Source organism: Mytilus galloprovincialis, chromosome 14, assembly GCF_965363235.1.
Source record: "Mytilus galloprovincialis chromosome 14, xbMytGall1.hap1.1, whole genome shotgun sequence".
Classification (NCBI taxonomy): domain Eukaryota; kingdom Metazoa; phylum Mollusca; class Bivalvia; order Mytilida; family Mytilidae; genus Mytilus; species Mytilus galloprovincialis.
This window is the reverse complement of record NC_134851.1, coordinates 29,139,848-29,211,936: the sequence shown is the minus strand read 5'-3', so window position 1 is coordinate 29,211,936 and position 72,089 is coordinate 29,139,848. Positions and strand designations below refer to the sequence as shown.

Here is a 72,089-nt window from a genome sequence, read left to right as displayed (position 1 = left end):
ACTGTGCTTCACTATCTTACTGATCGAGATATAAAATAGAGGATCAAAGGGATGAGTATGTATAGCTCGCACGGTATTAAAGCAGTCACTCTACCTTCACTTCCCCTTTTCATTTTTTTTCTGCATAAATGTCCTTCGAGAGAAAGAGAGAAAACTTCGTAAAAATATCCCACATATGTGTTCTATCAAGTTCAATTCTATTTGGACAAGCGGTTTCAGAGCAAAATAATTTCTTTATGTAAGAAAATCGTGAACAAGAGCTTTACATTGCGACCATATTTTTATTCTAATAAGAACGGAATGCGGAGATTTTGTAAAGAACAAGACTTAGTGAAGCTTCTTGTCAAGTTTTGTTGAACTTGGCCAAGCAGTTTCAGATATATATTTTCTTAATAAAGCAACCAATGAGAAACAAGAATTGACTATGACGGTATTGAATGTTGGCTGATTAAGACGAAATGAAAATGTACTTTTTAAAGAACCTCGCATAGATGTATCCGGTCAAGTTTAGTTCCATTTGTTCAAGCAATTCCAGAGGATAACATTTTTATGTCATCAAATCAGAAACAAGAATTACACATAGTGGCCATGTTTGTTGTCCAATCAGGGCGAAATGGAATAACTTTGTGAAAACATCCCATAGATGCTTCCTGTCAAGTTAATTTCAATTCCGCTTATTGGTTTTAGAAGAGAAGATTAAAAAGTAAAAAGAGAACAGAAAGACAGACGGACGAATAACGAGAAACAAGAATCGCACATGCTGCCTATGTATACTGCCTTAACTGGGCGTAATGCGGAAAGTTGGTCAATAACCTCTCAATAGTGCTTCCTGTCAAGCTTCGATTCATTTGGTCAAGGCCATGTCGGGGGAGAAGGGAATTTTTGTTATATCAACCGATCAGGGGAAAAAAGATTGCATACAGGGATCATTTTTGTAGTCCGATCGGAGCAAATGAGAAATTTTTATAAACGACCATTCAAATATGTATCCAGTCCAGTGTGATGCATTTGGTAAAGTAGTTTCAGAGGAGAAGATTTTTGAGAACTGAGTCAATCAGTAACAACGCGATTGTCCATCTGGACAAAATGGGCAAATTGTATGAAAGACCTCACGTAGGTGCTTCCTGCTTAGTTTATTTCCATTTTCCTTTACATGTAGTTGTTTTAGTGGAGAAGATAAAATGTTTAAAGTTAACAGATGTGTGGATGACAGACGGACGGACGAATGAACGGACTCAAAGTGTTGACAAAGCGTTAAAAAGGAGGTACAAATGTATATACGTATTCTAAAAGGTTTGTTAATTTTTCACAATGTCACCTTTATCTGTTCATGCCCCAAGTTAAGAATTTCATTAATGTTTGCACTCTTGAAGAATTTAATGGAACTGTACGCATGGTATAGATCTTTTGTGATCACAAATTTTATTACAGCAAAACTAACGGGATGATTTCATAAACCCATCCTGTGTTTGTTAATCATAATGATTCATATATATGCATTAACTTAACAATCGAGACCAGCACTGTATAAACTTTTCAACATACAACGACTAAATTATATCTGACATGTCAATTAAACTGTGTATTAGTTAACTATGAACGTCGGCTTAATCAAGTACATAAGTGTTGAAAATCGGCACACTAAATGCCTAGGAATCCCAAATTAAAAGAAATAAATCGCCATCAAAGGGACGTGTTGGTAATTATTCCATATATTGAGGAGTTTGTCAAATCAGTGAAGTCGTCTGTCATTGCAGCTAAAAGAACTGATTTGAAGATATATACCTTGGATACGTAAATGTTCGAACTGAGGCTGTTGACCTTCATCGCCAAACAAGTTCCAAAAATGAAGATCGCGAGAAGGAATATACAGAGAAAAATTTGCCCCCAGTAGCAGTATTTGATCCTGTAACGAGTTTAGTGTTAGATGGTAAAAGGAATAAGCGTGGAGTTTTGTTTAATTAAGAGGAAAATTAAGCACGATATTTCAATCATTCGTAACAGTTTCCGAGTTTTAAACTTATATATGTGATGCATGATAATTCAAAAGGAAAAAGTTGTGAGAAACTTTTCTTGGTGTCTTAAAGTTAATATACCAAAAGATGCAGAATTGGTTTGGGACTATGGAGAGACCAAGAGAGATAGGATTCTAGGGAACCCTTGGTTGACCGGATAACTCTGTCGCTTCTAAATTAAATGTAAAATGTCAGTTATCAGTGGGTAAGTAGTCGAGGTATAAAATAATTCATCGATTAATTTTTATATATTCGAATTCAATATTTGGTCAAATTTGTCTAGAGACTAGGTGGTAGTGGTCAGGCTAGCGCTTCGGGCACAAGCTTTAAAGTTGTGCGCACAAGTTTCAATAATTGAAAACTATACTTGAACAATGTTGAAAGAATGACTGTAATATCTTTTTCTTTCAAATTGGAGTGTGGATCACATGTTTGATGTTATTTCGAATAGATACAGCCATAATACCTTAACTAATTAAGAAAAAAAAAAAACAATATTTAATTTCATTAAAGTTTTTCGTATATAAAATATACGTAACAGTGAGGATTAGTGAGTGACTTGATTGAATGTGAAACAATTACATGTTTGTTTACAAAAGATCAGGAATTTGAATATTTATCGAAAGGTCATTTATTATTTTACTGCATAAATTGATTGAATAGAATTATTTAAATTGGTAATAAATATCAATAAAGATAAATACATTGTATTCCAGAATTCATCTATGCAAATCACAGGAAAATAATTATTTGGTTGCGTCAATACAAATATTCAGCGATTGTTTTCAACAAACTTTAATATACTCTGTTCTAATAATAAAAATTATGCAACTAGATAACAACAACACATAAAAATCAGGACAAACAGGTAAAAATGTACTAGAGCGAACATGAATAAGGGCGAACGGACCCGGATTCTGTTTTATACAATATAACAACTAATTTGATGTTATATGAGGGTCCACACCAGTCCATATGGAATAATACATATAAAGATAAACAAGGAATGCAGGATATAACTACCGACCGAAAGCAATATAAGTAAAAGGCAGTGGCTGTTTTGCCGGCTCCGGACTATATGAAAGACATTTTATTGAAAAAAATTATCATCGGCGCAAATGATATATGTGGCTACTAGCTGAGATTTCAATAATGTTTTAGTCTTTGACTAGATATAGGATAACCATAATTTCGTATGTCGAACAGTTCCACCACCAAAAAATAAACGGAAACTTAATTAACAATCATAACACAACAACCTTATATACACTATTTACATAAGAATCTTTAAGTTTTATGACTTTTTACATGGGAAGTTTACAGTTTTTTACTTTTGCATGGGAAGTTAACGATTTGAAGACTTTTTACATACAAAGTTAAGAATGTTTATGATTGTGTACTTCAAGCAGTTTATATTATTTTGGTATACTGGTATTAAATGTAATAACATTTAAAGAATAAATCACATAAATATTTTTTAGATAATTCGGATATCAGAAAAAACTAAATTTATAGTCTTTGACCTTTAATAATTGACCTTTATATTTTTAAAGTTAATATGACACTAATTTATTTAAAACTATTTAATGTTAATTCACATATTCATTAACTGAGACTTTAAGATTTAATAAAAATAATTATACTTTTAAAAATTGTATTAAGTAGACTAGATTTTCAAATGTTTGTTTAATTATTCATTGCTGCCCCTCCCATCCTTGCACCCACTCTTCATGCATCTTTTTTTTTGCTTGGTCTTTCATCACCAGTTGATATCGTGCATTCTGTATGAGGAACACTGACCTTCGTGATTGGAATTTTATTTTGAGACATCAGGTCAGATGTGACTCTGTATACATTTTATATTTTTGTATTGTCCATTAATACTTGAATTGTCATTTTATATGTGAGGTTTTCTTCACGCACATCAACATTTGCGGTTAGGATGTTCTTAATTGTTTGTTTTAAGACTGGCAAAATAGCAAAACTCTATATAAATCGTTTTTTTTACCGAAGCCGATAAAATAGACCCTTGCTAAGAGATGGATGTCCATCAATGTCTTTATCATGTTTATCTTTTATAGTGTGACGGTTATGTGTATATTTTATATATTTAGCTAGCCTATGTTAAAAATACGTGTACGTGCGTACTAGGTATGTAAAGTAGATGTAAATGATAATACTATAGATTTTTTTTTCAGAGGCTATAAATTGTACATGTACAGTGACAAATGATAACAGTGTGAATGTGAAAAATTGTGAGCTCTGCACATCGTCCTCAAGCAATTTTCATGTTAATGGTCATGCAGAATAAAGTAATAGAAATAGCTTCCAAGGTAGTGTGAATGTTATGAGAATGAACATGTAGTTTGGTATGAACTTTAAAGTATTCTTGTACTAATCTTTGAAATGAAAGAGCTGACTGAACATTGACTACAAATTGATATAAAAATGTGTGTACACCTAAGTAATACATGTATATTCTTAAGGGCCTCAGGAAAAAACAGTCCTACAGCTTACGATGTTAACCTCTTTAAATATGTAAGAAACTGTTATAATATACCATTTAAGCTGGGGTCACACATTCACGATTTTTACTGCCGTCCTTGACAGGACCATTCCCGATTAAAATTTGTCAAAAGTCTGATCAAGATCCTGTGAATCATGGATGGAAATTCAAACTTTAATTAAAATTTGTAAAGAAAATAATTTAATCACGACAACAATCAGATATTGTTCAGGAAGCGTCCAGATTCAGCCGTTTTCAGCCGAATTTGTCCCGATTATCCCGTTCTCAATCCGATTCTAATCTGATTCATATCTTTGGCCAGGTAAAAACAGCCCGATTCTGTCCAGACAGCATCCCGAAGTTGCCGAATGCGATCCGACAGAGACCCGACAGTGACCAGACAGTGAACCGACTCCAACAGAAACAATCCGTTAGAAACCGTTCCACGTGACAGTCCCGTCCTATAGAAAAATCGTGCGACGGCAGATAATCACTTCAGCCTCAGCACTTCTACAAACAGCTATAAACAGATTGTTTCCATTTAAAATAGATAATCCTTATCCAGAGATAGTAAGTTCTTATGGGATTTAGTTATGATAATGTTTTTTTTATGTTAAATGTTTAGATTAATGTTAAATGTAACACGTGAAGATAGTTATGAGATTATTTGGGGTGTAAATTTGTAGATAGGTATGAGATTTAGTTATGAAATTTAATTATGAGATTTATGAGCATTTATATGTTTCTTTTAATTACATTGCTTTTCTTTTCTGTATTTTCAGTTAGATGTTTGTTGACCTGGTACGACAGTGTTCGAACGAGGTATGGTAAACTGGCTGCCCGACCCTCTGGATCAGGAGCAGAACTGACTGACTGTGAGAAGTGGATACTGGATAACCTTAAATTTCACAAGCCATATATCCACCGTGTGAAGAAGAAGACGCCTGTAAGTGTGAGTATTATGCAAACAACTGAATTTATTTTATTCATGCAATATTATGCAAATAGCTGAATGCATTTATTCATACAAGTATTATGCAAATAGCTGAATGTATTTATTCATGCAAGTATTATGCAAATAGTTGAATGTATTTATTCATGCAAGTAATTTGCAAATAGCTGAATGTATTTATTCATGCAAGTATTATGCAAATAAATGAATGTATTTATTCAATTTTGATCAAAGCTAAAAATAAACAAATATTTAAGTTTGGATAAATTTTAAATACTATTTGATATTTCATTTTTGACATATACATAGGTATAATTCAAACATTTCATTGTTTTCAGTATTATTGCGTTCAATAATTCAATTATTAATTATGTTTGTTTCTGTACTTTCAGCTTAAAGGAAAAATTACTTCTGCTACTGATGCTACTGTAGACGATTCTTCATCCTCAATTGCAGATGAGGAATCAACGCAGGACATGCAGCACAGGCATGACGAGAACATTGCCGACATCAATATGGTACTTGATGGACGTGAAGATCCTGTAGCAACTCATACGACCATTTCCCTAGAACAGATGCCTCCTTCCTCCACGGGAGGCAAGAAGAAGACACATGCACAGAAAATGAAGGAGCAGGATGCAGCCTTCTTAAGTCACATGAAAGAGAGGGCCGACGCAACAGCCAAGTTCCGAGCTGAGATCATGGCTACTGCTGTTACTCCTATTGTATCATCCCCCAAGAAGTTAGACTCGTCTAAATCTGGCTTTTGCAATTGGTTCGAGTCTGTGGCTGAGAGTCTGCACCCAAGCCTGTGGCCTAGGTAAATATGATATTCCAAATATTTGCATTAAAGGGCAAGGTGGGAAAAGGCAAGTTTTTGGCCTCCTAAAATGACAAAAATATTATATACAAAAAATAGAATTTATAATGCTTTTCTTAGTTTCGATAAAACCTTTTGGGTTCTGATATATAGTATTTTTGACGTCATGTGCAAGTATTTGAGGGATTGCATAGTTTCGAGCAATATCTGGTCATGTTTGGGAGAAAATGAATAGGTGCGCATTCGTTGAAAATTCCATTTTCATATCAAACCTAGCTATTGGTATGGGAAACATCGATGCCAAAAATCTCGATGGTTCATGGATGCGCTCATGCATTATTTGTAACCATTCCACCTGTAAAATGCTTGAATTTAGGGAATTTTTATGAAATTGATAATTAGTCACATGGTGATGGCGTCTAAAAATGCCTTTATCATACCTTGTCCTTTATTGATAAAATTTATTGAACAAACTTTTTTTTATAGTGTTTATTATTTATTACATGTCAACTTATACATCTATTGTTTAACGGTTCTGTGTTTTTTTTAGTTTTAAGAAGAAGATTACCCCATTTATTGTGTCATTTGACGCACAAAACGACAAATGGCAGATCTCCTCAACATTGTCCACACCAACTACCCAGCTGCAGACTCAGTCACAGACTCAGGCACACATTTCCACATCATTACATAGACAGCATGACACATTCCCGTCTGTGACCAGTGCTCATATGTCCCAACAAGCTAATTTTGACAGCATGATGAGAAACAGTTGTACTGGGGGATGTCACTCAACACCGCTGGCGGTTCCGGTAGCAGCATTCCCAGGAGCAGCGCCTGAGAAGCCTGCCGCCCGAAATTCGGTAAATATATATAAGAAAAAAACAAAGGATACGGGCTATTCATCCCAGACCCAAAATCAGTACATGCACTGTATAAAAAAATCACAAATAGCCAAGGAACAGCGCTGGTATTGATGTTCTTCATCTCAAAGACGCTCACCTCACTACAAGTTAAAGACGGCCTTAGTAACGGCTTCAGCGAAATTCTTTGCAAAAATAATCTGGATTTATTTTGTAAGATGTAACAAGTAAATAAAAAGTAGTAGATATTTAAAACAAGATAGTTCCTATAAGCTTGTAAATGAGAACAACATATACAGCAGAAGATCCTATATAAATCTTTAACTATGCAGCATATATTTTAGTAATCAAGGTATCAGATCAGGAACAGTTGAAGGAATGGTGCTTTTAAATATCACAATTTTAGTTACAAACTGACCTTAAAGTGAAAGAACGATTCGGCACACATAATAGAAGTTATCTCAAGAATAGATACATTTGTATATATAAACATATTTTGTTTGCATTTATTAAACTTTATCAATGTATATAATTATGTCATAAATAGCTCACCAGAGCCAAAGGATGAAGCGCGCTTTTGTCCGTCTGTTATCTTTTCATATTTTGATCTTTTTCTCAAGACCCACTGGGCCAAATAAGTCTCCACGGAGCCTTTTTTACTTATATTGTATTATTTTTCTGTCATTTTAACAGCATGCAGTCGCAGCGGTTTGTTGGTTATGGTGCCGCATATCACGGAGGTTACTCTGAATCTCACGCTGGATCTCACACTGGCACATGGGCCACGGAGGACTCAAGACCACCTGCACTTTGCGTACATCATGGCTCCTCGTCTGGTCAGAGTAGGCCACAATCTGTCACGACCTCAACCGTGGTCTCGGGTGATCAGGATGAAAGTTTGCTGGATATCACCTTGAACGATACTCTGAATATCCCTCCTACTACATCACCTAGTGAGTTGGTCGAAATTGGTGCAATTGTGAAACCTGTGTCTGCTGATTGACATTATAAGGACCAAACCTCATTTTGATCTTTCCAAAGTTTTATTGAAATATTTCTGATGGGTAATTTGATTGTGTCATTATTATTAAAATTTTGATTTTAAACTTTTTTCGCATTTTGATTATAAGTTTGATTTTAAACTGCTTGCTGATATGCTGTATTTATATTACAGCAAACTTGTATGAGAACATTGCAAGGAAAAAAAGATGTACATGAGACAAAAACTTACACATATTTTTACATTTTAGTATTGGTACAGCGCTTTGATTGCTGTTCTTCATTAAATCTTGAAGTAATCTCTTAAATCTGTATAATAATTGCAAAACAATTGTAGGATTGGAACTAATGTGTTTTAGTTTCACAGAATAAAACTGAAAATTGAAATGGGAAATGTGTCAAAGAGACAACAACCTGACCAAATAACAGAAAACAGTCCAACGCACCAATGGTTGTTTAACATAGTGAGAAATGCCGAAGCCGAAGGCCGGCTTCAACTAGTCTGAAAACAAAAATGTGTATTGGTTCAGTGAAAATGGACGTCACATCAAAACTGAGGCGTGAATAAACATGTTTTGTGAGAAATCAACCGTCCTATTATACCTCTACCCCGTGTAGAATAAACAAAAACACAGCAATACGCACAGTTAAACTCAATTCAAAACTGCTCACAAGGAAGTTATTAAACCAAGAGTTCCAGGTGAAGTTGAAATCATCCCTTCATAAATTTTACGGGTGCCATCACCAGTTGGTTGACCGTTACAGAATAACCATAATCGTATATGTTACTTATGTGGTAACTACAATACCCTTCCCTTTTCATGAATGTAACGTACCGAATTAGACCGTTTACCGGATTTGTAATAACATAAGCAACACAACGGGTGCCACATGTGGAGCAGGATCTGCTTACCCTCCCGGAGCACCTGAGATCACTCCCAGTTTTTGGTGAGGTTCGTGTTGCTTAGTTTTGGTTTAGTTTTCTATGTTGTTTCTTCTGTACTAATATTTGTCTTTTTATTTTAAGCCATGGCGCTGTTCTTTCCGATCTATGAGTTTGACTGTCCCTTTTGTATCTTTCGTCCCTATTTTAAAAGAAGTCCGATGTCAGAACCTGTACACAGTAAATGTAAAATATCACAGAAAAAAACTAAAGAAAAATTCCCGATTAAATTTTCCTTTCCATAAGTTAACTCATAAATAAAAATAAGTTTTAATAAACATTAAACAGCTATTTATTATGCCATGAAATAAGTACTAGTAATGTCACAAGTTAAACTCCTCTGTTAATTTGAAAGCCCATTGATATATACAAGATGAGACATATACATCATGGTATTCTGTCATTTGTTCATATGAACTTCATTCACGGCGAGGGTTGATCATCCTCATCTGCCAAGGTACAGAACCAGCGGCTGATTTAAGATAATGTTTGAGATATTGTCTCTGCCTCTTTCCCTGCACTGTTGCATTGTTAGCACCCTGAACATTAACAACGTCAAGCAGCATGTTTCGACCCAATCTCCATTCTCCGGGTATGATCGTTTCGTTTTCGACATCTTCACGATCAACTTGGTTGATGTTCATCTTTGGGTAGCGTATTCTCATCAAGTTGTGGAGACAGACACACGCCTGTACGATGATTCTAACATTGTCAGGAGAATGTTGCATGGTGGACAACAGTATTTGAAATCTCTGAGACATTATGCCAAATGCATTTTCCACTACTCTGCGTGCTCTTGACAACCTGTAGTTGAAGATCCTTTCTTCTACTGTCATATTACGAAAAGTAAAAGGCTTCATCATGTCAGTTCTCAGTTGAAAGGCATTGTCAGCAACAAAAAAGTATGGCATGTTTCTGTCATCTCCAGGAAGTGGCTCAGGATCAGGAAAGCCAATTGTCTTATTCTGTAGTACTTCTTTCAGCTCACACTCGTTATATATTTGAGCGTCTGAAGCTGCTCCATCTGGCCCAACATCAAGCCAGATAAATTTATAATCCGCATTCACAAGGGCCACCAGGACTATGGAGAAAAAACCCTCATAGTTATAATAAGTAGATCCAGTATTTGGTGGGCACTTGCACGCAACGTGCTTTCCGTCCAACGCACCGCACACATGTGGGAAGTTCCATCTGACGAGAAATTCATTTGCTATTTCCTTCCACTCTGCTGGGGTAGTGGGACATGCGATTACCTCTGCAGCGTACTCATCAATGATGGCTTGGCAGACTTCAGGGACAAACATTGACATGGTGTTACTGGGAACCCTGAAGTCCCACTTAATACTACTGTAGCTGTCGCCGGATGCTAGATGTCTCATTGTACAGGCAAACTTCAGTCCTGGATCTACGGCTTTCCTCCACCAGGTATCTTGTTTGGTAATTCGGGGTGTGATTCGAGCTACATTGTAGCACTTCATCGTACAGGTCAATGGGCAGCCTCATGTAGTTGGTGAAAGCGTCTGGGTCTTCTTCTCTCAGCTCTCTCATCAATGTGTCGTACTGGCCGAGCTGCCCCCTTCTAGATATCCAGGGCTTGACCCGGTATCTTCTATTTCTACCGAATCGCTGTGCCCTTCTTTTTAGATAATAATTGGGAAACAGATGGTCTTCTTCTTTTTCCAATTCCATAAGAGCAACCTGCTGTAGAAATCTGAACATACGAGCACATTGCATGTCGGACCGGTCAAAGTACTGTCAATGAATGACACTCTCACACACACATGCTACTTAAGACAATAGCAGCTCATCTGAATCTTGAATTGCACGCATCTAAAATCCTACACCTGTCGTCATATTCGGGATGATGTCGGAACGCAATCCTATTACAGTCTGGTGTACCGCATTACAAACGGCTTTGTCTGGACTCAGTCGTTTCATATTCTGTAAGAGTCGGGACTTTGACGTGGGTATTATTGCCGAATTTCGTATTAATAATCTGACTGTTCCGGAACAGTTTCGGCAAAGACGGTTCGTATTCGGCAATATCTGAATGCAATCTGGACACATCGGGAAAAAAACAGCGATGACAAATTTCTCCAGATCATCCCCGTTCCATATGACACCGTCCAGGACAGAGTTACGATTTTGATCCGATACAGCTGAAAATGTCACGAAATAATCACGATTGTAATCCGACTAGACAAAATCGGCTGAGCTCCCCCGAATGTTACGGGACGCACCTAACTGTCGGGGTGCTTGGTCGACCTCTCCGACCTGTTCCCGATCTGTACGAATCTGGTACGAACGTATACAACTTCGTTAAGACAATGATAGGACATTGCAGATCATTAAGGATAGTATTCCGATTTTTTAATTTTTTATGTCTTAACGCTGTCGGATCTCAAACGGGAGCAATAATCGGCACTGTGTGAACCCCGCATTACATAGTAAAGAACAGAAACACTGAAATAAATGTAGATATTGTTTTCAAATCTATATGTTATGTATATTGAAGCTCAACATTATGAAAAAAATCACACAAGAGAAGAATAACATTCAGATTACAGAATTGAACTTTGCATTATTTTCATAATTGGAAATTCTTAAAACTTAAAACTTTCTCATAAATTCTGTTTAAACAAAGCATACTTCACATTTTATTTTATGCTGCACTTCAACAATATTTATTTTCTCAGATGATTTGCATTATGATCAGAGTATGAGGATGTAGCTTGTAAGTGTTATCTATAAATGTGTATGTGGGTTTAAATGAATGAGAGAGGAAACCCAACATCACTATTACAACCTTAAGACTTATAACGATCTATATTCAGTCATAAACTATCATTATAATGTTTATTCCATTTTACGTTTATAAATTGTTTCATTTTTTTTCCCTAATTTTACTTTATCTAAAGATCTAAATTTATTTGTAAAGAAGAAATCATCAGAAATTCATGTAAAGAGTAACCCCCTAAAAGAAGAGACAATTCTGAAACAAAATCAACTAATGTTCAAAAGATTGATGAAACTCATCAACAAAGGACAAACAACACACAAACCTTTCTATGTTGTCCCAAAGATACATCAGAGCAAGCACAGAAATTTACTAAAGGCGAATTTTCAAAATTAATGCTGGATAGAAGCAATATGCATCTCGATATTTTGAAATATATTCCAAATTGTTCAAAAACATAAAATTAATGCCAAAAGTAGGAGATCCCGCGAATAGTTGTAAGGACTATACTGATAAAACTAGAAATTTTACCGAGGAGGAAAGATCATCACTCCTAAAATATTTATGTGACAATTTTCATCAAATCACCTTGCAACACCCTGATGTACCAAGTCTAATTCATGTCACTATTACATGCATTTTGATACACAGACCATCCAACTTTGATTCAGGTTTGTCTGTTTTTGCTTCTCTTTTATTTCTGTCAGAAGAATATTGACTTTGAAATGTTGCTTAGTTTACATGTATTAGTTTGTGTTTAGGTTTGTTTAAAGGCAACTATTTGTGATAAGTCAATGGGATTTGGTAAGTAGTTGTATTAGCATTGGCACATCTCTTTTCCATGGATATTATTTAGGCCATGTTCCTTCAGTCATGCGTGGATAATTGTCTTTCAATATTTGCCACACTGACATGTTAAAGTGTAGCTATTTTAATTTCAACATTTGACAAAATCAATTCTAATGATTTGCTGTTCGACAAATGTTCCATTTCATTTGTAAAAACTATAATTTCAAGAAAATGAAAACAGCGTGTGCATATTTGTAATCATTAAATAGCAAAAAATATAATCATTGATACACAAAGTATTACAGCTGAGTGATTCAGGCTTTTCAAATCCAAAACCTTGTCATATCTGATTGAATAATCTCATTTACCTTAGAATACTTTTGATCTTTTAGACAAAGAATATAAATCCTTGTAACATATGCATGAAGGTCAAACTATAGATGCATAAAATAAAAGATGCTGTTAAAAAAATCAGCTGAAATTTTTTTGAAAGTTCACCTTGATAGACAAAGGTGATGTTATTCAACTGAACATTGAACTTGAATCCCTTGAACCAAATCTTATATGATACACTTCACATTACTTTTGTTAGTTTAATTGTTTAAGTTTATAAAAGTCTCTTAATTGTACTACATTTGACAAAAAAAAAGCTATTTCAAAAATGTTGCTATACTGATAACAAAATGGATGTCGAGTTTAGTAGAGACGATTTTTACTTTAACAGTTCAGGAGTTATGGTATTTGTGATATTGAAAATGCTAGGACACAAATAATTGTTAAAAAAATTGCTTTTCTGTCACTCTGAAAGCCTCTTGTCTTTTTTTGTTTCGTTTTCCAATGAGAATACCATACAATAAACTATAAATAAGACAACGTGGCGGAGCCTCTAGTTTAATTTGTTTACACATGACATTTGCGATTTTCCTCTCAAATATTTTGTTATATATGTACTTTAGCAATATATTTGTATGCCTCAATCAATTTTGTAGTACATTCCTTTTACTCCACTTTCTTTATAACTACAGCATTCAAACCCAACTAAATGCTAGTTTAGATCCAATATATACCTGATTGTGAAGCATATGCTAATTCATTTCATAGGAGTGAAAGAAGAGACTACTACACGAAGAAAGACGAAGCATGTATGAAATTGAAGGAAGTGATGAGTATTATCATTATGGAATGGATCAGTCAAAGACTAACATTCCACACTTTAAGGGATGGACTCACCAAAGGTATACAGTTGTACATTATCAATTATCCAAGTAATAAGATATAAGATGATCAGTAAGTCACCATAACATTTTAATCAGTTTTTATTCTGTCAAAATTTATCTGGATTTAAAACTACAAAATCTCATAATTATGAATTTAAATTTGGTTTGATAATTGTTAGGTAAAAGGAAAAGATAAAACATTGAGTTATTCACCACAGCGATTGTTATGGTCTATTATATTATAGGATTAAACGCCGAAAGGACTTTTGTGATATGTTTGTAAGTGACTTGGTCCAGTTTATACACCAATAAATTCCTTTAAAAGGCGTCCAATCTTTATAATTCTTTTAAATTGGAGATAAGGAATATCATTTTTTCCACACTCGTTACCTCTATTACACGTAAATTGTATTTTGATGTCATTGAATATGCCTGGCGCATGAATATATTTGTTGGTTAACGGCCTGGCGCATGCATATATTTGTTGGTTAACGCAAAAATATGTACTCAATGCAAATTGCTGTCTGATAAAAATAAAACTGCAAAAACTCTTATTATCATTCAAACAAAAGTTCATGTGTAATATTTTATTTAACGATTAACTTGCAGTGAAAATAAAAAAAAAAAATAACGTCGTTGTTATTATCACCGACATCTTGTTTACATTGGTTACGTAAAAAAGTTCGGTGCACGTCGTCTATCGAAAAATAACCAAAGTCAAGATCAACTCGACCAATCAGATCAACGTATTCCCTTATATGCAAATCCTATAAGAATTATTGTACAATATTTCTACCAGATGTGTCAAATGTGTCAAATCAAACAATCATGATCATTTGATAAGGCATGCAAAATTTAAAAGTTATTTACATATCTGTAAGAAGTGTGATGTCTGGAAAGGGTAATTGTGTCAAAAATGATAACACTGAATTGATATAATTTTTATTATCAATTTTTCAATTGTTTTAAAATGTATATACAAATGGTACAAATGAGTAGATTTCAGATCAATATATTTGACAAGTTGAAGTTCCAAAATATCCATTTATGTGGCCGACATGAGCTAGTTCATTGACATTAGAATATAGTCCGATTTGCAGATTTCCAGAGGTTGAATTAGCTTCATTAATTTAAAAACAACATAGAATTTAGTATTCACTTGATATGGAGGATAAAACAAATGAACAGATTGGCTATACACACCTGTGCCTTATGTTATCTTGTTTTTAGCTCTACCTTTTTTTTTAGCTTATTGTTTATGTTACAATCTGGAAAAAATCAGTATTGATGCAATATTCTAAATATATATTTATAAGTACGTCTGAACCAGTTACAACTCTACAACATATTTATCCATCGGATCACCAGCAGTGATGGTGATACATGGCTGTGTACATATTGTATATACAACTTGTCTAAACATCAACCCAACAATGTTAGATCTGTAAATAACATCTTCATGCCTTATATATCATGTACTGTAGTACGCTAGATTAAAACTGACGTGAAAAGGTAACACCCGGCTACTGAAAGCTTCATTTTAATGAAGCCCAGGTGGTCGTGTGGTGTAGCGCACCGGTTACAGTGCAGGCGATTTGGTGTCACGATATCTCAATAGCGTGGGTTCTAATCCCGACGAGAGAACAACAAACAATTTACAGATCTAACATTGTTTGGCTGATGTTTAGACGAGTTATATATATATATTTATATATATCCAGATATATGGTTGAAACCTTTACACTTTGTCTTCAACAGTAGTGATTAAGACTCTTGTTCTACAAAGGGATCTGGCTTAAGAGTTGTTTTATGTTCCATTTATGGGTATTATGTTTTCTGGTCTGTGTTTCTGTGCGTTCGTTCGTCCGTCTGTTCCGCTTCAGGTTAAATTTTTTGGTTAATGTAGTTTTTGATGAAGTTGAAGTCCCACCAACTTGATACGTAATACACATGTTCCTTATGATATTATCTTTCTACTTGTAATGCATTTTAACACTGTGTGTTCAGACAAATGTCAGATAAACCCACGCAAATATTTTTGATAGTCTGATACAAAAAGATTAAATATTTGTTGGCCCATTTAGAAAAAAAGATATGTTCAATGATTTCCTGTTAGATCTAGTTTGCAGACACTGTAATTGCAATAACTTTAAAATGGCATGTTTAAGTACACATTCATACATTCAAAAATAATTTAAATAATACTGATTAACACAAAATATTAGTGGTGAGTGATGTATGCTCTTGTGAGCCTCTTGTTATATATACCAGTAATTGCTATTAGTGCATTGTATAATAGCAAAATAATATGACCATACTAAACTTATTGCACATAACATGCTTGTAAGTTTATCTATGCACAGTCCCAAAAAATCGGAAGGTCAAATAGGATAAGCATGTAGCAGTACAATATAAATGTAAAAATTTCTGTTTAATTTAACCTATAGTTTTGTACTCTTGATCCTTGAATTCAAAAACATGTATATAATGCGCTGTTAGGTTTTTTGAGTCACTAGGGAAAGTAGCTTGTTTGTGATTTGATTACTTGTTGCTGGGTTGCTGTCCATAGACAAATATTCCCTTCTTCTATATATATGTAGAATATGTGTTAGTTATTGATAAGTTTGTTGTTGTTTAGGCTTATTTGTCCTTCCTTTTGAAGGGACATACACATGAGGACATTGATCAACGATTTTCAGTAATTTCACACAGATTACGACGGGTTTATGCCTTAACTCTTCCTCAGCTACGAAAGGAAATAGAATCAAGTTTTCATGATAAACCACACCAGAAAGTGTTAGCCTGTGTACGAGATGTCAAATCATGGTTAGACACTTCTCTTCGTTAGATGTCATTCCATACCTTCCAACATCAGTTTTGGTATGTATTTTATACAGCTTAGAGTCTCTTTTATAAATAAATTAATCATATTTAAAATGTAACAGTTCATAGCAAGAAATACTTAGCAAAAGTACACACTATTTAGAAATGATTGCACTTTTCTCACACTTATCACTTGGATAATGAAGTTTTAATAAAAATTAGGAATAATCAGAAAAATCTGAACTGAACCATCAATTTTTTGGAAAGGGGTTTTTGAAATTTCAAAAACTGATTTCTAATACTAATAGAGCATTTTTGATCAGATTTTTTTCAAATTAGCCGCAAGAATAAGGGAAACAACCGACAATATCAGATAAAAAAAATATTGAAAGGAACCGTTATGTTGGAGAAGATCATATTAGAATATCCCATATCTATACTTGTAACTGCGGTAACACCTGCAGTTTTATCAGAGTATCTTCATTATTAATTAAGGTTCTCACTTATTGATACCTTTTCCAAGTCTGATGAATAAAATACTTCCCAGAAATTATTGTATGCCTTGACAAAGAGTCTCAGATTGCAAGATAATAACGTTAATCTGCTGAAAGTGATGGTTCATAGCTCAATACTTTATATAAAGATGCCATGTAAAAAGTTTCCATCTGTCACATGTGACATGACCCTGACTATAATTTCATACTTAGTGAAATGCCTAGAAAATCAACCTAATATAATAGAAGCAAACAGGATCCAGAAACGAGCAACGTTTTTTTAGTTTGTTTTACTCATGTGATATTTTGTTTTTACTTTAGGCTCTTTTGTGACCGTCCTAACCATGTTACTTGGAAATATAGGAAATTCTCAACTGATTCTTGGTTGCCTGAGGCTGGTCAAAACCAAATAGAGTTGTTTGATTTAAATATAACAGGAGATAACACTATTCCTCGGGTAAGTTTCAACCTATGTAGTTTAAAAAAAAGGATGTCTATTTTTTTACTACCATTGCTTTGTATTCCGATTTTAAAGCATGAATGCATTCATGTATATAACCTTGATTTGAACCAAACAGATAGTTAAAATAGACCAAACAGCACACAGACGTATATATATAGGAAGAGATGGTATGAGTGCCAATGAGACAACTCTCTATCCAAGTCACAATTTAAAAAAGTAAACCATTGTAAGTCACGGTACGGTCTTAAACACGGTACCTAGGCTCACACCAAACAACAAGCTATAAAGGTCCCCAAAAATTACTTGTGTAAAACCATTCAAGCGGGAAAACCAACGGTCTTATCTATATATAATGCGAGAAACGAGAAACACTTATGAACCACATAAACAAACGACAACCACTGAACATCAGATTCCTGACTTAGGACATGTGCAAAAAATTGCAGCTGGATTAAACGTTTTAATGGTTTCAAACCTTTTCCCTTTTCTGAAACAGTAGTATAACGTCACAACATAGAAAGACACACTATAAAATATCAATTGGAATGACTTAACTCAATCAAAAATCGGAGTGACACAAATAAGCACACAATGAACGAATAAATTTGATATGTGATACAATGTAAATACAAAGTTAATAAAAATAAGGGATGAAGTATCAAAGTAAAAGTATAAAACTGCTGTGAAATGTTGTTTTTTTTTTTTTATAGAAAAACATTAAATTGGAAGAAAAAAATACGTCATATAATACACAGGTAAGTGAAAATAATGTTGTTGTTAAGTATACTTCTTCTTTTGTCGATATAATCTTCAGGTTAGGAATATCAAGAAATATGTTGGACTCTTAGATGTTATAAAATAATAGCTGTACTAATGTAAAGTATGATTGAATGGTGAACACCCCCCTGACAGCTTCAGCTCGTACACATTATAATCTGCGTTATACCTAACATACAATAATATTTAAGTATCAAGTATACAAACTGGAGAAGTTCTGCCTATTTATGTCAATCTATAATAACAATGCCTCCAAAAACAATTATATAAACAAAGCAATCAAGCCATACAAAACTTAAAACTAAAAGCATTAGAAGGCAATAACACTAATGATATAATTTCCTTGAATAGGTATACCTATAATATGCCAACAGCACTACGATGATAGCAGGATTGAAATGGTCAAAAACGCCGTCATGAAAATGAGATGTTTTTGAATTTCCAAGAATATACATGGGGGAGGGAATTTCTTAACAATCCAACTAAATCCACTCCCAAAATAACCAGATTGCCATTGACGAATTTACTGGAAACGCACAAGATTATAGATATACCAATACAGCTGGTGCAAACAGAGGATCCTGGACCTTCATGCATTACTGAAATGTTAGAAAGTGAAGGCTTAATAAGAGAAGTATGATTTCCTTTGCATTCACTTCTTAAAAGTACACAAATCTTAGTTTCTCTATTTTTTGTGATATTTTCACATTTCTTGATTGGTGTGAAAAAAAATATTTTTCCTCACTAGTGAAATATCTTAGCAAGTTAAATGACTGGTCGACATTTTATTATGATGTAAAATTTTCTTGGTTTCTTCTGATATTTCGTATTTGTGACGTCATGTTAAAAGATGACCATGTCTGATGACGTTGTATATAAAGAACACAATTTTCTACAAATCTTTGAAATGGAAGGATAAAAATCATAAGAGAAACAGATTTCATCACTTTAAATCGTGTATGATGATATTTGTTCACTCTCAACAGTTGAATTGTGATTATTTAAAAATCTCTTCAAGCCTCATTTTTTTTTAAATATTTTAAAAACTGTGACTGTATTAAGTGCAGAAATATCAAATCACACTCGTTGCGCTGGTGAAATCTATATTTCTGTTTCTAGATAAGGTTGTTCAAAATGCCAGAACTCAGAATATACCAAAAAGTGAAGTCACAAAAAATTATCACATCTCAATTCATTGTTTAAAAATATTGAAAGAATAGTCTCATCATAAACCAAATATCAGCCTTATCAAGAATATCTTTCCACTAGAACTGGAAAAAGGTGTATAAGGAACTCTTTAGTGTACAATTCTTGCCTGATTATAATAAAACTCATATCAAAGTTAGGATTAGCAATGTCTTGGATAAGTTCAAAAATCAGTGCCGAGGATTAATAATGTTATTGAGTAATGCCTCTTGGAAACATTAAATATACTAGAAGATGCCTTCAAAATCGTGGTACAATATTGGGCAAGTGTTGAACCAAAACAGTTTTTAAATTATGTGTACAGTATGTCGACTGAGCATGCACGAAAGCGTTTTAGAAACCAATCAATAATGGTCTCTAAATTTGAATATTTTCTTTAAAATTGGCGTTTTCTGTTAAACAGATTGTTTCAAAAACATATTTAGAAAGTACAAACATTATACATTCACTCGTTATATTGCAAATATTTCAGACCTTGTATGGTGTCAGAGGAGTTGTGGCTCAACGGAATAGGTCTCGTCCTTCAGTAGTATAGATGGAAAATTATATCTTTTGTGCTCTCTTGCCAGAGTTTTTATAAAACTTATATCATAGTTTCATATGAGCAATGTATAGATCAATTTGAAAAATCATTGCGGATGAAATATTTTCAAAAGAGTTTAAGGCATTTTCAAATTTTTTCCCAAAATGCATTGCATTTTATCTTAAACCTTCATTTCTCAGTGATATTTATGAAAATTATGTTCCTTTAACGATTGAGATTTTATTGGTTTACCATTTATTTTGTGAGATATTAATTTTCTGGATATTCTATTTTAAGATTAAGACAAAGAAAAAAAAAGAAAGAGAAAGGACTAATTCTATATTCATCTTTAACAAGTATGCAGTATTGCTGGTTTACAGTGAGATGCCTAACGTGACTTCAGCAGGATTTTTCACGGAAATCAGGATGCAAGATGTTTAACAGCTTTTATATTTTTTTTTTTGAATCAATAGAGCTAATAGAAATGCATAATAAATCCTTTGATACTTAAGAAAAGAGGAACTGCAGTATACCAGATCAAAGAACAAATGAAGGCATTTAGATTTAAGAAATTATCTTTTGAATTATGTAACTATTGAATTGTGTCAACATGCTATTATTATTATTGTTGGCTTTTGGCCATTAAGAAGAAATAAGGTTAATATTGGATCGAATAGAATATAAATATAAGGCTTGTAATGATATGCATACTGTTAGCGTTCAGCTAGTATGAAGCAATTATACTCTTCATTTGCAAGAAATAAATGATATTACTATCATTGTTGGCTTTATGCCATTAAGAAAAAATAAAGTTATTATTGGATCAAATAGAATATAAATATAAAGCTTGTAATTTTATTCATATTGTTTGCGTTCATCCAGTATGAAACAATTGCACTCTTCATTTGCAAGAAATGAATACAGGCATGATATAATCTTCATATTGGTAGCAATTAAGAGGTATAAATGAATAAAATAAAGTTAAAATTCCTCAACAATATTTCTAGAATCTAAGAGGTACTATCTTTTTTGTTTATAAAAAATGTCTTCCTGTTTGTTTTTTACCTGCAAGGTGTCTGCCTTCACTATATAATCATTACATGCTCTGCTCTGTCATATTAATATAACAATGAATTATTTGTCTATATAATGTACATTTAACCACTATTGATATACACATGTTAATGTAAGCAGAAGTCATAAGCATTAGTATATTAAACTGTATTAATTCTAGAAGTATTGTTGTTTACTTTTTGTAATTAGGTTATAAAGATTATGTATTTACAAATGTTAATTATATGATGGTCAGCCAAAAATGGTAATTACATTTGCAGGTTTTAAAAGATGCAATATCAGCAACATATATGAATTTTCCGCCATTTTGTCTAGTCATAGCAGACAAATGTCAGTTTTTATAGTTTGAAAAACAAGAATTGTCCAATCAGACATTTTTTCTAATCAAAATAGATTGAAGATATAATTTTTACATATATCTACTAGCTGTTGTTTAAAGTGTACACAAAAGACTTTAATATGCTTTCATGTTTGAATTGTTTAACACTAGTAATATAGGGGCACTCAATAGCTTGCTGTTCAGTGTGAGCCAAAGCTCGGTGTTGAAGGCCGTACTTAGACATATAATTGTTTACTATTTACACATTGTGATTTGAATTGTGATTTGTCTCATTAGCACGTGTACCACATCTTATTTCTATTGACAGGTTATTCAGCAAAATTGATATTTGTATTAAATTCGTTATTATATTGGTTATTAGATTTGTATGTGGTATTAATCATGTTAATATATGAAGGGTTTGATCTGTCTTTTAATTTGTTACTACAATAAATACACATATTGTTGCTAACCATTTAGAAACTCCATATGAGTTATTTCCTCTTCTGTATATGACATAAAGGACATATAGGTGTAACATTATAACTGTAAGACATAGATACATAGGGTCTTTCAATTTGAAATCCATGGTCTTATCTAGGCTGGGATCTATTATGAGTTTACTTATATTTATGACTTTGGACAAAATGTACCAAAATGTTCCAATTTTTTCATCATATATATTTTGTATCACTTCTACTGTATCTTGTTAGAGAATTATCTGGATGTAACTTTTTCCAAAATAGATGTAGCCAATTGTCACCCCTTTTCAAGTAAAAATATAGAAACCGCATATCTTTTAATCAGTGTATGGAAATATGTCTTCTGACACCTTCATTGTTTATTTTGTTTCCTTTTAATCTTTTTCAACAAATCCCAATTTCAAAAAGGAAGACCCAGTTTTTTTCTTGTTCTGAGTTTTTGTAGGGAAGTAGTTTAAAAAATCATTATTCGAAAATTCATATTAATTAAAAAGTTATGTTATATTCAGTTAAACAAAGAATGCAAATATTTTTTAGGCTAAACGAAAAATGAAATTGGTTTCGTCTATCCTGGAAAAAAATGATAAATAATGATATCCCAGAAACTCTAATTTGCATAATAGTATAATACATAGCCAACAGTATAAATAATATCCTACTCATCCAAAATTATTATTATATATAAAAGTTACCAATTGTTCTAACATCACATATTGTATTGTACTACTTAGAGTTTCAATGTAACTTTGTATCAAGCATGTCTGTGAAAATAAAGATATATATATCTATCAAAGACTTTTCTTTAGAAGTAGTATTAAATTATGCAGCATACTTTACCTGCTTCACAAAGATGAAGTGTAAAGGTTCCGCTCCGTCTGTCTAATCGACTTATGTATTTCACTTTTTTCAAAGTTTTCTTGGCTTCTATTAAAGGAGTATATTATATTTGGAGTTAAGCTTATGAATGGTAGTTTGTGAGATTTAAGCAGTATATAAGGTCTTCCATGCAGCCACCTCTTGTTTGCCAATAGTAAAATAGAAAATAAACCTGAAGATTGTACAAGAAAAAATATTTTCTTGAATTCTAAAAGGGAATAATTTTATATTTTGTCTGGAACGTGTTATGTTGAGGTGAAGGTGGTTTTTTTTTAGCATTGTTAGATCTGTGGTGTTCAGTTAGTTGCCTAAGTTACTTTTCAACTTCCTACAGAAGGGCAATGGCTCATATTTCAGTTCCTAGAACTGTATATAAAACGGCTGTGCCAGCATAGGGCAGGTTTAACTGTCACAAAAAGAAATCGCAAAGAATCAACATACAAAAAATAACATGACATGCTTTTCAATAATCCGAAATACAAAGGTTTTACAAAGTTGTTTACCAAGCCACAGAGATCACCACTAGAAAGCTCTTTTCCTTTTTAACTTGGTAGATATATATGTGTGTTTCTGTTAGTGTCTATTCATACTATATTCCTTCTATTCTCACGGATTGCTAGAGTCGGTCTCTTTTGCAAATGTTGCCCAGTTCTGAGATGATTTGTATTTACTTATATTTGTACAGTCAAGGAGTGATTGTGTGTAAGAAAATTTGTCATTTTCTTACCACCTTAAATTGCAGCGGCGTTAGCTAACTTCTTGAAAGCTTTATATTTTAGAAGGTGGAAGACCTGGATGCTTTCTACTTTGTTTGTGGATGCCTCAATCTACGAAGTTTCCGTCAGTCACGTGTCCAATGTCCTTGACCTTATTTTCATGGTTCAATGACTACTTGAAAAAAAGGTTAAGATTTTTTGTAATGTTAACTTCTCTCTTGCTATAAGAAATATGATAACTATATTTGGTATGTTCGTACCTTGTAAGGTCCTCATGGCCGTCAGACAGTTTTCACTTGACCTCGACCTCATTTCATGGATCAGTGAACAAGGTTAAGTTTTGGTGGTCAAGTCCATATCTCAGATACTATAAGCAATAGGTCTTGTATATTCGGTGTATGGAAGGACTGTACCCGTTTTTAAAGCTTTCACCTACAATACGATTTTCGCAAATACTACACAACACAAAACTTGTCTTGAGACATCGTTATCGACAACCATGTTGCTCGACAACAGAGAAGTGAAATAATCGAGTTTATTATACTTTACGTTAAAATATCATACGAGGGTGTTAATTTACTCTATCAAATGGCTTAGCGGGTAATTTTTTTTAATGTCATCCACCCGGCTAGACCAATCAAAAATCGGTAATTTAAAGTACAATGAATTGAATTTACATCAAGTTATTAAAGACAATGCTTAAGTTCTACGTTTTGGCTCAGATTTTATTATTTAACTGTCAATTGAAAAATAAAACATCTTACTTCACTTCTGTTGATTTTTCTGATACACGTAACGTTGTTATGTACGTGACGTCATAGCAAATAACACATAGCTGAAAGGGTAATAGAGCATACTGGTACCCCTCGAAAAAGCATTGTCAAGCTTGGCTTCACCGCGTTTGACAATGTTTTCTTGGGGTAGCAATCTGTTCTATCACCCTCTAAGCTCTGTGTTATTCCTATATTATTTCACATAAAAAATCACGTTAATGAATTGCCATCATTGTAGTAACAATATTAATATATTTACAAACAAAACAATCTAAATGTAATCCAAGCATTTTAGAGACAAAATCTTTATCATAAAAGCGCTTTAATAATATAAATCACCAAAATGTTTGAAAATGTATAGATTTATTGTATATTTAAAGCGTTTGAACGACAAAGAATTATATTCATTACAAAATGGCGCAAATTTATGTGAATATATGGCTGTATCACAAAACATCTCTTGTTTGTGTTTTCTAAATAGAAATGGTAATATTATTTTAAAGATAGAGAAATACCAGAAGAGGAGGAGAAACTCTTAAACTTTAAGATAAGTATTTCTATATATTTGACTAGTTTTACTACTTATGATTTGAATGAAAATATGTCAACAAAATATCTCTGGATGTCAGATGGCCATGCACGAGTTCTATTAGCTGTTGAATATGTACAAGCAGGTCGTCCAATAGTTTGTTGTTGTCCATTTGCAGGTATACATTCTTTCATATTTCCAAAAATAATTTTTCATGACTTTTGACTTGAAATAGGGTCCGTAGAGTAAACTTCATATAATATAAAGTGTTATATGGACATACCATATACAATACTGCCTAGTTCAGTATATGGCTTTATAGTATACAAGAGGTGATTAATACCAGAAGCATCATCAAAATTCATTTGGCTAAAAATAACTGACAATACCGTGTCGAAAAGCGTAGAATAACAAAAGGACTAACAAATAAGTCTTCTGAAACCACATAAACAATTATAGATTAAGCAATAGCAATCTACCAAAAGTTGATTAGTATAATTTGAGGATACCAATCAGCATGTTCAGCATATTAATCAATGAATGTGGAAAATGCAGTTCTTGTTCATGCAATTACATGTATACACGTACACGTGATTTGTCTAGATCAAACAATAAATCTCATCTGCGAAATCCGTTAAATTTGATTTTAATAGATGAATATTCACTTTCAATTAAAATGTTGTTGTAAAAACCAAGGATTTGTATAATACTATACAAATCCTTGTAAAAACTAAAACTTTAGCATTTTAAATCATGAAAAAACAAAATTAATGTACTTGTTAAAATTGTTTTAATGGCTAAAATTTTAGCAGAAAAAATTGAACCCAAAATTTACTTTTTACTAAAACTTTAGCATTTTTTTTCATGTATTAACTGTTCTTGTTCAAATTGATCAAATTTATAGTTAAAACTCGAGCCGATTACATTTAATTGAGAATCTTTGAAAGCTAAAAATTTAGCCCTGAGTTTTGAATGTAAGATTTCAGAAGGCTAAAAATTTAGTTTATTGTATAAATTTAAAAGTACAATATGACTTAGAAAAAGGAATGCTAAAATATTAGTATGTATATTATTTATTTTCTTTTGTTATTGCAGGAAGAATTTGAAGGTAGCTGAGAATTGTCTTTTTTTTCGAAGAAAAATTGAATTAAGCTGTAGTATTTTAAAAAAGTTTGATGCAATTTCTCTAAACAAAAAGAAATTCATTTTCCGTTATGATGCAACTTGATATAGTTGTTAAAACTCCTAGATTTCAGGCAAAAAACATAGAAATTTAGCCAATTTGCAAAGATTCAAAACAATCCATTTTGAGAATGAAAATTGCAGAGTATCAAAATTTATTGCAGTCCGTTATAAGCACTTCGTCATTCTCTATTCCTTATCTTTTTCTCTATGTTTCTATAGTCATTATTTATTTTCCTTTATTCGGAACTTTTAACCCATTATTCACTATTCATCGACCCCATCCTGACCCTCTTTTTTAATGAACCGTTAGCAAATACGTCTCGAAGGTGGCAGCATACATCACAGTCCACGACATTATAAACTAGTAAGGCACACATACTGCTGTTGATCAACCTTTGATTTATAAACTAGAATAAATATACTAAAAAATTTTAAAGATAATATATATTTTTTACAATTTCGTTCGTCCGTTTTTTATCGACAAATGGTTCAGTTTTGTTTTTTTCGCAGTTTTAAGTAACGTTATAATATATATATTTTGTAGAATAGCTTAAAAGCAGATACATATCTTTATTTCGTGTCAAACCATTTCTTGGAACTTGTGAAGCTTTTTATGATAAATGGAATTTTTTTTCCCGATTGACCTATTGATATCCATAATTTGTTTTATAAACCAATTGAAATACCAAACACATGACGAAAAAACAGTCGCCGAAAAAAACATATTATTCATAGTCAAACTGTTTGTACACACCGGTACGTCTAAACACCGCTCAGGACCTCCTGAGTGCACTCAGGACATGAACTATATGTTTTAGTGAGTGGTGGAGGTATGCATTCGATAGATAATTTAATTCTCCATTTAATAATTTTTGTTTTTATTAAATTATTTTAACATTTAAGGAGTTATTGAAGATTTCATCGGCACGTGCCGTTTTGGGAAATATGTCAGGCATGACCGTGGATTATATTGATTATATAAATCTAAGACTTAAAAAATGGTACTTCGCAAGATCTGGTTTGCGCTAATCCAGTTTTAATTAGCGTGGGGCGCTGTCTTCCTGCGGATAAGTGTTCCAGTGTACTAGCACTCTAAAGTCCTGCAACTACGGTAGGCTAGCACAAAGCAGTCAAAATTTACATACACCCTTTGGTTTTTTATTTATTTTATTTTATTTTATTTCACTTTTCTTTTTTTCTAGTACATACAAAACATCCCACTAATTATTTTTGCAAAACTCACATACACAAATTTAGGCTTATTGTGGTTTATACATGATATTTGGCATATAAATTCACATACACAATTTGGCATATCAAAATTATCCGCTCTTTACTTGGCTGCTGGTGTACCAGGACAACGTTGCTGCCGTTCACTGCTGTTTGCTTGGCCAAGCTTTCCTCCTGTTCCTACTTTCGGTGGCTCCATGTTTAATAATTATTTATTTATTTTGTTTTATTTTATTTTTATTTTTTTACAAAATTATTTCTATATTACTTTATTATATTTATTTTTATATTCTTTTATTATATTTTATTATTTTATTATCTACTTAATCTTAATTTTTTTACTTTTTTATTCATTTATTTATCCAAATTTTTGCTTTTTAAATTTTTGTTTTTATCAAACTTTCTTATCATTATCAATTACCACATGGTGAAAATATAAATTATTTAATGCCCAAAAAGGCGCAAGCCAGGGCCGACCGTGCAAGGGCTGTATAGCCAGTCAAGGTCGTTAAAAACTTCCATTTGTTGTTTATTAACAAAAAAATCTGAATGAAGAAGTATTTTCTCAAGTGTATATTTCTTGTAAATAATAAATTTGTCACCAGAGAAATATATCTAATGTCGGATTTTTATTTGATGTTCATATTAATAAGTGACTGAAATACAAATTTTTATAGATATTTAATTCACATTTATATATATTTTTTTTAAAGTACGTGTTGACGTTTGGATAACCGGCAGATGCTTGTTGCGTTTTCATTAAATTCATCTTGTTATTGGGCTGTGATAAGCCCGGTAGTACCGAAAAATTAATCTAATATTTCGTAGCGTTCTTTGTCTCTTGAACCAATTTTATTTTTCAGGTGGTCGGACACATTATCTATAATGTGTTTTGTACCCGTATCTCTATTCTGTTTATTTTTTCTTGCAAGCGTGCTTTAATGTGGTGACAGGCGACGACGGACATGCGTTTGAACAATAGACTGGTTTGGAGCTGGAACACTTTAGTTTGTTTCTTATGGTGCACTGTTCAAAATTTATTTTCATATATGAAGACATTTTAAGAAATGTATAACTGGACAAAACGAAACCAATAAGATAATGCATTTTTACTACATGCAACACACTAAGTTCATATATGACCCGTTTGAGTAATATATTTCGGGCCTTCAACAGTGAGTAAAGCGCATAGCACATAGTCATTTTTATACCTTGACCTATAATGGTTTACTTTTATAAATTGTTATTTGGATGGAGAGATGTCTCATTGGCACTATACCACATCTTCATATACATGTATCTATATTCTAAAATTATCCATTATCAATTAAACATTTACCTAGAAAGCATTCCATGGAATGAAAAACCAATCATTTTAGGTGCAAAATGATTCACCACTGAATGAAATCCCTCAAGTTCTGAAGTCTGTTGTCCAGATGACAGCATAGGAATGTCCTTCTTCATCTGCCTGCTGTTGACAATGTCTTGCAGCTTTTCATAAACTTTGGAACCTGAAAATTAATGATACTAAGATTTAGTTTTCAATTCTTTAAAGTAATTAAAAAATTTTGGAAGAAAATTTATGTAAAAGAAGAATAATATAAAGGGGAAAAAATACAGCTGCAACTAATTTCCAAAGTTTTTCTGTAAAATATATTCCTTTTCTTATAAAATATATTTAATTACATTTGTTACTTATATAGGTTATATTGATTATTAAATTAAATATTACGACCATCACAAAAAACAATCCAAGTTACAAATTTGAACATGTTGAAATGAAAATAGATGTAAATTTTTACATACAAGACCAACCTCCAGCATGTTAAATGAAAAATAATCTTTGAGTAATTAAGGTTTGACTGTACATTTACCTGGTTTTAACCACTTTTTGTGTCTTTCCCTTCCCTCCAGATCATCATGTTGACAAGAGGGGAACAGTGTGCTATGTCCATCATGAATGTTAATTATATGATTGGAAATAGATTGCCACTTTGCTAATATCAAGTCTTCATTCAGGTTTGCAGATGAAGCAGCGGTCCAGTACATATGATTCACCATGCTCTTGATCCATGGAGACACATCTGAACAATCCTTTTCCTTCGATAAAGCAAATAGTTTTTTCTTCATTCCTACAATTCAAAAATTGAAGATTTTATAACACTGTTAATGCATGATAATTAATTCTCATTATTTTATCAAAAGGTCACATTTGGTTTTCATAATAGTGAGACAACATTCAACCAGAAACCAAAGAAGTTGGCAACTGCCACTAATTGTTAAACTTCAACAATGAGCAAGACCCATGTCATTTTGTTTAACCATTGATGTTTCAATCATTGTCAATGTCAAATTATCATTCAAGGAATTCATCTGTTAATGATTTTTTTTATTTGAATGTGTCAATGAAAACATGAAAGATCAACTGTCTTTACCTTTAGCTACATGCCATACATCAAATGCATGAGTGGTATCTTCCATATTCTCTCTGACCCATTTTTTAATTTGGACATGTCTATCAGTCACCAGTGTTTTTATGTTGATGTTATGGTGCTTAAAAAATTCCACACTCCTCTGAAGCCCCTCCTTCTCCATATGGCAACTGCTTTTGACTTCGTTACTCTGAAAGGATAAACCAATACAAATATAGATAAATTTCCAATAAAAAAAATAATACCTAAAAATAAAACTAATAAAAATGTGTTAATCTACTTTTTTTTTTTTATAGTTAATACATGTACAAGACATGTTATTCAGTGGTTGTTGTTTGTTTATGTGTTTAATATATGTTTTTGTTCAATTTTTTAACATAAATAAGGCCAATTTGTTTTCTTGTTTGAATTGTCATTTTGGGGACTTTTTTTGGCTGAATCTGTGGTATGGGCTTTGCTCATTGTTGAAGGCCATACAGTGACCTATAGTTGTTAATTTCTGTGTCAGTTTAATCTCTTGTGGAGAGTTGTATCATTTGCAATCATTCCACATCTTTTTTTTATATTCAAATTCTATCCTGTACAAGTTGAATGTCAACAACAACTCCCTCATCTAGATCAAGCATGGTATAACTGCCAAACTTGGCTGAATGTCCAGGAGTGTCAGCTCTACCATCTCCTCCAAGTGTCACAGATCTTTGTTGCTGCTGAATATCGTTGGCATAATCGTTCTGGTAATTGTGCCATACGTGTCCTATTGCAGGGTACAAGTAAAACTTCTGGTGGTTCATATAAGAGGACATGCTGATTCCACAAATATTCATAAATTTCAACATCCTCAATGCCTTACTTGGTACTGATCCAGAGAACAAAATTCCTGCTGATATTGACAAATTTCCCGCTGGTTTGTTTCCAACAAAAGGCTGACTAAACCAGAAACGAACATATAAACATATTTTACACTCTTGTTTGATTTTCACCATAGACCCACGAGTGTACATTATTTCTCCAACAGTATCAGCCATACATTTTGTGCAAGTAGTAAATAGTTCCATTAAATGTGATTGGAACACAATGAATTTGCTGTCTTCTTCTACAGGTACATGTATGTTTCTGGAAATATAAAATTTTACAATAATGAATGTTAATAAAATCTTTGTCAACAGATTGATTTATGAAATACTCTTAAAGGGGCACTAGCTATGAGATATATCAAAAACCTAATATATTATTTTTTTTGGCTAAATCAGTAATGAAATACATATAGTGAAATAATAATTCCTTTTTAGTAGCCAATAATGTTCAATTTTGTCAAAATAAGCAAAAAAACATTGATTACGAGTTATTCACTTGCAAGTGAATACTTCGACCTCATTTAATACGTATTCATGTGAACTTTAATTTAACCCCTTAGCTTGAGATGGATAATACGTGAATTGTATGTGTAAAGTTATTTAAAGGAAGAGAATGTAAACATTGAAAGTGAAACCAAAGTAAATGATTTGATTGACTGGTTCGATCCACAAATAAACAATCTATTACAGGTGAAAACAATGATAAACATTTATTGTTTATCTGTCATATAAAATTAAATAGACCTAGAATAATTCTACAGCACGTGATTGCTTAATCTATTTATATCTATATTTATGTTTACATCGCTTATATGGTCATCGGATGACTATAGAGGTCAACTCGATAAATAATTAGATGGCGTCTACACTAAAATACACACGAAACGGAGCTACGTATTTTCATGTCTGTGCCTTTCTTATTGTTTTACAATGTATTTAGACTTTTAATAGTTTGGGTAAATGTTTTACATTGTTATAAATCAAATATAAGAATTTGATTAGAATCGGTGAACATGAATTTGACAGCTAGTGCCCCTTTAATACTGTGAAATTAAATTGAAACTCAAAAGTCAAACAGAAGGACAGTGAAACCTGCCTAAAAATCATTATCATTAAGACAAAATTTCATTTACTCAGTACATGTTTCTTTTTTAAACTTGACAATGTTGTTGATCAGTGAGTACTGTATATTGTCCCTCTGGTTTCTTTCAATATACTTTAGAATCTGAAAAAGTGGATTTGTTGCAATATTTATAAAAAAGAAGATGTGGTATTATTGCCTTTGAGACAACTCTACACAAGAGACCAACTGACACAGAACTTGACAACTATAGGTCATACAGCCTTCAATAATGAGCAAAGCCCATTTAGTATTGTACCTCATTTCCTGCTCATCATTATCATCTGAAGAAGGTGAAAGAGGTTGGTAGCTAGGATCTGATTCTTGATCATCTTTCATTGGAGAGGAAAATGGTTCATCAATGGTGGTGGTTGATGATCGAGCATGTTCTTTGGACTTTCTTGGCATTGTCAAAGGTTTCAAATTATCTGGTCGGACCAGCTGAAATGCATCGCTCATCAAGGGCTTTGGTGGCTGAATTTCATTTGTACCATCTGTTTGTGTTCCTGAATAATAAACCAGAATAAAGACATTCAATAAACTGAGGTTTCTATAATGAAATTTGCTACAAAGTACTACTCCTCAGACTATAAGCCAATGTTTAGTGAAAAATTGTTAAAGAATAATAATCACTGGTAATAAATTCATGAGATTCAACACTGTTTGTTTGCTTTATATGCACATACATGTAACACAAATGAATTAATAAAATTACATAAAATAAATTAATAGTATAACCGCAGTGCACATGCTGAAATTTCTACAATTTAAAATTTTTGAATCTCCCTCGACACTACTTGCAAGTATGTTCTTGAGAAACAATGATAGTCCATCGGGAGGGGCCCAAAATTGCTGACCATTGTTAAGAGAGAGTCATATCTCTAACACAAATATAACACCCCTGTAGATTTTGTAAGAGTAGGTTAATCCTCTATACAATGTTAGGCAGCACTCGCAACCGCAAAGTGGAATCCGAAAGGGATTAATAAGTTGCTATAAATAAATATGTTTTAACTTAACTACCATTTAAGTAAGGAACTTTTATTACAGGTTTCAAAGAGAAAAGAAAATAACCAATTGTCCTCATTTTCACTGCAGGTTTCTGATACTTTGTGGTCTTTGAATTAGTCTGGCAATACTTTGATCTCTTTTTTGGTCTTTTGTTGACCTGGCAACTAAATGAAGCTGTAGTTGGTTTTGGATCATCAACTTCATATTCTACTACCTACAATTTTTAAATTTTATAAATATCATACTTTATATAACTAATTGTACAATAAATCAGATGCATAAGTCATTTTAAGATCATGGTTTTGTTTAGAGGTCCTAGACATTTCATTAATACAAAAATCCATTCATTTTGATTTTTTTCCAAGTATCCCATATAGAACAGAAAGGAGATAAAGAATGAAAATCCAACTAAACATATTAAAATTTAATTATTACATGAACTTAGAAAATATGTTCTCAATCAATAATCTGGTAACCCTACATACATACATGTACACAATGTAAGTAGTGTAAGTCATGACTATAAAGCTTATAACCAAAACCTCGTCTTATCTTAGGATAAAAAATATTTACAGTCACTGAGATACTTATATGGTATCAAAGTAAAAAGAATTAGATATTGCTAATGCTTGATGGATATCAATACAAGATATTTTATTTCAATATAAAAAAATACATAACACCTTCATAAATATTTATGTGGTATGGGTTCATTGTTGAAGGCTGGAAGAAGACATATAGCTATTCATTTCATGTGTGTCATTTGGTCTCTTGTGGAGAGTTTTTTCATTGGTAATCATACCACATCTTTTGAATATTCAATAACTTTTGCGTTTGCTTTTTTGCCATTTTTATATTGCAAATAAACATACCTCTTCAAAATCCATTACATGGTTGTCTGGTTGATCTATATCCTCAGCTGGTTCACTGACAGAAGTCTCCTGCTTGTCCTCCTCAGCTGGTTCACTGACAGTACTAATATTCTGATAGTGATCAGCAACTAACTGTTAATGAAATATTTTAACATATATAGTAAAGAGTTCAAATACAAGAAGTGTATAATTTTGGAAGTCTGAGAACTTCCTTATCTGATTTGTTTAATTTGTGCAGTTATTTCTACATTTGTACTTTATTAGTTGTGCTATTCCCAATAACTTAATTGTTGAATTGTTATGTATGTGTATCAAGGTCAAGTTAGTACATTTATTAGCAATGATCAGAGGGGGGCCAGGCCCCAATTTATCTGTTTTATTTTTTTAATTTACAGGGATTTGTGGTTTAAACTTAGCCTGATCCCCCTTTTCAAACTGCTAATAGAACCCAAAAATGAAGTGTCCACCACCCTAGTCCAAATAATTATGAAGTCTGGCAAGGCTATTTTAAATTTTTTCTGGGACGCCTTCCTACGACACTACGAAGGCGTCCCAGAAAGAAAAAAAATAGCCTTGCTAGACGTCATAATTATTCGGACTATCATCACCACCCATATAAATAAAAATCTGGATCCGTCACTGATGAATACAAGGCTTATCCTAGTCCAAATAATTATGACGTCTGGCAAGGCTATTTTAATTTTTTTCTGGGACGCCTTCCTACGTCGGAGAAAAAATTTAAAATAGCCTTGCAGTCGTAGGAAGGCATCCCAGAAAAAAAATGAAAATAGCCTTGCCAGACGTCATAATTATTTTGACTAGGCTTATCCATTCTATGAATTAATATTGGATTATATTAATATCTGTTTAACAATAATTGAAGCATTCAAAAATTTCTAATTTGACATGGAGTCAGGACAAATGATGGAAATTTAAAGTGTTGTTTACCCTTGCAGCTTCTCTTTTTATATAGCCTCTTCTGATCTTCTTTGGAGGAGAACTTTGACATGTTGATGTCTCTGAGGGTGATAACATCTCCAGACGTGGAAGTGTGTGTTTCGGGGTCGTCGGTATAGGTTGCTCTGTTTCAAGAGGCTTCTCCTTAACCATGCTAACTTGCTTTGCAATACTTGGACTATGTACAGTAGGTACAGCACCAACATTCAGCTTCGCCTTCTTCGGGGCTCTACCCATATGTTCAATCTCGAACCTATGCCTGAATGGGAAGTCATCAATGATAAAATGAACGGAACATAGGGCTGAAAACTCCGTTGGTCCATCCCAGTTGGCTCTCTTAAGTTTCACAAACCCTGTCCATTTTCTACGAAGATTAGGGTCTTTTGGGAAGGAATGCAAAGAAAATCCATCCGCATTTGTGTTCCCACAATTAGCTGCTACACATCTCGTCCCACTGCCTCTACTTGAACCTCCGCGATCTCCTCTCGGCATTGTCGTAGATGAAATCGTTCGTATATATTCTCGTTTGTTTATGGTTTTTTGCAATATCGGAAGTACATGTGTTCACAATGTGACGTCAGACTTCGGTTTTTCTCCGGAAATTGCCGATTGATAAAATCGCCTTAGGTGTGATTACTAATGCAAAACTCACCTGTGTGGATATCTTTTTTAATACGCGGAATTTTGAAATCGGGTTTTTTGCGATCGAATTCTTAATTTATTTGAAAGAGATAAAACCATAAAAAAAATATTTCGACATTTAGACTGATATGGCACTTAAGTGCCATATGAACGTATTTTTTTTATTTTTTTTTAAATTAAATTTTAAAAGAACTTATTATTTAAAACCGATAGAAAAAAACCCGACAAAAAATATTAAGAAATAAGCATGTTACATCCCATTAAACATTCCCATCGCACCTGTCTGCGACAAGTCCCGAGTGCCAGTCTGAATAACTTCCGGTTTTCCAAGAAAGGAATGCGTGACGTCACATTATGAACAAAGAATATAAACAATGGCATCTGCATCAACTTCGAAACATCAAGACGATAACCACGACAGTTCTGAGAGTGATTCTGATGAATTGTCTCTGTCCTGTGGTTCATCGGAATTTGAAATGGGAGAAAACGGGAGCTCAGGTTCGGACGAGGAGTTAGAAGAAGCTACTGGTGCCATGGCAGGGGCTCAGATCAACCCTGGGATTATCCCATACCAGTTTGAGCCGTACAACTCAAATTCTGACGAGTCAGAACCAGAAGACGGCGAAGATGAAGACAGATTGGCAGACAATTCTTGGTAATTTATAAATGATAATTTCTATATTCACGCATACCCTTACAAAGTAAAAGGGATAAATAAATTACTAAAATATTGAAAGAGAAAGAAGTGATCGAGATACCTACCATTTCTGTACCTATGACGGCCGCCTAGCATTTAACAACTCCAAAACTATTAAAGAGAACGTATTTTATTACTAGAACCGATTCTCAATGGGAGAGGTGTACATAAAAAATATATACGTTACTTTTATAGTGTGTGTGTGTGGGGGGGGGGGGGGGGCTGTTCTTTCTAGGGCTACCAGAAAATTAAAATCTAGCAGACAAGCTTCATACATGCATGTGCATGCTTTACTGTTTGAATCTTTTCCTGATACATAACTCTACATTCAACACAAGTTTCTGTTTACAGAAATTCAATGTAACTACTTCCATTCAACCTCTCCTCAGTATACGTATATACACATCTTTAATACTGGTGCAAAACATGAATCAAGGACAAACATACAGCATTATAACATGAAGAGAAGCAATAGCTTATATTCAATATATTATTGCGGTTTCTTCTTTCAAAGATATAAATAGAACTCATTGCATTATTATGGGGGACCTAAATGTATCTACAATATAAAAAATAAGATGCGGTATGATTGCCAATGAGACAACTCTCAACAAAAGACACAAAAAGTTAACAAGTATAGGTTAACGTACGGCCTTCAACAATGAGCAAAGCCCATACTGCATAGTCATTCCTAAAAGGCCCCGTAATGACAATGTCAAACAATTCAAACAAGAAAACTTCAACTTTATTCATAAGAAATGAATCTTTCTTTGAATGTTCAAATCAATCATACAGAAGATATATAGTTTATGCCTTTGTATCTTGGATATTATTATTTTTCCCTAAAATAAATCTGTTGCTTTCTTCAAGGTGTAATTGTGGACAATGTGCAGTTATGCCGTCAGCAAGAGAGTGTGTCTGCTGTTGTGAAGTTACAAAAATTGTTGACGTGAAAAATGAACACCCTGACACAGCTTGTATAACAGACCATCCGGGATTTCATCCAGTGTGCCTTGATATACATGTATTAAAAGTTGCCTATTACCAGTATAGGCAGCAATATGGAGAGCATCCTGATCATGGAAATGAGTAAGAAATTCAGTCCTGTATATCAACATCAACATTTATATTGGTTTATTTTTAAAATCTATTTTATAAAAATAATATGTTTTTTAAATCGTGAATCAATGCACTGTGTTGAAGGCTGTGCATCAAATATAATTTATAATTGCTTATATTTAGTATGTGAAGTCTTGGCTAGTGTGATTTGGATGACAAGTATTCTATGTCGTCTCATTGAAAAATGCAACACTTGCTCTTTTTGTATACATAGTAACTTTATTTCACCCTTGTCTAATTGTACGTCTGTCCATATGTACCAAAATTGATTTTTATTCTCAAACTTTATTTCGCCTCAATCAAATGGTATGAAACTTGTACACAATACTTATTATCACAAAACTTTATATATTAATATATTCAAGCAGGACATTATCTTTGTGCATGGTAATATTCCCCATTTATTATTCAAAAGTGAATATATATAAAAATATAAAATTTTGCATCTAATCTTATCCTGAATATGCTTGAATTATTTACTGCTGTAGTTTATTAAAAGAACATCTTTTATAATTTCAGGAGAAATCGTTACACAGCATATAGACAATTTGTACGGTGGTGTTGGCATTTCCTAGGGAAAGAGGTCCGTGTGGTTATTCCATCTTGTGTGGTACTTAAGATCCGGACTGTCTTCCCTGATCTGCACCAGAACTACACTGGTTTTCATGAGGCTGACAGCGATTAAATCTAGCAAGAAGGCTTTGTATGGCTTCTTCTTTGTCTGGTCTCTCGTACTGGCTACAAAGTGGAGGTGGAACATCTACCAGTAGTTGAATACCTTCCTTGTTCATGTGCGAGACTTTTGCAATGTTGAAAACTGTTTTCATCAGACTCTCTACATATTCTAAAAAAAAAAAGATTTAGAAAGAAGTGACCTTGCTGAATTTTGAATTAACATGATTAAGGTTTTGCTGAAAGACCAAAATCACTAACAAACAATGAACTACTGTTACAGATGTACATATATAAACTAAATATAACAATTTTATTCTCTTGTTTTATAGAATGTAGTTAAATTGTGTATTATAATTAGTGTCCTAATTATAGGAATTTACAAAGGTATATATAGTAAATACAAATGATTTAGACCTATTACACGTATTAAAATTTTAGAGACACTGTACATAGTAACTTTAATATGAAAACACATTTTTTCACCTGACCCTAAGGGTCAATTAAGCTTTTTTCATCACTTGGCATCCATCATCATTTGTCCCTTAACTCTTACAAAAATCTTTTTCAACATGAAAACTTGTTAAAATTATGATAAGGGGTCTTAAATAACTATTGTAAGACTACAATAGCTAGGATGACTTATTTTTTTCAATGGGAGGGCAATTTCTTCAGGGGGCAAGTTGCTAATAATCAGTTTGATACAAGTAGTAATGCTTACCAAATGTGGGATCGACTGGAATTTTTCTCACAGTGTGCTCTCCTTTTTTGTATTTAGGATACACTATCTTGTATCTTGCTTTACCATCCTGTGTGAAAGCATGGTCCCGATTGCTGTTCTCGTTAAAATGCATTGCTGCAAGCCATTGCCTTGATGGAAAAAAGGAAAAATTGTTTTGAATTAAATTGCACTGTGTAGTATTCAGTTTTATTAGATATTTTCACAATTTTACCATTTCATTTATATGAATGTTAGCTATAGTCGATATATATATATATATATATCTTGGTGTGGGAATTTCTCGCTGCATTGAATACCTATTGGCGACCTTCTACTGTTGTCTGTTCTATGGTTGGGTTGTTGTCTCTTGGACATATTTCCCATTTTTATTCTCAATTTTATTATATATAGTTAAAGTGCCATGGAAAATAGAGGTATGGAAAGCAAAGAAAAATAAATAATAATACCAAAAATATCAATAAATATTAATACATATACATTTTTGTACCTTGACCTATAATGGTTTACTTTTATAAATTGTTATTTGGATGGAGAGATGTCTCATTGGCACTATACCACATCTTCATATACATGTATCTATATTCTAAAATTATCCATTATCAATTAAACATTTACCTAGAAAGCATTCCATGGAATGAAAAACCAATCATTTTAGGTGCAAAATGATTCACCACTGAATGAAATCCCTCAAGTTCTGAAGTCTGTTGTCCAGATGACAGCATAGGAATGTCCTTCTTCATCTGCCTGCTGTTGACAATGTCTTGCAGCTTTTCATAAACTTTGGAACCTGAAAATTAATGATACTAAGATTTAGTTTTCAATTCTTTAAAGTAATTTTTTTTTAAATTTTTGGAAGAAAATTTATGTAAAAGAAGAATAATATAAAGGGGAAAAAATACAGCTGCAACTAATTTCCAAAGTTTTTCTGTAAAATATATTCCTTTTCTTATAAAATATATTTAATTACATTTGTTACTTATATAGGTTATATTGATTATTAAATTAAATATTACGACCATCACAAAAAACAATCCAAGTTACAAATTTGAACATGTTGAAATGAAAATAGATGTAAATTTTTACATACAAGACCAACCTCCAGCATGTTAAATGAAAAATAATCTTTGAGTAATTAAGGTTTGACTGTACATTTACCTGGTTTTAACCACTTTTTGTGTCTTTCCCTTCCCTCCAGATCATCATGTTGACAAGAGGGGAACAGTGTGCTATGTCCATCATGAATGCTAATTATATGATTGGAAATAGATTGCCACTTTGCTAATATCAAGTCTTCATTCAGGTTTGCAGATGAAGCAGCGGTCCAGTACATATGATTCACCATGCTCTTGATCCATGGAGACACATCTGAACAATCCTTTTCCTTCGATAAAGCAAATAGTTTTTTCTTCATTCCTACAATTCAAAAATTGAAGATTTTATAACACTGTTAATGCATGATAATTAATTCTCATTATTTTATCAAAAGGTCACATTTGGTTTTCATAATAGTGAGACAACATTCAACCAGAAACCAAAGAAGTTGGCAACTGCCACTAGTTGTTAAACTTCAACAATGAGCAAGACCCATGTCATTTTGTTTAACCATTGATGTTTCAATCATTGTCAATGTCAAATTATCATTCAAGGAATTCATCTGTTAATGATTTTTTTTATTTGAATGTGTCAATGAAAACATGAAAGATCAACTGTCTTTACCTTTAGCTACATGCCATACATCAAATGCATGAGTGGTATCTTCCATATTCTCTCTGACCCATTTTTTAATTTGGACATGTCTATCAGTCACCAGTGTTTTTATGTTGATGTTATGGTGCTTAAAAAATTCCACACTCCTCTGAAGCCCCTCCTTCTCCATATGGCAACTGCTTTTGACTTCGTTACTCTGAAAGGATAAACCAATACAAATATAGATAAATTTCCAATAAAAAAAAAATAATACCTAAAAATAAAACTAATAAAAATGTGTTAATCTACTTTTTTTTTTTTATAGTTAATACATGTACAAGACATGTTATTCAGTGGTTGTTGTTTGTTTATGTGTTTAATATATGTTTTTGTTCAATTTTTTAACATAAATAAGGCCAATTTGTTTTCTTGTTTGAATTGTCATTTTGGGGACTTTTTTTTGGCTGAATCTGTGGTATGGGCTTTGCTCATTGTTGAAGGCCATACAGTGACCTATAGTTGTTAATTTCTGTGTCAGTTTAATCTCTTGTGGAGAGTTGTATCATTTGCAATCATTCCACATCTTTTTTTTATATTCAAATTCTATCCTGTACAAGTTGAATGTCAACAACAACTCCCTCATCTAGATCAAGCATGGTATAACTGCCAAACTTGGCTGAATGTCCAGGAGTGTCAGCTCTACCATCTCCTCCAAGTGTCACAGATCTTTAATTTGTTGCTGCTGAATATCGTTGGCATAATCGTTCTGGTAATTGTGCCATACGTGTCCTATTGCAGGGTACAAGTAAAACTTCTGGTGGTTCATATAAGAGGACATGCTGATTCCACAAATATTCATAAATTTCAACATCCTCAATGCCTTACTTGGTACTGATCCAGAGAACAAAATTCCTGCTGATATTGACAAATTTCCCGCTGGTTTGTTTCCAACAAAAGGCTGACTAAACCAGAAACGAACATATAAACATATTTTACACTCTTGTTTGATTTTCACCATAGACCCACGAGTGTACATTATTTCTCCAACAGTATCAGCCATACATTTTGTGCAAGTAGTAAATAGTTCCATTAAATGTGATTGGAACACAATGAATTTGCTGTCTTCTTCTACAGGTACATGTATGTTTCTGGAAATATAAAATTTTACAATAATGAATGTTAATAAAATCTTTGTCAACAGATTGATTTATGAAATACTCTTAAAGGGGCACTAGCTATGAGATATATCAAAAACCTAATATATTATTTTTTTTGGCTAAATCAGTAATGAAATACATATAGTGAAATAATAATTCCTTTTTAGTAGCCAATAATGTTCAATTTTGTCAAAATAAGCAAAAAAACATTGATTACGAGTTATTCACTTGCAAGTGAATACTTCGACCTCATTTAATACGTATTCATGTGAACTTTAATTTAACCCCTTAGCTTGAGATGGATAATACGTGAATTGTATGTGTAAAGTTATTTAAAGGAAGAGAATGTAAACATTGAAAGTGAAACCAAAGTAAATGATTTGATTGACTGGTTCGATCCACAAATAAACAATCTATTACAGGTGAAAACAATGATAAACATTTATTTTTTATCTGTCATATAAAATTAAATAGACCTAGAATAATTCTACAGCACGTGATTGCTTAATCTATTTATATCTATATTTATGTTTACATCGCTTATATGGTCATCGGATGACTATAGAGGTCAACTCGATAAATAATTAGATGGCGTCTACACTAAAATACAAACGAAACGGAGCTACGTATTTTCATGTCTGTGCCTTTCTTATTGTTTTACAATGTATTTAGACTTTTAATAGTTTGGGTAAATGTTTTACATTGTTATAAATCAAATATAAGAATTTGATTAGAATCGGTGAACATGAATTTGACAGCTAGTGCCCCTTTAATACTGTGAAATTAAATTGAAACTCAAAAGTCAAACAGAAGGACAGTGAAACCTGCCTAAAAATCATTATCATTAAGACAAAATTTCATTTACTCAGTACATGTTTCTTTTTTAAACTTGACAATGTTGTTGATCAGTGAGTACTGTATATTGTCCCTCTGGTTTCTTTCAATATACTTTAGAATCTGAAAAAGTGGATTTGTTGCAATATTTATAAAAAAGAAGATGTGGTATTATTGCCTTTGAGACAACACTACACAAGAGACGAACTGACACAGAACTTGACAACTATAGGTCATACAGCCTTCAATAATGAGCAAAGCCCATTTAGTATTGTACCTCATTTCCTGCTCATCATTATCATCTGAAGAAGGTGAAAGAGGTTGGTAGCTAGGATCTGATTCTTGATCATCTTTCATTGGAGAGGAAAATGGTTCATCAATGGTGGTGGTTGATGATCGAGCATGTTCTTTGGACTTTCTTGGCATTGTCAAAGGTTTCAAATTATCTGGTCGGACCAGCTGAAATGCATCGCTCATCAAGGGCTTTGGTGGCTGAATTTCATTTGTACCATCTGTTTGTGTTCCTGAATAATAAACCAGAATAAAGACATTCAATAAACTGAGGTTTCTATAATGAAATTTGCTACAAAGTACTACTCCTCAGACTATAAGCCAATGTTTAGTGAAAAATTGTTAAAGAATAATAATCACTGGTAATAAATTCATGAGATTCAACACTGTTTGTTTGCTTTATATGCACATACATGTAACACAAATGAATTAATAAAATTACATAAAATAAATTAATAGTATAACCGCAGTGTACATGCTGAAATTTCTACAATTTAAAATTTTTGAATCTCCCTCGACACTACTTGCAAGTATGTTCTTGAGAAACAATGATAGTCCATCGGGAGGGGCCCAAATTGCTGACCATTGTTAAGAGAGAGTCATATCTCTAACACAAATATAACACCCCTGTAGATTTTGTAAGAGTAGGTTAATCCTCTATACAATGTTAGGCAGCACTCGCAACCGCAAAGTGGAATCCGAAAGGGATTAATAAGTTGCTATAAATAAATATGTTTTAACTTAACTACCATTTAAGTAAGGAACTTTTATTACAGGTTTCAAAGAGAAAAGAAAATAACCAATTGTCCTCATTTTCACTGCAGGTTTCTGATACTTTGTGTTCTTTGAATTAGTCTGGCAATACTTTGATCTCTTTTTTGGTCTTTTGTTGACCTGGCAACTAAATGAAGCTGTAGTTGGTTTTGGATCATCAACTTCATATTCTACTACCTACAATTTTTAAATTTTATAAATATCATACTTTATATAACTAATTGTACATTAAATCAGATGCATAAGTCATTTTAAGATCATGGTTTTGTTTAGAGGTCCTAGACATTTCATTAATACAAAAATCCATTCATTTTGATTTTTTCCAAGTATCCCATATAGAACAGAAAGGAGATAAAGAATGAAAATCCAACTAAACATATTAAAATTTAATTATTACATGAACTTAGAAAATATGTTCTCAATCAATAATCTGGTAACCCTACATACATACATGTACACAATGTAAGTAGTGTAAGTCATGACTATAAAGCTTATAACCAAAACCTCGTCTTATCTTAGGATAAAAAATATTTACAGTCACTGAGATACTTATATGGTATCAAAGTAAAAAGAATTAGATATTGCTAATGCTTGATGGATATCAACACAAGATATTTTATTTCAATATAAAAAAATACATAACACCTTCATAAATATTTATGTGGTATGGGTTCATTGTTGAAGGCTGGAAGAAGACATATAGCTATTCATTTCATGTGTGTCATTTGGTCTCTTGTGGAGAGTTTTTTCATTGGTAATCATACCACATCTTTTGAATATTCAATAACTTTTGCGTTTGCTTTTTTGCCATTTTTATATTGCAAATAAACATACCTCTTCAAAATCCATTACATGGTTGTCTGGTTGATCTATATCCTCAGCTGGTTCACTGACAGAAGTCTCCTGCTTGTCCTCCTCAGCTGGTTCACTGACAGTACTAATATTCTGATAGTGATCAGCAACTAACTGTTAATGAAATATTTTAACATATATAGTAAAGAGTTCAAATACAAGAAGTGTATAATTTTGGAAGTCTGAGAACTTCCTTATCTGATTTGTTTAATTTGTGCAGTTATTTCTACATTTGTACTTTATTAGTTGTGCTATTCCCAATAACTTAATTGTTGAATTGTTATGTATGTGTATCAAGGTCAAGTTAGTACATTTATTAGCAATGATCAGAGGGGGGCCAGGCCCCAATTTATCTGTTTTATTTTTTTAATTTACAGGGATTTGTGGTTTAAACTTAGCCTGATCCCCCTTTTCAAACTGCTAATAGAACCCAAAAATGAAGTGTCCACCACCCTAGTCCAAATAATTATGAAGTCTGGCAAGGCTATTTTAAATTTTTTCTGGGACGCCTTCCTACGACACTACGAAGGCGTCCCAGAAAGAAAAAAAATAGCCTTGCTAGACGTCATAATTATTCGGACTATCATCACCACCCATATAAATAAAAATCTGGATCCGTCACTGATGAATACAAGGCTTATCCTAGTCCAAATAATTATGACGTCTGGCAAGGCTATTTTAATTTTTTTCTGGGACGCCTTCCTACGTCGGAGAAAAAATTTAAAATAGCCTTGCAGTCGTAGGAAGGCATCCCAGAAAAAAAATGAAAATAGCCTTGCCAGACGTCATAATTATTTGGACTAGGCTTATCCATTCTATGAATTAATATTGGATTATATTAATATCTGTTTAACAATAATTGAAGCATTCAAAAATTTCTAATTTGACATGGAGTCAGGACAAATGATGGAAATTTAAAGTGTTGTTTACCCTTGCAGCTTCTCTTTTTATATAGCCTCTTCTGATCTTCTTTGGAGGAGAACTTTGACATGTTGATGTCTCTGAGGGTGATAACATCTCCAGACGTGGAAGTGTGTGTTTCGGGGTCGTCGGTATAGGTTGCTCTGTTTCAAGAGGCTTCTCCTTAACCATGCTAACTTGCTTTGCAATACTTGGACTATGTACAGTAGGTACAGCACCAACATTCAGCTTCGCCTTCTTCGGGGCTCTACCCATATGTTCAATCTCGAACCTATGCCTGAATGGGAAGTCATCAATGATAAAATGAACGGAACATAGGGCTGAAAACTCCGTTGGTCCATCCCAGTTGGCTCTCTTAAGTTTCACAAACCCTGTCCATTTTCTACGAAGATTAGGGTCTTTTGGGAAGGAATGCAAAGAAAATCCATCCGCATTTGTGTTCCCACAATTAGCTGCTACACATCTCGTCCCACTGCCTCTACTTGAACCTCCGCGATCTCCTCTCGGCATTGTCGTAGATGAAATCGTTCGTATATATTCTCGTTTGTTTATGGTTTTTTGCAATATCGGAAGTACATGTGTTCACAATGTGACGTCAGACTTCGGTTTTTCTCCGGAAATTGCCGATTGATAAAATCGCCTTACATGTAGGTGTGATTACTAATGCAAAACTCACCTGTGTGGATATCTTTTTTAATACGCGGAATTTTGAAATCGGGTTTTTTGCGATCGAATTCTTAATTTATTTGAAAGAGATAAAACCATAAAAAAAATATTTCGACATTTAGACTGATATGGCACTTAAGTGCCATATGAACGTATTTTTTTTATTTTTTTTTAAATTAAATTTTAAAAGAACTTATTATTTAAAACCGATAGAAAAAAACCCGACAAAAAATATTAAGAAATAAGCATGTTACATCCCATTAAACATTCCCATCGCACCTGTCTGCGACAAGTCCCGAGTGCCAGTCTGAATAACTTCCGGTTTTCCAAGAAAGGAATGCGTGACGTCACATTATGAACAAAGAATATAAACAATGGCATCTGCATCAACTTCGAAACATCAAGACGATAACCACGACAGTTCTGAGAGTGATTCTGATGAATTGTCTCTGTCCTGTGGTTCATCGGAATTTGAAATGGGAGAAAACGGGAGCTCAGGTTCGGACGAGGAGTTAGAAGAAGCTACTGGTGCCATGGCAGGGGCTCAGATCAACCCTGGGATTATCCCATACCAGTTTGAGCCGTACAACTCAAATTCTGACGAGTCAGAACCAGAAGACGGCGAAGATGAAGACAGATTGGCAGACAATTCTTGGTAATTTATAAATGATAATTTCTATATTCACGCATACCCTTACAAAGTAAAAGGGATAAATAAATTACTAAAATATTGAAAGAGAAAGAAGTGATCGAGATACCTACCATTTCTGTACCTATGACGGCCGCCTAGCATTTAACAACTCCAAAACTATTAAAGAGAACGTATTTTATTACTAGAACCGATTCTCAATGGGAGAGGTGTACATCAAAAATATATACGTTACTTTTATAGTGTGTGTGTGGGGGGGGGGGGGGGGCTGTTCTTTCTAGGGCTACCAGAAAATTAAAATCTAGCAGACAAGCTTCATACATGCATGTGCATGCTTTACTGTTTGAATCTTTTCCTGATACATAACTCTACATTCAACACAAGTTTCTGTTTACAGAAATTCAATGTAACTACTTCCATTCAACCTCTCCTCAGTATACGTATATACACATCTTTAATACTGGTGCAAAACATGGATCAAGGACAAACATACAGCATTATAACATGAAGAGAAGCAATAGCTTATATTCAATATATTATTGCGGTTTCTTCTTTCAAAGATATAAATAGAACTCATTGCATTATTATGGGGGACCTAAATGTATCTACAATATAAAAAATAAGATGCGGTATGATTGCCAATGAGACAACTCTCAACAAAAGACACAAAAAGTTAACAAGTATAGGTTAACGTACGGCCTTCAACAATGCGCAAAGCCCATACTGCATAGTCATTCCTAAAAGGCCCCGTAATGACAATGTCAAACAATTCAAACAAGAAAACTTCAACTTTATTCATAAGAAATGAATCTTTCTTTGAATGTTCAAATCAATCATACAGAAGATATATAGTTTATGCCTTTGTATCTTGGATATTATTATTTTTCCCTAAAATAAATCTGTTGCTTTCTTCAAGGTGTAATTGTGGACAATGTGCAGTTATGCCGTCAGCAAGAGAGTGTGTCTGCTGTTGTGAAGTTACAAAAATTGTTGACGTGAAAAATGAACACCCTGACACAGCTTGTATAACAGACCATCCGGGATTTCATCCAGTGTGCCTTGATATACATGTATTAAAAGTTGCCTATTACCAGTATAGGCAGCAATATGGAGAGCATCCTGATCATGGAAATGAGTAAGAAATTCAGTCCTGTATATCAACATCAACATTTATATTGGTTTATTTTTAAAATCTATTTTATAAAAATAATATGTTTTTTAAATCGTGAATCAATGCACTATGTTGAAGGCTGTGCATCAAATATAATTTATAATTGCTTATATTTAGTATGTGAAGTCTTGGCTAGTGTGATTTGGATGACAAGCATTCTATGTCGTCTCATTGAAAAATGCAACACTTGCTCTTTTTGTATACATAGTAACTTTATTTCACCCTTGTCTAATTGTACGTCTGTCCATATGTACCAAAATTGATTTTTATTCTCAAACTTTATTTCGCCTCAATCAAATGGTATGAAACTTGTACACAATACTTATTATCACAAAACTTTATATATTAATATATTCAAGCAGGACATTATCTTTGTGCATGGTAATATTCCCCATTTATTATTCAAAAGTGAATATATATAAAAATATAAAATTTTGCATCTAATCTTATCCTGAATATGCTTGAATTATTTACTGCTGTAGTTTATTAAAAGAACATCTTTTATAATTTCAGGAGAAATCGTTACACAGCATATAGACAATTTGTACGGTGGTGTTGGCATTTCCTAGGGAAAGAGGTCCGTGTGGTTATTCCATCTTGTGTGGTACTTAAGATCCGGACTGTCTTCCCTGATCTGCACCAGAACTACACTGGTTTTCATGAGGCTGACAGCGATTAAATCTAGCAAGAAGGCTTTGTATGGCTTCTTCTTTGTCTGGTCTCTCGTACTGGCTACAAAGTGGAGGTGGAACATCTACCAGTAGTTGAATACCTTCCTTGTTCATGTGCGAGACTTTTGCAATGTTGAAAACTGTTTTCATCAGACTCTCTACATATTCTAAAAAAAAAAGATTTAGAAAGAAGTGACCTTGCTGAATTTTGAATTAACATGATTAAGGTTTTGCTGAAAGACCAAAATCACTAACAAACAATGAACTACTGTTACAGATGTACATATATAAACTAAATATAACAATTTTATTCTCTTGTTTTATAGAATGTAGTTAAATTGTGTATTATAATTAGTGTCCTAATTATAGGAATTTACAAAGGTATATATAGTAAATACAAATGATTTAGACCTATTACACGTATTAAAATTTTAGAGACACTGTACATAGTAACTTTAATATGAAAACACATTTTTTCACCTGACCCTAAGGGTCAATTAAGCTTTTTTCATCACTTGGCATCCATCATCATTTGTCCCTTAACTCTTACAAAAATCTTTTTCAACATGAAAACTTGTTAAAATTATGATAAGGGGTCTTAAATAACTATTGTAAGACTACAATAGCTAGGATGACTTATTTTTTTCAATGGGAGGGCAATTTCTTCAGGGGGCAAGTTGCTAATAATCAGTTTGATACAAGTAGTAATGCTTACCAAATGTGGGATCGACTGGAATTTTTCTCACAGTGTGCTCTCCTTTTTTGTATTTAGGATACACTATCCTGTATCTTGCTTTACCATCCTGTGTGAAAGCATGGTCCCGATTGCTGTTCTCGTTAAAATGCATTGCTGCAAGCCATTGCCTTGATGGAAAAAAGGAAAAATTGTTTTGAATTAAATTGCACTGTGTAGTATTCAGTTTTATTAGATATTTTCACAATTTTACCATTTCATTTATATGAATGTTAGCTATAGTCGATATATATATATATATATATCTTGGTGTGGGAATTTCTCGCTGCATTGAATACCTATTGGCGACCTTCTACTGTTGTCTGTTCTATGGTTGGGTTGTTGTCTCTTGGACATATTTCCCATTTTTATTCTCAATTTTATTATATATAGTTAAAGTGCCATGGAAAATAGAGGTATGGAAAGCAAAGAAAAATAAATAATAATACCAAAAATATCAATAAATATTAATACATATACATTTTTGTACCTTGACCTATAATGGTTTACTTTTATAAATTGTTATTTGGATGGAGAGATGTCTCATTGGCACTATACCACATCTTCATATACATGTATCTATATTCTAAAATTATCCATTATCAATTAAACATTTACCTAGAAAGCATTCCATGGAATGAAAAACCAATCATTTTAGGTGCAAAATGATTCACCACTGAATGAAATCCCTCAAGTTCTGAAGTCTGTTGTCCAGATGACAGCATAGGAATGTCCTTCTTCATCTGCCTGCTGTTGACAATGTCTTGCAGCTTTTCATAAACTTTGGAACCTGAAAATTAATGATACTAAGATTTAGTTTTCAATTCTTTAAAGTAATTAAAAATTTTTGGAAGAAAATTTATGTAAAAGAAGAATAATATAAAGGGGAAAAAATACAGCTGCAACTAATTTCCAAAGTTTTTCTGTAAAATATATTCCTTTTCTTATAAAATATATTTAATTACATTTGTTACTTATATAGGTTATATTGATTATTAAATTAAATATTACGACCATCACAAAAAACAATCCAAGTTACAAATTTGAACATGTTGAAATGAAAATAGATGTAAATTTTTACATACAAGACCAACCTCCAGCATGTTAAATGAAAAATAATCTTTGAGTAATTAAGGTTTGACTGTACATTTACCTGGTTTTAACCACTTTTTGTGTCTTTCCCTTCCCTCCAGATCATCATGTTGACAAGAGGGGAACAGTGTGCTATGTCCATCATGAATGTTAATTATATGATTGGAAATAGATTGCCACTTTGCTAATATCAAGTCTTCATTCAGGTTTGCAGATGAAGCAGCGGTCCAGTACATATGATTCACCATGCTCTTGATCCATGGAGACACATCTGAACAATCCTTTTCCTTCGATAAAGCAAATAGTTTTTTCTTCATTCCTACAATTCAAAAATTGAAGATTTTATAACACTGTTAATGCATGATAATTAATTCTCATTATTTTATCAAAAGGTCACATTTGGTTTTCATAATAGTGAGACAACATTCAACCAGAAACCAAAGAAGTTGGCAACTGCCACTACTTGTTAAACTTCAACAATGAGCAAGACCCATGTCATTTTGTTTAACCATTGATGTTTCAATCATTGTCAATGTCAAATTATCATTCAAGGAATTCATCTGTTAATGATTTTTTTTATTTGAATGTGTCAATGAAAACATGAAAGATCAACTGTCTTTACCTTTAGCTACATGCCATACATCAAATGCATGAGTGGTATCTTCCATATTCTCTCTGACCCATTTTTTAATTTGGACATGTCTATCAGTCACCAGTGTTTTTATGTTGATGTTATGGTGCTTAAAAAATTCCACACTCCTCTGAAGCCCCTCCTTCTCCATATGGCAACTGCTTTTGACTTCGTTACTCTGAAAGGATAAACCAATACAAATATAGATAAATTTCCAATAAAAAAAAATAATACCTAAAAATAAAACTAATAAAAATGTGTTAATCTACTTTTTTTTTTTATAGTTAATACATGTACAAGACATGTTATTCAGTGGTTGTTGTTTGTTTATGTGTTTAATATATGTTTTTGTTCAATTTTTTAACATAAATAAGGCCAATTTTTTTCTTGTTTGAATTGTCATTTTGGGGACTTTTTTTGGCTGAATCTGTGGTATGGGCTTTGCTCATTGTTGAAGGCCATACAGTGACCTATAGTTGTTAATTTCTGTGTCAGTTTAATCTCTTGTGGAGAGTTGTATCATTTGCAATCATTCCACATCTTTTTTTTATATTCAAATTCTAACCTGTACAAGTTGAATGTCAACAACAACTCCCTCATCTAGATCAAGCATGGTATAACTGCCAAACTTGGCTGAATGTCCAGGAGTGTCAGCTCTACCATCTCCTCCAAGTGTCACAGATCTTTGTTGCTGCTGAATATCGTTGGCATAATCGTTCTGGTAATTGTGCCATACGTGTCCTATTGCAGGGTACAAGTAAAACTTCTGGTGGTTCATATAAGAGGACATGCTGATTCCACAAATATTCATAAATTTCAACATCCTCAATGCCTTACTTGGTACTGATCCAGAGAACAAAATTCCTGCTGATATTGACAAATTTCCCGCTGGTTTGTTTCCAACAAAAGGCTGACTAAACCAGAAACGAACATATAAACATATTTTACACTCTTGTTTGATTTTCACCATAGACCCACGAGTGTACATTATTTCTCCAACAGTATCAGCCATACATTTTGTGCAAGTGGTAAATAGTTCCATTAAATGTGATTGGAACACAACGAAATTGCTGTCTTCTTCTACAGGTACATGTATGTTTCTGGAAATATAAAATTTTACAATAATGAATGTTAAAAAAATCTTTGTCAACAGATTGATTTATGAAATACTCTTAAAGGGGCACTAGCTATGAGATATATCAAAAACCTAATATATTTTTTTTTTTCGCTAAATCAGTAATGAAATACATATAGTGAAATAATAATTCCTTTTTAGTAGCCAATAATGTTCAATTTTGTCAAAATAAGCAAAAAAACATTGATTACGAGTTATTCACTTGCAAGTGAATACTTCGACCTCATTTAATACGTATTCATGTGAACTTTAATTTAACCCCTTAGCTTGAGATGGATAATACGTGAATTGTATGTGTAAAGTTATTTAAAGGAAGAGAATGTAAACATTGAAAGTGAAACCAAAGTAAATGATTTGATTGACTGGTTCGATCCACAAATAAACAATCTATTACAGGTGAAAACAATGATAAACATTTATTTTTTATCTGTCATATAAAATTAAATAGACCTAGAATAATTCTACAGCACGTGATTGCTTAATCTATTTATATCTATATTTATGTTTACATCGCTTATATGGTCATCGGATGACTATAGAGGTCAACTCGATAAATAATTAGATGGCGTCTACACTAAAATACACACGAAACGGAGCTACGTATTTTCATGTCTGTGCCTTTCTTATTGTTTTACAATGTATTTAGACTTTTAATAGTTTGGGTAAATGTTTTACATTGTTATAAATCAAATATAAGAATTTGATTAGAATCGGTGAACATGAATTTGACAGCTAGTGCCCCTTTAATACTGTGAAATTAAATTGAAACTCAAAAGTCAAACAGAAGGACAGTGAAACCTGCCTAAAAATCATTATCATTAAGACAAAATTTCATTTACTCAGTACATGTTTCTTTTTTAAACTTGACAATGTTGTTGATCAGTGAGTACTGTATATTGTCCCTCTGGTTTCTTTCAATATACTTTAGAATCTGAAAAAGTGGATTTGTTGCAATATTTATAAAAAAGAAGATGTGGTATTATTGCCTTTGAGACAACTCTACACAAGAGACCAACTGACACAGAACTTGACAACTATAGGTCATACAGCCTTCAATAATGAGCAAAGCCCATTTAGTATTGTACCTCATTTCCTGCTCATCATTATCATCTGAAGAAGGTGAAAGAGGTTGGTAGCTAGGATCTGATTCTTGATCATCTTTCATTGGAGAGGAAAATGGTTCATCAATGGTGGTGGTTGATGATCGAGCATGTTCTTTGGACTTTCTTGGCATTGTCAAAGGTTTCAAATTATCTGGTCGGACCAGCTGAAATGCATCGCTCATCAAGGGCTTTGGTGGCTGAATTTCATTTGTACCATCTGTTTGTGTTCCTGAATAATAAACCAGAATAAAGACATTCAATAAACTGAGGTTTCTATAATGAAATTTGCTACAAAGTACTACTCCTCAGACTATAAGCCAATGTTTAGTGAAAAATTGTTAAAGAATAATAATCACTGGTAATAAATTCATGAGATTCAACACTGTTTGTTTGCTTTATATGCACATACATGTAACACAAATGAATTAATAAAATTACATAAAATAAATTAATAGTATAACCGCAGTGTACATGCTGAAATTTCTACAATTTAAAATTTTTGAATCTCCCTCGACACTACTTGCAAGTATGTTCTTGAGAAACAATGATAGTCCATCGGGAGGGGCCCAAAATTGCTGACCATTGTTAAGAGAGAGTCATATCTCTAACACAAATATAACACCCCTGTAGATTTTGTAAGAGTAGGTTAATCCTCTATACAATGTTAGGCAGCACTCGCAACCGCAAAGTGGAATCCGAAAGGGATTAATAAGTTGCTATAAATAAATATGTTTTAACTTAACTACCATTTAAGTAAGGAACTTTTATTACAGGTTTCAAAGAGAAAAGAAAATTACCAATTGTCCTCATTTTCACTGCAGGTTTCTGATACTTTGTGGTCTTTGAATTAGTCTGGCAATACTTTGATCTCTTTTTTGGTCTTTTGTTGACCTGGCAACTAAATGAAGCTGTAGTTGGTTTTGGATCATCAACTTCATATTCTACTACCTACAATTTTTAAATTTTATAAATATCATACTTTATATAACTAATTGTACAATAAATCAGATGCATAAGTCATTTTAAGATCATGGTTTTGTTTAGAGGTCCTAGACATTTCATTAATACAAAAATCCATTCATTTTGATTTTTTCCAAGTATCCCATATAGAACAGAAAGGAGATAAAGAATGAAAATCCAACTAAACATATTAAAATTTAATTATTACATGAACTTAGAAAATATGTTCTCAATCAATAATCTGGTAACCCTACATACATACATGTACACAATGTAAGTAGTGTAAGTCATGACTATAAAGCTTATAACCAAAACCTCGTCTTATCTTAGGATAAAAAATATTTACAGTCACTGAGATACTTATATGGTATCAAAGTAAAAAGAATTAGATATTGCTAATGCTTGATGGATATCAACACAAGATATTTTATTTCAATATAAAAAAATACATAACACCTTCATAAATATTTATGTGGTATGGGTTCATTGTTGAAGGCTGGAAGAAGACATATAGCTATTCATTTCATGTGTGTCATTTGGTCTCTTGTGGAGAGTTTTTTCATTGGTAATCATACCACATCTTTTGAATATTCAATAACTTTTGCGTTTGCTTTTTTGCCATTTTTATATTGCAAATAAACATACCTCTTCAAAATCCATTACATGGTTGTCTGGTTGATCTATATCCTCAGCTGGTTCACTGACAGAAGTCTCCTGCTTGTCCTCCTCAGCTGGTTCACTGACAGTACTAATATTCTGATAGTGATCAGCAACTAACTGTTAATGAAATATTTTAACATATATAGTAAAGAGTTCAAATACAAGAAGTGTATAATTTGGGAAGTCTGAGAACTTCCTTATCTGATTTGTTTAATTTGTGCAGTTATTTCTACATTTGTACTTTATTAGTTGTGCTATTCCCAATAACTTAATTGTTGAATTGTTATGTATGTGTATCAAGGTCAAGTTAGTACATTTATTAGCAATGATCAGAGGGGGGCCAGGCCCCAATTTATCTGTTTTATTTTTTTAATTTACAGGGATTTGTGGTTTAAACTAAGCCTGATCCCCCTTTTCAAACTGCTAATAGAACCCAAAAATGAAGTCTCCACCACCCTAGTCCAAATAATTATGAAGTCTGGCAAGGCTATTTTAAATTTTTTCTGGGACGCCTTCCTACGACACTACGAAGGCGTCCCAGAAAGAAAAAAAATAGCCTTGCTAGACGTCATAATTATTCGGACTATCATCACCACCCATATAAATAAAAATCTGGATCCGTCACTGATGAATACAAGGCTTATCCTAGTCCAAATAATTATGACGTCTGGCAAGGCTATTTTAATTTTTTTCTGGGACGCCTTCCTACGTCGGAGAAAAAATTTAAAATAGCCTTGCAGTCGTAGGAAGGCATCCCAGAAAAAAAATGAAAATAGCCTTGCCAGACGTCATAATTATTTGGACTAGGCTTATCCATTCTATGAATTAATATTGGATTATATTAATATCTGTTTAACAATAATTGAAGCATTCAAAAATTTCTAATTTGACATGGAGTCAGGACAAATGATGGAAATTTAAAGTGTTGTTTACCCTTGCAGCTTCTCTTTTTATATAGCCTCTTCTGATCTTCTTTGGAGGAGAACTTTGACATGTTGATGTCTCTGAGGGTGATAACATCTCCAGACGTGGAAGTGTGTGTTTCGGGGTCGTCGGTATAGGTTGCTCTGTTTCAAGAGGCTTCTCCTTAACCATGCTAACTTGCTTTGCAATACTTGGACTATGTACAGTAGGTACAGCACCAACATTCAGCTTCGCCTTCTTCGGGGCTCTACCCATATGTTCAATCTCGAACCTATGCCTGAATGGGAAGTCATCAATGATAAAATGAACGGAACATAGGGCTGAAAACTCCGTTGGTCCATCCCAGTTGGCTCTCTTAAGTTTCACAAACCCTGTCCATTTTCTACGAAGATTAGGGTCTTTTGGGAAGGAATGCAAAGAAAATCCATCCGCATTTGTGTTCCTACAATTAGCTGCTACACATCTCGTCCCACTGCCTCTACTTGAACCTCCGCGATCTCCTCTCGGCATTGTCGTAGATGAAATCGTTCGTATATATTCTCGTTTGTTTATGGTATTTTGCAATATCGGAAGTACATGTGTTCACAATGTGACGTCAGACTTCGGTTTTTCTCCGGAAATTGCCGATTGATAAAATCGCCTTAGGTGTGATTACTAATGCAAAACTCACCTGTGTGGATATCTTTTTTAATACGCGGAATTTTGAAATCGGGTTTTTTGCGATCGAATTCTTAATTTATTTGAAAGAGATAAAACCATAAAAAAATATTTCGACATTTAGACTGCTATGGCACTTTAAGTTAAAACAATAAATAAAATGCCAGTGTCTATACAGGGAATATAATTCAATATACTTTATAAAATTTAAGTATACGAAGCCACGATGTATACTCTAATACATTAGCCCTTTTCACAAAAAATGTTAAGTGTAAAATTAATCTTACGATAAATATTTAGTTGAATTGTTAAGGAATATTTAAGACTTACGATACATTTTACACTTAAGAATGTTTGTGAAAAGGCCTACTGTCAGGACGACTGGATACTAATTCGCTATTAACTTTACATTGATAAGATAATTAATAGTTAACTTAAGTGTCACATATTGATTTACAATAAAATTAAAAAACAACATCATAAAAAAAGGATCAATACCCAGCCTATAAAGGCTTATGAGACACAGTAAATCATGACAAATAAAAGCTATAACAGTTATACTAAAAGCAGTAAACCTTTTATCCGGACTCATACAGTACCGTTAATTTTATTACTACCACTGGGTCGATGCCTCTGCTGGTGGACTATTAGTCCCCGAGGGTATCACCAGCCCAGTAGCCAGTACTTCGGTACTGGCATGAACATACGGATTTTTGTGTTATTAAAATTTGCTGTTACAAAATAGGAGAAATTATTATAAATTAAGGAATGTATCTCCCTCATGCAAAGCTCTGATTCCTTTCACGAATTTGGCTATACTTTTTGGACCTTTTGGATTAAAGCTCTTCATCTTTTATATAAGCTTTGAATTTTAAATATTTTGGCCACGAGCATCACTGAAGAGACATGTGTTGTCGAAATGCGCATCTGGTGCAAGAAAATTGGTACCGTTAATTTTATTATATACACTATGTAATAAAATAGTATGTTATAAATATTGTATGGCATTATGAACTAGATGTAAAGCGTGGTGAAGGCTCTTATATAACCACATGTCATACTGTTACGAACTTAAGGGTAATGAATATTATAATGTTGTTTTACAGTTATACCTTCTCTGATTTTTCTCGGAATTTACTCATTTTATCTTCTTATCGTAGAAAATATCATTAACTGTATCCCTGGTTCCTATATGTTGTTAGGTGCTCTCTTCGAGGTCCGCCTTCCTAGTATAAATAGTGGGTAGCGTAAACAAAAGTTGTCATTTGTGACTAAGATAATTGATATTTAGAACAGATCAGAAAGTAACGAAATTGAATAGTCTAAAAGCAAGCTGCAGGGTTAGTCAAACTCAAACTAAGTGAAGTATTTGAAACCTGCTGACAGGATCATTAAATCTCTCACTATTGCAGTGAGTGTACACTGATGTACCATGCCTTAGTGCTATCATGACAAGGCTGTTGCATTTGTTTCTAGTGCGCAATTGTTTTATATTTTGTAGTATAGCGTAAACTTTTTGACTTTTGAAGTTTTGGATTGCTCTTCAACTCCAAGGAAACTGGTCCGAACACGCGGGGTAAACATATTAAAATACATCCGCCGGTTACACGTTACAATACTATGGTTTGGTTTTTATCTATAACTGGTTTAACGGTCAGTGCAACGTATGGAATTGCATACGAATTTTCTTTCTAGGCATTTCATATACATATATTTGTCTCAAGTGTATCAACAGTTAATGTATTGATTGTAATGTAATTCAATTTCTCGTTGTTATGACAACAAATGTAAAATGTCTATGATCTATTTTGCGTGAAATACTTTTTGTAAAGAAATCAAAGATAATTATACTGCATTACATTTTAAGTGCCACTAAAAACAATCATTATCAATGAATGTACTTACATGTGTCAGAATTCAGTTTCACATCCTAAAAATACACAAATTACCGTAAAAAACTATACAGTAAAAAAAACTAACATGTATTGATCTCTTTAAGTCATATACGCTTTCAAAGACGGATACATAGTTTGAATTAGATAAAAATTCTCGTACAATTTGCCATGTGTTAAAAAATATTTAGAAAAAATCGCTAGAATAGTTTTGACGACTTACATTATATTTTTTTTATTGTTTTAATTAATTAATTTATTTATTTATCAATGTATTTTTTTTAATTTTTTCTTTTATATTTAATTTATTTATATATCTAACTTCGAAAAATTCTGTTTTTTTTTTCTTTGTTTTATCCTTTTTTTATTTGATAGACACTATTTGAGGTTGTCTATTCCTTCTATTTTCAACATTTAGTTCAAAAGTTAAGAGCCTTACTAGAGTTATTTATCCCTTCCGCCACGTTGCCTAACAAGACAGAACAACTCAATATCTAAAAGAATTGATTGGATGAAACTGTAAAATAGTCACACCTACAAAATCTCATGTCTTATGTCAAAAAACGATAGTCCATTCAACCTTAAATTTAGTTTTTGATACAAAGTTTATATATTTGTAGAATTTTACACACAAGTGTTTGTTAATGTTGAAAGAAAAAAAATCCTTTTACATACAAGTTTAAAAAAAAAAATCACATACATTTCCAGTAAATTATGCGATTTTTAGATTTTTACCTTGTGAGAGAGACACAAATAATAGATATGGTCCACATATCTTGACATAAAAAACATGCAAAAGAAAAACTATAAAATCATATACTCGTATAAAACTAAAATCTGCGATTTTATTATATTTAAAGCCAGAGTCGCCCCTTGATTTTGCAAAAGTTATGCTCCAATGGAGTAAAATAATGTTTTTGATCAGTTTAGTCTATCCCGTATTTTAAACTTTTCATATTAAATTTCCAATGCAACAAATATACCTTAATGCCATATTTATACCATGAACATGCATGAAAAAACTATCGTTAATTAAAAATTTGGTACCCTTGTTAGAAGTTGTAAAAAATAGGAAATTAACCTGTAACTAAAAATGCAGTAAGCAAGACTTTGGTATTACTATACGACGGCGGCTGCGGTGGGGTATACTGTTTATATAAAGCATCATATTTCAGAATGTAAAAGATCTAGATGCTTTATAACCTGTATGCAAATACCTTATTTTAAGAAGTTTCCATCATTCATAAGACCATTGTTCATGGTTTTGCAAAGTAATTAAATGACAAAATCAAATGATAAAACACATCAAACGAACGGACAACAATTGTCCTATTCCTGACTTGGTACAGGTATTTTTAAATGTAGAAAATGATGGATTGAACCTGGTTTTATAGCGCTAAACCTCTCACTTGTATGACAGTCGCCTCAAATTCAATCATATTTACAACGATGCGTGAGCATAACAGACCTAATAGGTAAAATTGTCAAAATAGGGGTACAGCAGTACTGTAATCGCCGTGTCACAATCTTAATCAGAAAAAAAATATTAAAAAAACAGCACAAAATAGCGTGTATCAAATTCAACAACCACGTTCATTGCTTACAAAAAAGATATTTGGTATTTGGAATAATTGTATGGTGAACATGTCTGCAGATATCACTTGAACTTAACCGTAAGAAAATGCCTGTTCTAATAGGAATATGACATTTGTTATTTTTTTGTTTGAGCTTTTGATTTTATCATTTGATTAGGAACTTTCCTTTTTAAATTTCCTGCGTAGTTTAGTATTTTTCATGATTGATTGTTCAATAATAGTTTTTTTTTGTGTTTACGTCTGTTTTTAATGACCATAAGCAACATGTCAACTATATTTGGTAATTTTGTATATGTATGTCTGACATGATTTATTTGGCCTTGACCTCATTTATAAATCTATAATAATGTTAGATTATGTAATATATTTAGTAGCACCTGGTAGACTTTTAACATAAATCAATGGTAAGCAAAGAAGGCGAGACTTTCAGCTTTATTTGATTATCATATAAATCTTTAGGATCTTGAGAGCATCCCAAGCTATCTGTGGGGTTCGTGTTACTCATTTTTAGTTTTCTATACTGTGTTGTCCATACTTTTGTTTGTTATTTTCTCTTTCAGCCATGGTCATGGCGGCGGACACCATACTTTAATAAGCGTTGTACTGCATCTCGGAAGATAACAAATGACCATTTTCCTATAACGCAGTTTCAACAACTATTTGGGTTGGCAAGTGATTCATACAAAAGCTTTCGTCAACTCGGCACCATTTTTACAAACATATATCATGGAAAAAGGTGATATCAGAATCACCAAAACCAAGTGTTACCATTTGCTATGTAACTTCCTTGAAGTTGATGGCTCTCAAATCAACTCGTATAGAAATGTATCTTCAAAAGAAGAAGTAGGTCAAATGATTACTGACATGTACAAAAACATAACATACAAGAGAGTATAAGAAACATATAGTAACGGGAATATAACTACCAACGAACTTTTCTTTCTATGTATAAATTTTGACATTTAAAATATCAAAATTTCAACTTCAACTAAACATGTCTGTCGATCATAATTTACGAAATAGATATTTGTTTAATGATCTTTATCTTGCAATTTCAAAACAACAGATACGTTACTCATAGTATTTTAGTGATTGGAGTATATAAAAAATCATACGCTCAATTTGTATTGTTTTTGCGTATTTTTGTGATTGAAATCAACTTTGTTAAAAAACCAAAAGTCAACTCAGATTTGTACATTGTAAACACTGTAAAATAAAGATGCTATTGACTACAGAGGTATTTTTAATGGCCAGTTTTAGGAACCAGAGACATGTACACAATACTGAAGTAGAGGAAATCAAACTTCGAGTATCCTTGTTCGCGATTGAATTACTCCCATTTGTTATTCCGGGCCTTTAAAGCCTAATATGAGGTATGGGCTTTACGCATTGATGAAGACAGCTGCACAGTGACTTACAGCTGAAAGTTCTTGTGACATGTGTTCACTTGAAGAGTAGTCGCCTTGGCAATCATACAACAACCACATCGTTTTTTTATTACTTAAAAAACCTAATCATACATCTAAGAATAAATTATCAATGATTTAATATTCACCAGCTAATGAGTTTTACACACAAAGACGATGTTGGCTGGGGCTTTATACATGTATGTGGGGACAACACCATATTTGTCATGGAGGTAGGACAAGTGTTTTGAAGCATTTGGGTCTTTAAAGATTGACTTAGCATAGGTATTGATAGACCCATTCAGTTTCTTAATTCTGATTTGTCTCAACGATCTCACAGTATTAATCTATTCGGATAGAGTAACTACGTCTAATTTCTGGATGCTATACATATATTTAGATTGCGTTCGAGGTTTAGTAGGTCGTATGTACGCTTATTTTGCTTCGTTTAAATACATTTGTACATTCCAATTGTGGCAGGTAAGTCTTATACTCAAAATGTTCGAAAGAAAAAACATACCGGGTTCAAATTTAAAGTTATTATACCATGTAATTATATAAGGTAATTAGGGTATTCTATCTTCTTAAGAGCTGTTTTACACGTATATATCCTTTGAACTCACACATGGACAATCTAATTGGAAATGTCGGAATTGTGTACAAGTTAGACAAAACTTGAATTGTATAGCAACATTGAACAATACATGATTTAATGCAATACTGGTTACAAATGAAGGATTGTACAATTTTAATATGGGAATGTTTTACTAATTGTACTTTAAACATTGGTATAGCTTAACGAATAAAGATACCTGCATTTATCTTTTTGATTTCAACTACATGTAAATGCAATTCTGGTCAAAACAGAGCCAAGCACCTAGTACTAAAAAATACCATCAAACCCTTAATTTCCAATGGCAAATACAGTTAAACCTGTTTAAACCGAACCTGTTCGGGATTTTAAATTATGTTCGGTTTTGTACGATGTTCGGTTTTATCAGATTCACACATACAATTTGGTATGACGGTGCTTAAGAAAATGTTTGGTTTATACAGGTTTTCGGTTTATGCTGGATTCGATATAGCCTGGTTTCACTGTAGTATTATTTTACTAGATCTATAATGCGATGAATGAAGAACGGGCGGATGTTTATCTGGTATTTTATATAGTCTTTGTCTCATTAGCAATCATACCACATCTTCTTTTTTATATTTAATGTAGGGTTTGTTTCTCGTGCTGTGTGGATTCGGTAGAATGTGTCCCCGTGCCTGCAGCGTATGTATTTATATTTTTATAGTAAGGGTTTTTTTGCTTGTGAGAGAGCTGTCTACTTATGTTTCATTGGCAATCATACCACATCTTCTTTTTATATTTGGTGTATTTTCCATGCAGATTGAGCAAGATATATCTTTGTAAGTCTATTACTTTAATTAACGACAAATACATTTGTACTACTAACATAATAATAATGATGGAATACAGGTATATCTTTATAAGTTAGTTACCTTAATTTACGACATATTTACTAACATAATAATAATGAAGGAATACAGATATCTGTCTTTCTATATATTCAAACGTTACATACAACGACAAACATATCCAATACACTACGTATTTAAGAATGTGCAAGGTCTTCATGACATTTGAAAACGTGAACCTCTTCTAAAAAGTAAAATCACAAAAATACTGAACTCAGAGGAAAATCAAATTAGAAAGTCCCTAATCACATTTGAAAATCAAATGACAAAACACATAAAAAACAAATGGACAACAACTGTCATATTCCTGACTTGGTACAGGTATTTTGTTCGACAGTCTCATCAAAGTCCGTTATATTTACATTGATGCATGAACTAAACAGACATCTAAAAGAATTCTTTACTGATCTCATTTACAATAAACTATCTGTTTTGTTGATTTTCTGAATGAGTTTAGACTAAAGTTGTATATCAAAAATAATGATGAATATAAAAAGTTTATTGATTGTTGTAAACAGATATCAAGCGATTTAAAAAAGTCAAATCGTTTTAATTCATTACTGTTTAAGCCTGGTCTGTTAATACTCACGAAGTATATATATCAATGCATGCACCAGGCAATACTAATATTGTGTATGATATAGTCATAATAGAAACAGAACGTAGGAAATGTATAAAAAAAAAAATTATTCTTAGTGATGTCTGCGCATGCGGTGTCCGAACTATTTTCTCTTTTCCAACGAATCATGTCGCATTTTCACGACCAAGCATACGTCAACGACCACCATTGCACAATACATACATTTGTAATTAAATGCATCACTGGTCTCCCAACAATGGACAGCAATTCTCTAGAAATAGGTAAATCTATCCATTCCTGTAACACACATGTTTGTACATGTTTGCTGTGATCTGTTTACGAATGGAAATATATGAAATTTATCTTAAAAGAAAGTAAATTAATTGTCATTGCACCCACGAGCACTAAAAACAGTAATACTATGAAAGGCATCCATACCACGGTGGGTATGGTTGTCCTGCGAGAGAACGTACTGTGCTGGTGATTTGGTCCTGACGGGTGCTGGTGGGTCCTGATTCTGTGCTGGTGGGTTTGTTTACATTGTATCAGAACGGCAATAAAACGACTGTTTTGTTGCTTAATTTTTCTCTGATGTGTCATAAGTACCGTGCAAAGTATATTACAACAATATTATATTGCAAAAGTCGTGCAAGTTCGTTAAATGGAATTGTCCTGACGCTGTGCTGGTGATAAGAAAAACGGTCCTGGTTCTGTGCTCCTATGTCCTGGTTCTGTGCTTTTATATTTTAGTTAAAAGTGGCATATATTCAAGAGCATTGATGCTGTACTGTTGTTGACTAATTAGCTGTTGTCTGCTTTCTTAAAAATTGACATTGTTGTGAATCTGTTTACTGTTATTATGAGAGAAAAAATACCCCTATTTAAAAAAAAAAAATGAAATTAACTGTAATCTTATTTATTGGCCTGTTAATGTTTACGATTCGGGATTACGATCATTTTGCAAGATCACCAAAATACGTTGTAATTTATACAATACTTAATATAATGTAGATGATGTGGTATGTTTGTTGTCAATGGACAAATTTCCATAAGAAACCAAAGGAAGTATGTGTTAACAACCATACGTCATCGTACGACCTTCAACAATAACCCATAAAATAAAAATGTGAAAGGTTTTGCATAAATATAGAACAAAGGACTTTCTGAGCGTTTGAATCATGTCTTTAGCAGCTTAAAACACATTTGTTTGTGAATAATTGAGTGTTGACTATAAGAATGACAATAGTATTGCGGGCTTGTTTGTTTGGTGTTTTTTTTTTTGGGGGGGGGAGGGTGGGGGAGGGAGGGGGATAAGTTAGAGCGAGGTTACAGTGAAAGCTTGGAATAGTTTCCCGTAAAATTTTAAAGGTGGATTGTAAAAGAAAAATGTATCTTATATTAGCCTTGGTCACACCTTACCGGATAGCTCGAACGGACGCCTAACGGATAACTTTTTCTCAATCCGTTCATGTCCGTTGGACGTCCGTTCTTATCCGTTAGGCGTCCGTCCATATCCGTTGCATGTCCGTTAAGCGTCCGTTTTATCCGTTGACGTCCGTTCTGTCCGGTGGAAAATTTTGAACATGTTCAAACTTTGAACGGACGTCCAACGGATAAAATGTCCGTTGAACGTCCGTTAGGCATCCGTTTTGTACGGTACTCGTCCGTTTTGTACCCGTTACGTATCCGTTATGCATCCGTTGGAGATCCGGTAGACCAATTCACCAACGGATGTCTACCGGACGCCTAACGGATAAAACGGATGTAAAACGGATATTAACGGAAGGATAACGGATAAAACGGATGACTACCGGATGTAAAATAGACAAATGCCAATTGAAATTTCTCATGGTTTATTGCCTTTAATTTTCAGATTATTTTGTTCATCCGTTTTATCCGTTACGCTTCCATAGCCGTGTCTGTTTTATCCGGTACTCGTCCGTTGGATGTACGTTCGACGTCCATTCTGCCCGAATGAAGACGAGATAACCTAGAAAACACTAAAAAACCTAAGATTTCTTAGCTTTTTCATTTCAAAATAAATATTTTTGATAAAGAATTACGGGGGAGGAAGTGAACAATGTGTCCTACTTTTCTATATTTAAATATTTTTCATGAATAAAAATCAAATGTGCCTTGATTATAATTGAAAATGAGTAAATGGAAAAAATACCCAACTAAAATACACTTTTATTTTAATATTGGTAATATCACTAAGCTTTTAAGTTTTGTGTGTCAAACACACCATCTCTGTAGTTATGACTCCTTACTAAGATATTTCACTTCATTCATTTTTTTTCTGCATTTTTTTATATTGTGAATTCATAGAGTTATTATATTAAAATGTAGCCTTAATTTATATTTAAAAAACATAAACACGCCTGGAAAGTAAAATGCGTACTCAGCTGTCTGTAATCGACCATTTTTAGACACCCCAGGCTCCTAAAAAACAAGCCGGGGTGGGGGTTCAAAGATGCAAATTAAGTACTTATATCAATATTTTATCTTTTCGTGTACGGTTTATGACAATGTCAATTACGAAATGTGCATATATCAAGGGGAAACTTCTTGCAAAGCATTATTATTTATTATAGTTCATTATTGTATTTAGTAGAAAAAAGAGAATTTAGTGAAAATAAAATCACTATTTTTGTAGAAAATTCACAGACCTTTGTACAGAGATTTTTGTTATGTTTACCATGGGATCAACACAAGGGTTCATTACCGAGTAAACAAATCAAAATGTCTATCTACCTTGCATATTTCAGAAAATTCGGATCAGATAACGAAACTAGGTCCAGCAACATTTATAAGCAATTTAAGATTTTGACCCTTACAGTTTCCATTCACCACAAATATTCTCGTTACAACGAATCATTTTAAATACAAAAATACCAGTTGCAGCCTTTCGTTTATCTATTAATATATGTATACGGATGAAGTTATGAAAGGCAGCAGGGTCATCAGGGTGAGGAGTCCATGTCATCTGAAATAAATGCTAAGCATGAATCTAGAAAGCGACAGATAATCATGACATTAACTTAAACTCTCTTCTTTTCGACTTTTTTCGAACAAATTGACACATAAAATGAATTATATAGTATTGTGGAATTTTTAACTTATTTTAGATACTATATATTGTTATCTGATATTGGACGAAAGATGTTGCCCTTTTATGTTATTATGTAATACAAGTTAAGATCATTTGAAAACACATATTAAACAGCCAAATGGATGCACAAGAGCTAAAATAGGAGTCATAGATCCTGTTGGCAACAATTATCTGCCCAATTTTATTGATTGTGTAACATTTGTTTCAAATATGACCAACTTCTTATCCAAAATCACCAGCACCGTATCAGGACCCACCAGCACAATGACAGGACCCACCAGCACAGTATCAGGACATGCATAAATTGAGAAAATGCTAAATTTTAAGAAATTGCAATGTTTTTTCACAAAATTGTTTTGTCGTGTGGATTGCGGTATAGAAAGCGGACTCTATGAGCATTTTTGTTTTATCTTTTCAGTTCGAGATTTTCTGAAAATGAGCATTTTTGTGTTACGCTTACTGAAACAGTTTAGAGGGTCAATTTTTTAATGGTTTATATATGAACCCATAAGAAACGAAATTGAAAAATCTCAACTGTTTTCTTCCATTTTTTATGAGTGAAAACGTCAAAAATCATCATTTTCGTCTTTATTTACATTTTTTCATTGATCACCAGCACCCGTCAGGACCGAATCACCAGCACAGTACGTTCTCTCGCAGCAGGACAACCATACCCACCGTGCATACTCTCTTTTGAAGCAATTTCTTCGCAGCTAATGGAAATGATACAAGGATGAACCGTTTAAATGCCATAAGGGTTAATTCAAGTGTCTTTAACGAAAACGCGAAATCGTGGACGACAGAATAACCTACCAACATAATACAGGAAACATGGTCCAAATATTCAATATCATCATCTACGAAGAACTATTTGATTAAAGTTGGTACGGAACAGATCGACACAATCAAATCTAGAACACATAAAGCGTACTTAAGTGTATCTCCAGTACGAACAGAACGTTCAACTTTACATCGGATTACGAGGAATACAATAATCGACATTAATGCTAAAATAGCACACGGAAATGTGACATATTTATAAACCACAAAAAAATCCTTTATTATAAAATAAACAAGACGCAAGGAGTTCTTCCCTGCTTCTGTCATTTTGTTCTCCTCTCAAAAATAAAGCGTTACGATCATTTATATATAGCGGGTTCCATATAAACTACTATTCAGTTGAATCGGCTTTTAGAACAAAAGCTGTGGGTGCGTTTTATTTCTCATGAATTATGCTTAGAGCTCACGATTTGTTAATAAGATGCTGTCATCAACAATTAAAAAAGTGAGTGTCATGTGGATGTGCGTTACCCTAATTAACAATGTGATCGTAAAACGACAATAATCACAAAACATGCGAGTAATAGAAATGCATATGTACATGATGTTGACATAAAGATGATAACAGAAAAATTGATTGCAACTAGTCTTTCCTGTAAAAGTGATGTTTTCTTATTGTACTTTGTACGACCTTTCGTTTGATAAACGACAAGTAGACCTTCTGAAACTTTTCGCTTTTTACACTTAATGACCTCATCCGCCTACATTTTTAAGATCGAAATTATAATATATGGAACAGAGTAGATGAGCTTTCATTTGATATGCGACAACACCATGTTCTAGAAAGTTTGATTTTTGCACTTAATTACCCTATCCAACTAATTTTTGGAGGTCGGGAATTTGATATTTCAAATGTACACATCATGACCTTTCATTTGATATACAACAACCCTACCTTAAAAGAACATTTATTTTTTGCACTTAATGACCCCATCCAACCCATTTTTGGGAGACGTCAATTTGAAATTTGAAATGTACGCTTTATGTTCTTTCATTTGATATGCGACAACCTTACCATCTGAGAAATTTGAATGTTTTACACTAAATGACCCAACCCGTCCCCCTGGGATGAAAAAAAGGTTTAAAATTTTCATTTTTAAGTAGAGTTTATTAAGACCTTCAATTTGATATATCAGATGACTCCATTTGACAAAGTGCAAATAATGATGCAATATCAACTATATAAATAGAAGTTATGAAACTTACAAAGTCAATGCAAAACTTGAAAATTTCAAATTGATTTTTTGGTGTTTTTTTTTAAAAGGAATGTTTTTGGTATTTGGTCAAACATATAACTATGCTAACCTCTTCAATTTCTTAAACATTTTAAGTGGTAAGCTGTTGTTGATTCAGAAATACATGCCGCCGCTCGCAAAATTGCAAACTGCATTATCTCTAAAACGACAATAGATATCTCAAATCTGTTAAATGGTAACTGATCTACAGATAAAGGGCAACATTATAGAAAAAGAATTGGGACAATTTCAAAGTTCACCAAGGTCACAATTAATCATCAAATATATGATGCAATACCAAACTTGAGAACCGGAAGTCGTAGAGACATGGGATTACCAACATTCAACTCAGGACCACTTGACCTTTCAAATATCACAAGGTCAAGGTCATAGTATAATGTGAAAGTCAAGGTGAATTTTCATCATGGCCTGACATTGAGCTCAAATTGAAGGTCTGGAATTACTGATCATCTTTGCAGTTTATAGTAGATTGATATCTGTTACCTTTAAAAAGATATACACAAAATACTATAATTTTAAGAATCATCCCGTTGTAACTTTTGAACAGACGGTCGGACATTTTTGGGCTTAGTATGTAAAATGTAGAGCTCGTCGAGAGGAACAAATTATACGCTGTATGTATGCAGCAAAGTCTTATAGTTTTCCTAATATGTAAGCTTGAAATTGCAGCGTAATTTTTTTTTGCACTCAGTGACCTTTGACCTTGGGTGCAAATTAAAGGTCACATGAACTTAAGATTATTGGTGTAGGTCCCAAGTCTTTACGACTTCCGGTTCTCGAGATACAAATTTTCAAAAATTGTGAATATTTTTTCAAGGGAAATAACTCCTTATAAGGGTTAACAACAAAATGATTGTATATGTTAATTAACATTGCCATCTGGTCTTGTACATGTTGCCGTTTTCAAATAGATTCTATCTTGAATACTTTTTGAGAAAAATGTAAAAGAAAGAAATTGCTTCAAGGGGACGTAACTCTCATAGGAAATGATGAAATTTTTAGCAGCCTCATATGGTAACACATTATGATGAGATCTAACTATTGTCCAAATAAGGTCATGATATCTGCAAAAACAACGAGGGGGGATCATGTCGAAAAAACCCAATAAAAGGGAGATAACTTCTAAAAGGGATGATGAAATCCTACACAGCCTCATCTGGTAATACTTCATGATGAGGTCTAACGATGGTCCATATTTGGTCTTGATAACTCGAATAGAAACGAGGGGAGGCCATGTCAAACAAATGCTGGATGAAAAAAAAAAAAAAAAAAAAAAAAAAAAAAAAAAAACTAGTATCTCAATTGTTTGTAAAACAATTGAAAGGTCTTTCCTGTAAAATTGATGTTTTTGTAATGTACTTTGTAAAACCTTTCGTTTTATATATGACAGGCATACCTTCTCAAACTTTTCGCTTTTAACACTTAATGACCTCATCTGGCTACATTTTTGAGATCGGAAGTATGATATATGTAACATAGAGTAGATGAGCTTTCATTTGATATGCGACAATGCCATGTTCTAGAAAATTTGATTTTTGCACTTAATAACCCTATCCAACTAATTTTTGGAGGTCAGGAATTTGATATTTCAAATGTACACATCATGACCTTTCATTTGATATATAATAACCCTATCTTAAAAGAAAATTTATTTTTTGCACTCGATAACCCCATCCAACCCATTTTTGGGAGACGTCAATTTGAAATTTGAAATGTACGCTTTATGTTCTTTCATTTGATATGCGACAACCTTACCATCTGAGAAATTTGAATGTTTGCACTAAATGACCCCACCCGTCCCCCTGGGATGAAAAGGGGGTTTAAAATTTTCATTTTTAAGTAGAGTTTATTAAGACCTTCAATTTGATATATCAGATGACCCCATTTGACAAAGTGCAAATAATGATGCAATATCAACTATATAAATAGAAGTTATGAAACTTACAAAGTCAATGCAAAACTTGAAAATTTCAAATTAATTTTTTGGTGTTATTTTCATTGGAATGTTTTTGGTATTTGGTCAAACATATAACTATGTCAACCTCTTCAATTTCTAAAACATTTTAAGTGGTAAGCTCTTGAAGATTCAGAAATACATGCCTCCGCTCGCAAAACTTCAAACTGCATTATCTCTAAAACGACAATAGATATCTCAAATCTGTTAAATAATAAATGATCTACAGTTGAAGGACAACATTATAGAAAAAGAATTAGGACAATTTCAAAGTTCACCAAGGTCACAATTAATCATCAAATATATGATGCAATACCAAACTTGAGAACCGGAAGTCGTAGAGACATGGGACTATCACCATTCAACTCAAGACCACTTAACCTTTCAAATATCACAAGGTCAAGGTCATAGTATAATGTGAAGGTCAAGGTGAAATTTCATCATGACCTGACATTGACCTAAAATTGAAGGTCTTGAACTACTGATCATCTTTGCAGTTTATAGCAGGTTGATATCTGTTACCTTTAAAAAGATATACACACAATACTATACTTTTAAGAATCATCCCGTCGTAACTTTTGAACAGACGGTCGGATATTTTTGGGCTTATCATATAAAATGTAGAGCTCGTAGAGAGGAACATTTTATACGCTGTATGTATGCAGCAAAGTCTTATAGTTTTCCTAATATGTAAGATTGAAATTGCAGCGTAATTTTTTTTTTGCACTCTGTGAACTTTGACCTTGGATGCATATTGAAGGTCACATGCATTAAAGATTATTGGTGAAGGTCCCAAGTCTCTACGACTTCCGGTTCTCGAATTAGATTTTTTCTAAAATTGTGTGCAATTTTTCAAGGGGAATAACTCCTTATAAGGGTTAATAACAAAATGATTGTATATGTTAATTAACATTGCCATCTGTTCCTGTACATGTTGCTAATTTCAAATCGATTCTATCTCTTATACTTTTTGAAAAAAAATGCAAAGGAAAGAAATTGTTTCAAGGGGATATAACTCTCATAGGCGACGATGAAATCCTATTCAGCCTCACATGGTCATACATCATGATGAGATCTACATTATGTCCAATTAAGGTCATGATATCTTTAAAACCAACAAGGGGGGGCCATGTTGAAAAAAATCAATAAAAGGGAGTTAACTCCTAAAGGGGATGATGAAATCCTTCACAGGGTCATTTGACAATACATCTTGGTGAGGTCTAGCGATGGTCCATATTTGGTCTTAATAACTTCAACAAAAACAAGAGGCGGGCATGTCAAAAAAATGTTGGAAGAAAAAAAAGAAAAAAAAGAAAAAGAAACTAGTATCTCAATTGTTTGTAAAACAATTGAAAGGTCTTTCCTGTAAAAGTGATGTTTTTGTAATGTACTTTGTACGACCTTTCGTTTGATATACGACAAGCATACCTTCTGAAACTTTTCATTTTTTACACTTAATGACCTCATCAGCCTACATTTTTGAGATCGGAAGTATGATATATGTAACACTTAATTTTTTGAGGTCGGGAATTTGATATTTCAAATGTACACATCACGACCTTTCATTTGATATACAACAACCCTATCGTAAAAGAATATTTATTTTTTGCACTCAATGACCACATCCAACCAATTTTTGGGGGACGTCAATTTGAAATTTGAAATGTACGCTTTATGTTCTTTCATTTGATATGCGACAACCTTACCATCTGAGAAATTTGAAATTTTGCACTAAATGACCCCACCCTTCCACCTGGGATGAAAAAGAGGTTACAAGTTTTTAAGTATAGTTTATTGAGATCTTCAATTTGATATATCAGATGACCACATTTGACAAAGTGCCAAAAATGATGCAATATCAAAGATATAAATAGAAGTTATGAAACTTACAAAGTCAATGCAAAACATGAAAATTTCAAAATTATTGTTTTTTTTCAATGGAATGGTTTTAGTATTTGGTCAAACATATAACTATG

General features: G+C 32.9%; 4 protein-coding genes across 4 annotated transcripts; all 4 read right to left on the bottom strand.

Annotated features, from left to right (window-relative positions):
• Nucleotides 1–28,646: 28,646 nt before the first annotated feature.
• On the bottom strand, nucleotides 28,647–29,931 carry LOC143059423 (uncharacterized). Its single transcript, XM_076232913.1, has 3 exons — nucleotides 29,747–29,931; nucleotides 29,186–29,443; nucleotides 28,647–28,822 (listed from the first exon to the last, which is right to left on the bottom strand). The coding sequence occupies exons 1-3, from the start codon at nucleotides 29,904–29,906 to the stop codon at nucleotides 28,647–28,649; spliced, it is 594 nt and encodes a 197-aa protein (XP_076089028.1). The 5' UTR covers nucleotides 29,907–29,931.
• Nucleotides 29,932–30,202: 271 nt separating this feature from the next.
• LOC143059203 (uncharacterized) lies at nucleotides 30,203–35,193 on the bottom strand. The gene is made up of 5 exons (XM_076232690.1): nucleotides 34,549–35,193; nucleotides 33,601–33,732; nucleotides 32,792–32,942; nucleotides 31,977–32,223; nucleotides 30,203–30,856 (listed from the first exon to the last, which is right to left on the bottom strand). The coding sequence occupies exons 1-5, from the start codon at nucleotides 35,047–35,049 to the stop codon at nucleotides 30,310–30,312; spliced, it is 1,578 nt and encodes a 525-aa protein (XP_076088805.1). The 5' UTR covers nucleotides 35,050–35,193; the 3' UTR covers nucleotides 30,203–30,309.
• A 1,503-nt stretch (nucleotides 35,194–36,696) lies between these two features.
• LOC143059421 (uncharacterized) lies at nucleotides 36,697–45,550 on the bottom strand. The gene is given in 11 exon segments (XM_076232910.1): nucleotides 36,697–37,859; nucleotides 38,409–38,557; nucleotides 39,045–39,216; nucleotides 39,585–39,842; nucleotides 40,146–40,344; nucleotides 40,730–40,846; nucleotides 40,849–41,263; nucleotides 42,384–42,630; nucleotides 43,198–43,348; nucleotides 44,006–44,137; nucleotides 44,954–45,550. Coding segments are annotated over 11 exon segments (2,571 nt in total). The 5' UTR covers nucleotides 45,455–45,550; the 3' UTR covers nucleotides 36,697–37,629.
• A 1,555-nt stretch (nucleotides 45,551–47,105) lies between these two features.
• Nucleotides 47,106–55,715, bottom strand: LOC143058839 (uncharacterized). The gene is made up of 10 exons (XM_076232316.1): nucleotides 55,349–55,715; nucleotides 54,401–54,532; nucleotides 53,593–53,743; nucleotides 52,778–53,024; nucleotides 51,123–51,657; nucleotides 50,549–50,735; nucleotides 49,988–50,245; nucleotides 49,453–49,624; nucleotides 48,817–48,965; nucleotides 47,106–48,268 (listed from the first exon to the last, which is right to left on the bottom strand). Exons 1-10 carry the CDS (start codon nucleotides 55,592–55,594, stop codon nucleotides 48,039–48,041), a joined length of 2,307 nt encoding a protein of 768 aa, XP_076088431.1. The 5' UTR covers nucleotides 55,595–55,715; the 3' UTR covers nucleotides 47,106–48,038.
• Nucleotides 55,716–72,089: the final 16,374 nt, after the last annotated feature.

Bases quoted from the DNA above. Each gene is read 5' to 3' on its own strand.
- LOC143059423 (XM_076232913.1), bottom strand. From the start codon at position 29,906: ATGGAGAAGGAGGGGCTTCAGAGGAGTGTGGAATTTTTTAAGCACCAT. The intron at 29,444-29,746 runs GTAAAGACAGTT...TTTGAATTGTAG, and splicing joins TGTATGGCATGTAGCTAAAG to GAATGAAGAAAAAACTATTT. The intron at 28,823-29,185 runs GTAAATGTACAG...ATTAATTTTCAG, and splicing joins CAAAAAGTGGTTAAAACCAG to GTTCCAAAGTTTATGAAAAG.
- LOC143059203 (XM_076232690.1), bottom strand. From the start codon at position 35,049: ATGCCGAGAGGAGATCGCGGAGGTTCAAGTAGAGGCAGTGGGACGAGA. The intron at 33,733-34,548 runs GTAAACAACACT...TTTCATTAACAG, and splicing joins TAAAAAGAGAAGCTGCAAGG to TTAGTTGCTGATCACTATCA. The intron at 32,943-33,600 runs GTATGTTTATTT...TAAAAATTGTAG, and splicing joins ATGTAATGGATTTTGAAGAG to GTAGTAGAATATGAAGTTGA.
- LOC143058839 (XM_076232316.1), bottom strand. From the start codon at position 55,594: ATGGGTAGAGCCCCGAAGAAGGCGAAGCTGAATGTTGGTGCTGTACCT. The intron at 51,658-52,777 runs GTACAATACTAA...TTATATTTCCAG, and splicing joins AATGATGAGCAGGAAATGAG to AAACATACATGTACCTGTAG. The intron at 48,269-48,816 runs GTAAGCATTACT...TTTTTTTTTTAG, and splicing joins TCCAGTCGATCCCACATTTG to AATATGTAGAGAGTCTGATG.